Here is a 72,089-nt window from a genome sequence, read left to right as displayed (position 1 = left end):
CACATTTTGGAGTTTAATAGAAATGCCATACTGGACCTAAGTATTAGGAGTGTCCTGCTGCACCTACTTTGTCCCGCATGATTTAGTTGTGGCCCATTTCTGGAATTATTTTTAAATGCTTCCACATAGAAGTTGTCCCATGACAATAATTTTTTTAAGGGCCCCTGGATAATGCCTTGCTGCAATGACTGCAGTAGAGATATTTATCTGTTGCCCATTTTTCAATTGATGGTGTTGTAAGATGCCTCAAAACATCACATTGGGTTGTGCTTCCTGAAGTACTTGTGCAAAAACATGTATTTGTAAATAGTTAAATAAGGTATGTTATGTTTATTTGTTAATTGTTTGGTTTAAGTTGCTTTGTAATGTGTTAATAAAATGTATTTGTAAAGTTATACAAAAATATATTAGTAATTTTACTTATGGGTCACAAACACCCCCATACAGTACCTCATACATGAACTCATACACCTATAGAGTCCTTTACACAGGTACTGAAACACCCACACAAGCACTCATACAGCCACTCAAAATCCCAAACAGTCAGACAGTCAAAGTAACTTTATTTAGTCTACAAAAGACCATAAAAGTACAGGAAGCATAAATAAATACATACATTAATATACACAAAAAATAAAACATTCCAGATACTATGACCATGAACTGCTTACATTGATAAGAACGTAAACAATCATGTAACAGTCTGGAAACGTTATCAATTATCAGCTTACGTCAATAAAAACATTAATAGGTCAAACAGCACATCTAAAAGTTTGAAAAAAGTCAATAATAAAATGGCCATCCTCAATCAGCTACTCCCCTAATGGCAGAAGTCATTTAAGTAGGATCACACACCTCATAAAAATGACTTTCTCAACCTCAAGGATGAGGTAATAAGGAAACTATGACATACATGGAATATACGTCCCGTAGTGACTGCAGGTACATTACGGCAGGCTTTACTTGAACAAAGTGCACATTTTTTATTAATAGGGTTAAAAACATCCTTTAAGGGGTCTCATAAAAACCACCAAAAAATATGCAATAGTTCCTAAGGGGAAAAACTGTCACAAGTACAAGGGCTTAACTTCATACACCAGACATCAGGTTTCGAGAAGGCTAACAGTATATGTAACTGTCTGAAACTGAATCAAGTGAGGAGAAACCTGTGATAAATGTTCATAGTAGAGAACAAATAGGGCTGAATGGCAGGGCCTGTTCTATTCAGTTCATGGCCACAAACCATGGGTTTTTCCAGCTCAATACCTTCCCTCTCAGATGAACTCCACTGTTAAAAAGCTGTCCCTGGTCCAGGGAATGTCAGCTTTGGTGATGGAAGAGGGTGAGTCCAACAGAGTAGGCCAGCCTAATCTGGCAAAGGTGTTCCTAATGTAAATCAGCCATTTAATTGACCTCCCCCCATCAAGCTTCAAACAGTCCTTAACTATCTCTCGGGTGGAGAAAGAAAAGAGTGCGGCTACAGTTTTTGAGAGATCTGGTCTCTTAGCATTAAGTAACGAGGCCCAGGTATTCCGGTCATCAAAAGACACCCATAGATTGGTATACACCTGGAGTCTAGATAGAATACTGTCCTGTACATGGAAGGATCTTGACTTTGCCTTTTCGGGTCCCTACACCATTAGCCACGATTTGCTATAGTTGGTAGAAAGATCTAAATCATTCATATAGCTCACAAATCCGTCTGAAGACCCAGTGCGGTTCTAGCCAATAGGACAGTGCCATCTACATATAGCAATGCAGGAATCTGGTGGGAACCAATTCAGGGGCAATCCAATCATGTAAACTAGCTCTTAAGACATCCATGTAGAGGGTAAACAAACAGGCAGTCACACACCCATGTATACATGCAAACTGGTACTTAGACCCATACAGCTAGTCATACACCCATTTTCACACTTACAGAGTCACTCATATACCAAGAAGCCAAACACTGATACAGTGACTCATACACCCAGTTATACACGGATACACCCACGTACACACCAACACACATACACCAGTACAGCTACTCACATACCCAGCCATACACTAATAAAACCACTCACAGCCTGACACACCCATACACAGAACAATGCAGCCACTGAGACGCACAGGCACTCACCAATGCAGCCACTGAGAGACCCTTGCTTACACTGATACAAACTCTGACACAGCCAGGGGCACATTGTTACACTCACTCACATACCCAGACACACTGATACAATTACTGATACACCCAGCCACACTCTGATACAGAAACTGACACACCCTGGCACATACCTATACAGACAATGACACGCCAAGTCACATAGACATTGAGTCAAACACTGATGCAGCCTCTCAAACACCCATACACTTACTGATGTCAGCAGTGACACCCCCAACTACACACTAATACAGACACTAACACAGCCAGACAAACAATAATGCATCCAAAAATCTACCCAGGCATACACTGAAGCACACACTGACACACTCAGGGACTTACCAATGCACACACCCAGGCATACAGCAGTACAGACACTGGCATAACCAGCCAAACACTAATGTATCCAATAACACACTTAGGCACACACTGATGCAAACACTGACACATCCATGCTTACACCACTGCAGACACTGACACACCCAGGCATACAGCAATGTAGACACTAATACACCAGGCCAAACACTAATGCATGCAATAACACACCTGAGGACACACTAATGCATAGACTAACACACCCAGGCACACACTAATGCATACACAGAGACAGCGAGGCACACATTCATCCATACACTAAGTCACCCAGCCACACACTAATGCATATGCTAACACACCCCGGCTGACACTGATGCATACACTGACACAGCCAGTCATACTCTAATGCATGCACTGAGACACCCAGAGACACATCAGTGCATACAATGACACACCCAGGCATACAGCAATACAAACACTGATACACCCGGTCAAACACAAATGCATCCAATAAAATGGCAAGGCACACACTGATGGATACACTGACATACCGACGCATACACTGATGCAGACACTGACACACCCAAGCATACATCAAAGCAGAAACTGACCCACCAAGCGATACATTAATGCATACACTGACACACCCAGGGGCATACCAGTGCATACACCAACACACCCAGGCATACATCAATGCAGACTCTGACACAGCCATACATACCTAGCTAAACACTAATGCATCCAATAACACACACACAGGAACACACTGGTCCATACACTGACATACGCTGTCATACACCTATGCAGACACTGACACATCCAGGCATACAATGATTCATACACTGACACACCCACTCTCACACTGATACAGTCACTGACGCATTAAAAACACAGAGTTTCTATTTGTTTGACCGGATGGTGGTTCTAACAAGAGATATTTTTTATAGAAGGGTTTTTTAACTGTTTTTTAAATGTCTTCTTCTTTTAAATGTTTTTAACAAAAAGTGAATAGGGTAGTAAAAAGGGAAAGGATGGGGAAATGCAAAGAATCAACTGGCTTCAGTCTTCAAAAAACAGTATGTGGTCACTGGAAGAATAAAAAAAACTATCAGTGATGCTTCTTCACTAAGCTTGCTGTAGACAATTGGATTTATTTGGACATTAAGGTTTTTATCTTTGCATGGTTAACATAAAAACAAAATGTCCAGAGACAATAGGCACAACTGGTTGAGCCACTTGTTTTTATTGCTGCAGACTTTACTTTTAGTGTATAAACACTGTGCTTAAATTATATGGTCGCATCATGATAAGCGAGCAGACTAGGCAAGCTATGTCCATCATAAGAGGCACTTTACGTTTTTGTTAAGGGTGAAAACGCTCTATTGTATATGTAATTGAAACATTCCTATTTTAAATACTACATGTCTTTAATAAAAATGTGCTTTAAACCATTTTTTTCAAAAACAACAGTTGATGGACAGAATGCAGAACAATGTCATACATTCACCCCAGTACAGAGATCTGGGCCTAAATCCATTGTTTTGTTTGCACTCCCTACCACCCCAGTTCAGACATGGCCATATGCAAAGCAGCCTTGACCCTGTGCCTCATGGGAACAGTCTAGTCCGAACTGCCAAGCCATGTCTTCCCTGGACCGGAATCAAGCATCCTAGGACCGGTTTCTGGCTATCAGCCGTCATCAGCCAGGATAGCTTGACTCCAGTGGTGTGGAGAGCACGGGACTCACGTCTGAGCATACCCGTCCCACTCGAGGTTACAAATGCAAAAACAACAGTTGATGTGCAGAATGCAGAACAATGTCATACATTCACCCCAGTACAGAGATCTGGGCCTAAATCCATTGTTTTGTTTGCACTCCCTACCACCCCAGTTCAGACATGGCCATATGCAAAGCAGCCTTGACCCTGTGCCTCATGGGAACAGACTAGTCCGAACTGCCAAGCCATGTCTTCCCTGGACCGGAATCAAGCATCCTAGGACCGGTTTCTGGCTATCAGCCGTCATCAGCCAGGATAGCTTGACTCCAGTGGTGTGGAGAGCACGGGACTCACGTCTGAGCATACCCGTCCCACTCGAGGTTACAAATGCAAAAACAACAGTTGATGTGCAGAATGCAGAACAATGTCATACATTCACCCCAGTACAGAGATCTGGGCCTAAATCCATCGTTAAAATGTGCTTTAAACCATTTTTTCTTCATGAATTGTATAAACCATTATGATTGAGAAGTTGCTACTTGTCGATCATCTTTTCACATAATACTATCTATGGATGTAATGATTCTTATTGTTAATTGCTGTTTATGGCACTTGGCACTTTAATGGACTTGATTGCCTAAATAAAGTATTTTATATATATTTATCTGTATCCAGGAACGCACCCACAGAAGACATTTTTACAGTGACAAGCATGTGGCATTTCACACAGTGAATAACCATGTCACTCAATTCTTCGCAGGCAGCTATTATTGTAATGACTGCAGCTGATAATGATTCACCCAAGTTTGCTGTAGAGGTCAACTGTCCTGCTGCACCTACTTTCTCACACATCATCCAGTTGTAGACCCCTTCATGAACTATTTTAGGTGCTTCCACATGGAATACTTGTTTGCAGTGAATCTGGATAACTGCTTGCTGCAAATATTGCACTGTCGTTTTTTTGTGGTTACCTTCTTTTCTCCAGAAGGTATAGTAAAGTGCTTCCACACATCACTTTCTTTTCTGCAAGGTGGTGTGTCTTCCTCCTCATCCTCAACAGGTTGTGGATGTTCATCCTAGATGTAAGCTGAAGCTTCAGCCATTCTGTGAAAGAAGGACCACTGGTTCTCAAATCCTCATACTAGAGACTACACTGGAGAAGTAACTGGTTTTGGGTATGGTTTTCCATGTGCATGGGTGGGAACATCATATATCCAATCAAAAGACAAGGACTGGGTATGGTTTTGAGTGAATTCGTGAATCCAACACATAGAATTGTTGATTCGCAAAACTAAAAAATGGGTAACTTTGTTGAAAAACAGATGTATCGTGGTGTATAGATACTTGTAAATATATATATCAAAAGGAGGGGTGTACATATTCTAAATGATTTTTTAAATGTTGGACAAATACAGACACACTGATTCATTCTGATCACGTGATCGGGATTAAAAACCATAGAGTAGTAGTCTTTCTATGTTTAAGGACCCACAAAGGTAGTGCAGTACCCCCAAAAAATAAAATTGGTTTAATTACATTAAAAAACTTAATATGCTTTACATTAAGTACATATGTGATTTTTCTGTCTTAAATGTTCATAAAGTATATTTATAAAAAAGAATGCCTACATTTAAAAAACTAAATAAAAAATCTGAATAAATTGTATTTCTCTCAGTATAAAAAATAAAACCTTTAAAAATTAACAAAAAAAAGTAATATTAGAGGGACATAACACTTTAGAAATGGAATTAAAAAACCTTTGAAATTCACTGAAAAAAACAAAAGTTGTAGAGACGTTAAGCTAGGAAATACAGTTTTCTAAAACCTAGAAATTCACAGAAAAAACAAAGGTGAGAGGGACGTTATAGTTAGGCTCAGATTACAAATGCACAACACCATAGAAATTCAGCAGGTATAGTTACCTGAGCAAACTATAACTAACAGCCCCGCAATGCACTGCTTATGACCTCACATATTACATCATTCATAACATGAGTGATTTCATTTGAGATGTCATGAGTGATGTCACTGACCATGTCATGAGTGATGTAATATGTGAGGTTATAAGCAGTGCATTGTGGTATGTAAGTTATAGTTATCACAGATAACTATATCTGCTGCATTTCTATGGTTTTGTGCGTGTGAAATCTGAGCCCAACTATAATGTCCTGAAACCTTTGGTTTTTTCATTAAATATAGATAAATATATATTTATATAATAAAAAGTAAGTACAATAATTGCTATAATTAGTTTTTCATTTTATAATAAATGTACATTTAAAATTAATTAAATTATAATTGCAACCTATTTTCAAACTCTACACCTCATTAAAACTAATTAAAAACATAACTTATAACCATGTTTGTTATAACTAAAATTTTTTAAATGGAGGATGGTTTAATTGGTACACATTGTCAAAAAAGTGTATTCAAAACATTGAATGATATACAACGTTATTTTTAGGAAGTAGTGTATTTTATCTTTTTCATTATCAATTGGTTAATTAATTTTATTAATTTAAATGTCAATTTAATTAATTTTCAAAAGAAGATATATTTTACCACATCTCCCTATATTTTCTTTGTGGGGAGATATCTGCACTGGTTGCAGAGATCCCCACAAACAGGCGGAAATTTCCTAATAGTAGGTTAACACTCGTAAACTCAGTTGTAACAGTAATCATTAACCTATTTGAGCCCGTGGAGACAATGAAGTCTACACCATGGTGCTATTCTCCACTTAGACGTGGCAAAATAGCAAACTAAATGGAGATTTATGCTTTTGTGTATGATTAGATCTGGATGTGCCGCCGCGTTAATAATATGATAAAACATCAATTCCAAAAGGTGATTGAATAAAATGTGCACATATTGCACAGATATGCAGTGGAGTAAGAATACTGACATCAGAGTTGGCTCTGATTGACTTTATCAAACATATGCAGATCCATGAGCACCGAAGCCCTAATTCAAGGGAAAGTAAACATGCTCAAAACATGTGCAAATGTCAAAGCTATTTTAAGTGCAGTGCTGATTTACTTCATTAAATTGAAAAGTGTCTGTTCTCTCCAGGGGCAAAGATGCAGACACACATCAATATACAGCCATCATTATTATGTTTGCTGTGTCTTGAGCGTATGTGTTTTTTTGCAGGGCTATAACTAAATGTGTGTGGGCAAATGGCCAGCTTCACTATGCCTAATCTGTTAAACAATAAATAAGTATGTGTAGTGGACCAATTTTTTCCTATGAACCTGCCTCTAGCACAGCTCAATGTAGGGCTTGCCAAATACCAATGCTGCCTAATTTTCATTCAACCTAATGCCAATTTCTTTCATCACCCTACTACTCCTGTCTCTATATCTGAGTGACTCTTGCAGGTTCCTTTTTTCCTCCTTCTCAAGGTTTTCATTTCTTCATCCCCTTTCATCCTCTCTTTTCTGCCTTTTGCTCTGTTGATCTGTGTCATAATCTAAAACAAAATTATATCTCTTCGCATAAAATGAGAGCCGGTGCCCACCACGTGCAACTACCAGTGTGAATTAAGCGCTACAAGCCCAACAAAAAGTAACCACCCACACTCAATTACACACATTTTAAACCCCTCTCGTAGGCATGTTATGTGTATGCATTAATTCTGCTGTTAGTACAGTTCAGTGGTCGAAGTGCATTAACAAATGTATGAGAACTGTGATGCGATGCGTAACGGGGTGGAGTGAGTGAGGGGGCTTGGTCAAAGGCATGGCTAAAAAACTATATATTCTGGAACTTTTTTCGGTCTTTCGCCTTCAGGTAACTACATATGAAATATAAAACAGCTTAAATAAGACAGAAATGCAAGTTATGTTTATCAGTGTCAAATGCACTATATTACATTATGAAACCTATATTACTTAATGCACTGCAAAAGAGAGCCCCAGAATTGAATCCTGGTTGGTTCAGTGGAGAATAGTGACTTGTGCATGGTTAGGGCTACAAGGTTCTATCTAGTCTATGAGGGAAAGTATTGTGAACATGTGTCATTATTTTAAACTTGGAATACACACAAAAGGTGCTTCAAAATGCGCAAGAAGGTTGGTTTAAGATAAAAAAAAGTGCTTCCAAATTATAGTTTTTAGTAATGCCCAGACTGTACAAAGTGCAACTATTTTTATAACTGTCTTAAAAGCACACACCTCTCAGCTCAGCTGGTATCTCCCTTACAATACCTCTCAAAAAGAACAATAATGTGTCATCAGGAAGCATTTTTTTATAAACTGTCTTTTAAAAGCACACACTTCACAGCTTGGCTGATAGTTCCCTTACAATACTTCTCAAAAAGAATAAATGTGTGTCACCAGGAGGCTTCAAGTGATTCCATCAAGTGAAGCCAATATCAGCTTCAAAGCACCCTTTACATTTGTAGATTGACCCAGTGTGTGCATTTACATTTCTTTCAGGGAAGCAGGCACCTTGGTAAGAAGGCTTATTTAGTTGTCTATCCCTCCCTCGTTTTCACAGCACATGAGGCTCCCTGCCTTACACTGCAGCTGAAGCATTTCAACTCTTGGAGTTAATCGTCTGGTCCTACGATGGCTGGCTTTTCAGAAAAAGTAGGTGAACTGTTCTTCTAAAATTAACCCCTTCCATGCTCATGACGAGCTCAGCTCGTCATGCAGCACAGTGCTCGTGTGCCCACACCCGTTTTTATTGCTGTCCAGCACAGGAGAAGAATATCATCAGCAGCGATGGTGTTAAAAGTATCAGCTCGTCATGCCCCATAGATCCCCTCCACTGATACACTTATATTAGTGACAGATGCCAACCGATCACCACTTTCAACCCAGCAAAGACACATACGAGCACAGGCACACACAGACTACTGCAATATGTAGTGAAGGAGGGGCATCATTTTAAATACCATTTCCTACCTTCACATATTCAAAGTTCCAGAGCCCTGAAGGATTGAAGCAATACTGCTCCCCAGATGCTGCACTGTCAACAGCATTCTCAGGCTTGTGATCTATATCCGAATAGAGAGCGACCTGCCTTCCTGTGGAAGTTGATGACCAAGCACACTGTGTCGGCCATCTTTCTCATACGTCATAGTATTTTGGTACGTCACATAATTAGGATCATTCCCCCGTTTTAATTTCTATTTGTCTCCATTACAGTGGAACAGTGATGCACAGAAGAGTCTGAAGAAGGCATACAAGCTCAGCTGTAATTATCCCCTTTGTGACTGGTATTTATAGACTCAACAGCTTGGCTCCCTTCCTGCCTGAGGGGACACATCCTCACCCTGAAAAAAAGGAAAAAAGCATTGGTAAGCCCAATAGGTTTTACCTGTGCGAGAACTATTGGCTTTGTCAATGTTTTTCATTACGTGTTGCATATTAGCGGAAGCTGCTGCGGAACATGGCTTTAAGTTAAAAAAAAAAGTGATATGACATGCCCTGTGTTGACCGCGTCATAGCGCTTTTTACCATGCTGCTGCGTAATGTCTTAAACCAGCACAGGAGGGTTGGATGAAGGTGGACAGCCGCGGTGCGTCCATTGGGGCATAGGGGCGTAGCCCCACCATCCTATGCACCCGCGGCTGCAAGTATAATAATAATTGTCAATTTGTCACTACTGTATTTTTAAAATTAATTTATCAGGATGATTATCTGCCTGGAATCCGGGCAGCACCCGACTGAAACGGGATGCGCAGGGGGGCTGGGCTGGGCGGCGGGGCTGGCAGTGGTCTGTGAGTGACAGTCGAGTCGAGAGTGATGACGAGTCTACGTCAGAGTCAGACACTATAGGGCTAGGGCTTGCAGGGCATACCTAATGCGCAAGTGCTGCTTGGGGCTGAAACTAGCCCGTGCATGCACCATTAAAGTTCCCCCATGATATTATAGTGACAGGGGGGTGCTGGTTAAACCAGGCAGGAGCCCCGGCATTAACAAGGGCGAGCAGTTAGTGTGCCTCCCAAGCCAATCCTGGCGCTGCATGCAGCGCCAGGATTGGCCGGTCACCGCGCAGCAGGGCAGGGCAATCCATTATTGGATGCCGCGCATGGGTGGCTCAGCTGCACTGCACAATGGCCAATCACTGTGCCTGACTTCATGGAGTCATGCAGTGATTGGCCATTTGCGGCGCGCGGCGCTGCTGACGACGTAGGATCCGGTTCTGGGCCCTCCTCGTGGTGTGTGGATTGGTCGTGTGCGCATCACCAGCCTCTCTGTGCTTACAGTGCTTGCCTTTGCTTCTAGTCTCCTCGTCGTCATCACATTCACTCCTGCTACTTGTCGACTACTCTTCTTTTAGTGAGTATCAATCTCAGTTGTTTTTTAGGAGGATAAAAATAAAATGTCATGACTCATTAGAGCCGAGCCACACCCTGCATGTACTTTTCCATTACCGCCTGCTGTTCTTACATGCTCAGTGACAGAATCAGGGATGGGCCCTCTTCGTTTTGTTTCTAATGTATTTATTCTCATTGATCGGTGACGGCGTGATCGTGCTGGCCCTGGTCCTTCTGTCATGCTGGAGACTGACACGTTATTTTATGACGTATCTAGCGTCAATATCCGTGTAATTTCATCTGCCATTTAAAATCTGTTTTTAATGTGGACGGTTCACCTTGGTTGGATAAGTGGCGGGACTGAAAGATCCTCTGCTGAGGCTTTATGATCTGCCCTGTACACCAGATGCTTATGCTGAACCTGGTTTCTGCTCAAGCATGAAACAGAGTCAGACGTGACGTCTCATCTCCATCTCACCAGGGCAGTGGTTTGACTGTTGGATGATGTGGGCCACGATGCAGCCAACTCTCAACTCTGTTGGTAGGTGCCAATGGACTGACCAGTCTAGTTTCCCTTACCTGGGAGTTATTTTTGCTGCCTCTGGTGCATTGACTCCCGGTATTGCACATCGTAGAACACAATTACCTGAGGCAAATTGGTTTATTTTTTAGTCTCCCACATCCCCGGAGAGGTGGCCAGCTGGCACCCTTGTTGCAGATATAGAAATCTCCATACGTTCCTACGCAACGTATGGAACAGAACTATGGGGTATTGCAAACTGTGAGGCCTAATAATATGAAGAAAATAGGTTTTGTAGACGGCTCCAAGCAGTCCCAATTTCAACATCTTACCTCATTTGTCACCAAGAATTACAATTGCGCTACATAACTGATTATATCAGAACTAGACCACTAATTCTGGCTATCAATTTGGAAGAAGGAGGAGGCAGCTGTAACTTAGAGATATCATTTTGGACTGACTGCCTCTCTTATGATAAGAGGCTCCAAATCCCGTGGTTGGCCTACGTCACATCAGAACCGGGTAAAATGAGTCTACAGAGGGCCTTTGCAGAGCTAGATACATGTAGTAACCTTAACAAAAAAGAATTGGCATTAATATTTGATGATTGTGAGGAGGCACGTTGCATAAATAGAATGGAAGGGAAAACACAGATCATGGCATACCTCTCCTTGATAGCCCCGAATTGACCCTCTAATTATCTGTCTAATATTTGTTGTGCTTCCCCCTTGGCTTTCAGCATAACTTAGCTGCTATCCCATGTCTATGTGATGGAAAAACAGGCCAAACAGTGTTGCACATTATGCTTTTCTGTACATTTTATGAAATGAATACTAGGCGTTTTTTAATCCCACTTTTTTAAAAGAAATGTCATAACAGTTGGCATGCTAGAGCTACATTTTCCTTTGTTTTGCAACTATCAGATGAAGTCAGCTTATATGTAGTTGCCTTTTTAAGATATGCCATAAGGGCTCGAAGTACTATGCTGTGATATTTGATATCGTTAAATTATGATGTTTATGTTTTTTTCTTTTGAAATGTTATGATCTATGTCGTTTTAGCTGTTTTATGAAAAGTTTTTCTTATTTATTACTTTTATGGGCGTAATTTTGCCCGAATGAAGTTTAAATTGATTGATTGATGTTAAAAAGTGATAGTTTTATCCCTTTACCTCTCGTGCTGCTAGAAAGGTCGCCCTTCTTGAGATAAGTGTTTGAATCGGCCCAAGCTCCAACACTCGCAGTATGGCAAGACGTGCCACCATTCTGCCAGAACCTTCACTGTGACATGGAGGGCCACAGCATTTTCAGGAATCACCACCATTGTGGCAGGGTTTGGCCCCATTGTGCAATGGATGCCCACAATGTGACAAGAGGTATCACCATATTGCCAGTACCGTCATTATGCCACTGGTGTGTACACTGTGCCATGGATTGCCACAAAATGTCAAGAATGACCATCATTCTGACAGGAGCAGTATTATGCCAGTGATAAGCCCCATCATACCATGGATAATTTTGACAGGGATGGTCAATATGCCATGGATGCCTATATGTATCCAGGGATTGGCATGATTGTGATAGGACCAGCATGTTTCCAAGGCTGAGTATCATGGCTTGGAGGTCCCAATTTTTTTGTCAAGAATTACCATCATACAGTGTTTCTTTATGGGGTAGTCATGGTGGCCTGGGTGACTTGCACTGTAGTGTGTCACAAGTGAGAGTTGACACTAATCTTCTTTAATATTGCATTGCTTCTTAGCAGAGTTCTTTTTTTGTGCATGTTGGACGCACAGAGGTTGTGAGCAGCAACCAGCAATGAATCAGCAAGCCCTCACCTAGAGTCATGGGAGAGCCATGCATTCCATGCGCTTCTGTGTTACAGACTTAAGTTCTGATGTTTACAAGTGAAGAAAGACTGCTGCCAGTAAAGGGCCCTGTGGTTATACTGAATAAGCAGCTACCTATGTTATGCCATCTATTAATGTAATAACTGCACTTTCACAATTGCTTTATTAACCTTCCTGCTTTCTCAAATGTGCTTGAAAATGCACGGTTTTTCTTTTTTTTCAAAATTTTCTTGTGGGGGTTACCCCCCGAAACCCCCCGTTTGGGGTTCGGGCTCGCTCGAGGCGCTCGCTCGCTACGTTGCTGTATGCAAATCACTTTGCGCCCCACCGCTTTCAAAAGTCACCCACCGCCCCTGAGGGTGGAAGGTGTAGAACAAAGAACGACAGTGGGAGGAAGGCAAGGGTGGGTTAAAAACAAGTGGACAGCGGGAAGAGGGTTGTGAGTCTACAGAAATTGGACAGCAAGAGGGGAGCGGGGAGTGTCTAAAGTGAACAGACATCAACAGGAGAGCGGGTTGTGGATGTAAAGTGTACGGACAGTGGGAGGAAGGGGTGGATCTAAAGATAACGGACATCGGAAGGAGGCCAGGGTGGTGGATCTAAAGAGAATGGACAGTGAGAGGGATTCTAAAAAGAACTGCTAGCTGGAGGAAGGGGCGGGTCTAAAAGGAACAGACAGTGGGAGGAGAGCAGGTGGTTGGTTGATGAAAATTACAGCACAAGGAAGATGGGGGTTGGATTAATGAGAAAGAACAGCATGTGGAGAGTTGGGAGGTGACTTACAGAGAAAGGATAGCATGAGGAGGGTGGGGATGTGGGGAAATGGGATGGACGGTGAGAGGAGGGAGGTGGTGAAGAAGAGGGATGCAGACTCATGCACTCTATAAGAGTGTTTCTGCAACAACAAAAAACAATTACCAATAGGAGCCTGTGACGAGCGGAAGGACACTGGCCCCAAACTGGAAGCCGTATCTGGTCCATGCTATACAGCAGGGGCACACAGAGAAGCCTGGGAGGGATCCAAGGAAAGGAGGAGGCTCTGACCAGTAAGAAGCAAGGAAATGAGAGTGACGGATGTCTGAGCCAATCAAAAGTAGGTAATGGGCGGAGTCTAAGCCTACCTTGAGATTTTTTTTTTGTTTACAAGAGATTTCCCAAGCACAGTACTTGTTCATGTGTAGCCTAAAACGGAGGAAGAATTGAGAGGAAACCACTACAAAACAGAAATGTTTGTAAACTGGTGAAGACCAATGTGACGGAAAGTGACACTTGAGCACAAGCAAAGTTCAAAAGATACTTTATTCGGTTTAAGTCACAAAAACCATAAAAGTGTACAGGCATTAAAACAAGCCACAACCCGCCCAAGGTAAAATATAACATATAACATAGATAAAAAGCAGAAATATACAAAACATGATGGCAGGGTGTTTTTTCCTTTTAAAAACAACAGTGTACACGTTGGTGACCTTATTTGGGATTTCAAACAGTAGTTTATATTTATAAAAAGTCCTCTAAGGCCAAGCGATCTTTTTGCCAAGTCTCATTGCAATGGTTAAAAATTTAGCCACATTGAAAATAACCCAAATCTCTGCCAACAGTTGGAGGTACAGCAAGGCTGGCTTCACTTGCCTAAAACCCTTACCTTTTAATAACGGTATAATGAATTTAAGTCTAATACCTTTGAAGTGGTCACAAAAAAACAGAAAGTGAGCCGTGTCCATGATTGAGCAGCCATCACAATTGCATAATACTAGGTCCTTGCTCCTAGTCCAAACAGGGCGGCCAGAAATTAAAAGATGTATTTTGTTCAAACGGAACCTTGTTAACAGGTACCTGTGATTGGCATTATTCACGACTTTAAGGTACAGTTCCGGTTCAGGGTCAGGTGAAACAATCAGCTGATGGGACCTGACAGAGGATTTAAGCAGCTCCCTGCCCTCTCTGTCCATTCCTCTATTCAACAAGAAGGTATTTTTGACCCATTTCATGTCCCCTTTCACCAAACTTGAGGGTTTATCAAACAATTCTGGTCGTCCCAGTTTTGCGCACATTTGTTGCACGTACTTCAACCAGGTGATCTTGTCCCAGTGGTCCAGACTTAAACAATCTTTTAAGATTTCATGATTTACATCAAGCTCTGGGTTTAGCCAAACTGCCAACCATTTTAATAAGGGGGCCAGGGCGATTTTGTCTTCCAAATAGCCTACGCCGCACTCCTGGTGAACTATGTAGTTTGCAGTGGAATTTGGCAGGGAAAGAAGAGTTTTTAAAAAATTATCCTCTGAGACCTGGAGCGATGAAACCTGTTTAAAGCCCCATAAATCGGCCCCATACGTGGCGATTGCAGTGCATTTAGAAGCATATACTTTTAGAACTGCCTCAATGGGTTTCACTCCTAGTTTACGGGAGAATCTTAGTACTGCCGAAATAGAACGTGCCAGGGAGGTTTTTTTCTCCACCAGTTGGGGGTTCCACGTGGAGCCCTCATCGAAGACCACCCCCAAATAAGGAAATCTAGAAACTCGTGACAGCTTATGTTTATTACAGAATAGTGACATCACATTATTCCTAGACTTGGCTTTGTGACCTACTACCATGACATGAGACTTCCCAAAGTTAACGCTCAGGTCAAGGTTATCCATAAAAACATAAAAAGAGTTCAGCAGGCGTTGGAGTCCTACTGGGGTTCTAGCTAGGAGGGCAGCGTCATCCGCATACAGTAAGGCAGGCAGTAAATATTTCCCAGCCTTCGGGATATCCTTACAGACTCCACTCAAAGCTTTGCCAAGGTCGTTGATATATAGTGTAAAGAGCAGGGGAGCAAGAATGCACCCCTGTCTTACACCATTAATAATGCTAATTTTTTCCGTGCAGTTCCCCTTTCTATCATAGCGGACCGTTGCAGTAAGATCCCTATGGAGGTCTGCTAGGAAATATACTATATTGGGGTCTGTCCCGATATTAAGGAGCTGGGCCCACAGTTTGGATCTGTTTACCCGGTCGAAAGCCGAGGACAGATCCATAAAAGCAATAAACAATGATCCTGGCTTAGCTAAGGTGTACTTCCCAATGAGCAACTGTAGATTTAGGCTTTGATCAATAGTACTGCGTCCCTTTCGGAAACCATACTGTAGAGGTGAAAGTGTATTGGTTTCCTCTAACCAGGTGGTCAATTTGCCTAAAACCACCCTCCCCAAGACCTTGACTGCAGAGTCAATGAGGGATATAGGTCGGTAATTACCAGGGTCCCCCCTATCCCCTTTTTTATAAATTGGTACAATTACCGACTGTGTCCATGACTCAGGAATGCCTGTCTTAGAAACTCTGTTAAAAACATTAGTTAAAACTTTGGACCAAAATAAAGTCTCGACTTTAAAAAGGTCAGAGGGGACGCCATCAGGCCCAGGAGCTTTGTTACTGGTCATCAGGCCAATAGCAACTGCCACCTCCTCCTCATTCATAGATAAGGTGTATGGTGATTGAGGAAATGCGGTCGGGCGTTCTACCGCATGGGTCTCGTCTTCATAAACTGAACTAAAGTGCGTGTGCCATCGTTCTTCCTGAATACCACAATCCAGTTCATTGTTGTTGGAATCCGAGAAGTAAGGTTGGTTTACCACCGCCCAGAACTTGGCGCTGCTTTTTAGTACATCTGTAGAGGTTAAATCGGCCCAGGCGTCCTCCCTAATCTCACGCCGCCTTTTTTCGATTGTGGTCTTATAATCTCTCCTAAGGGTAGCTACTAGCCGTCTATCAACTGGTTCTGACTTAAGGGCGGCCTTGAGTTTACGGTTTGCCACTGAACATTTTTTGTCGAACCAGCCGTCATTCCCTTGTATTCTGCCTTTACCATGAGCAGTCAATTTGGAGAGAATGTCAGTGCAGACCTTTTTATACGCCTCCATAACTTCACCATCCCCAGCCCGGTGATCCATGCACAACATCAAGTCATCCCTGCTACTCTCACACAGGTTACAAAAAAACTCTTCTGGGATTACTCTACACCATTTGATTCTGCGTGCTTGATCCGTTAACCGCAGATCATGCTTGTTTGTCAGGTTTTTACAGCTATCCTTGATGACAAATATGTTCTTTACTTTTAAAACCACAAGATTGTGATCACTAAAATGGGACCTTAAGACTGAGTAGCTACTAATTTGGGCTCCATTGGTACTGTTAAGGAAGATGTAATCAATCACAGAGCCACTGCCATGGCCCGTGAAGGTAGGGATATCCCCATCATCCACCTTTGGTAAGATGAGCCCATGTTCAGCCAACATTATTTCCAAGAAAGTGCCCTGCTCTGAATGTTCAAAGTGGGTATTTTCTTCGTCCGGGTGCCAAATAACACATTGGGGGGGCAATTATCCTTACATCCATGAATATTGAAATCTCCCATCAACAAAATGGTACAGTCATGCTCTGCCGACTCTTTAAAGTCGGACAGAAAGGTACTTAACATCATCAAATTACTTACTGGACTGTCCCTGTCAAATGAGTTATAAAAATTTATGACCAAGACATTATGATGATTCCTATAGGAAATTAAAACAGCAACACAATAAGGGCAGCCAGTGGCTACTTGCGTGTATGTCCCAGGAATTTTGGCAGAAATCAGAGTGACCAAACCCCCTCTGGCACGCCCCCTCGAGGATCCAACTGCGGGAATTGAAAAGGTGGTGAACCCATCCAGGGTCAGTAGATTTTCAGTGTCCCAGGTCTCCTGCAAGGCTATTAGGTCCATAGAGCCTATTAAGTCCCGCCAAATTGGGTTATCCACTTTGTTTTTAAGTCCCGCAATGTTCCAGGTTGCCATTGAGAGATCCTCGCCCCCCCGGGGCCCAACCATTTTTAAATTAAAGGGCTCCCCTCCTTCCCCACCCTCACAATTAGTAGTAGTTGAACAGGACATCTGCCCGTCCAGGGTGCTCTTATCCATTTGCAGAAAAAGTGTAGGGTTGTTTTCAGGCCTTTGTGTACATGGAGAGACCTGTATTTGTCAGTCGTTCCCATCTAAGGTTGACAAGTAATCATATTGGTTGGAGGTGGGAAAGTTAGAAAGGTTGTCATATCCCTGAGCAAACTGTTGATAATTAAATGGGTGACTGTTATAGGGCCCTGCCGCAAAGCCCCCATAAGGCGGTCTTCCTCTTCTTGATCTGGCCTGGTTCCAACCCGCATTAACACCTTCGTCCCAGCCTGTAGGGTATGCCTCCCAAGGGGGGTTTTGCCTCTGAATTGTTTTTGACTCCTGTGGGCCCCTTAACCAACTCCATCTATTATCTGTTTGGTTACCCGGTAGGTAGAAGTAAGAGAGGGGCCTGGCAGTAACAGTGCTGGCTTGGTATCTAGGGGACCCTCTACATATTAAATCTACCACCTGTGTGTTCTCAAAGGTAACCACCACACAGTCCCCTTGCAGACTTTTCCTATTTCCTCCCACCCATGGGGTTCTTTCCACCATTAAAATGTTGCTTGGCATGTTAGGCGGTAAGGGATAATTTTTTGAGAGCCAATGGCACACTTTATTTTTTAAGGCCTGGTGGGATTCAGTTTCGAGAGATGGAATTTCACTGACCCCAGTGAGAATTACTACATAGGGGCAGGCATCTGGGGGGAGGTGGATATTTCTGCGGACCGTTACCTTAGGTCCGGGCGTCGGTGTAGGGTTTGGGGTCGGAGGGGTGGGGTCATTTAGTTTAACCTGGGGGGGTGGCTTGGGTTTAGTTGGATTCTCAGGTTGTTTTGTCACCGTGGTCTTAAAATTAGTACCTTCCACAGTGGGAGTATTACTTGTGCTGTTAGAAGCGTTATTATTAACCACAGTAGCTTTTTTTCCAGCCATAGAAGACTTGGTGGCTGCGTTAGTGGTGTGGGATGTTTTAGAGTTCATAGTGAGGCTAGGGGCAATGATATCTTTATGAATGTTGGTCAAGATAGTTTCTATGCGGCGCAATCTAACCTCTATGGGTTCAAGTAAAGATTTTAGTATGTTCAAGATGTTATTGTTATCAAACATGCTTGACCCACGCCCCTCCTGACTGTGTTGAGCTGCGCTAGTGATTTCTCCACTTAATTCCATAATTTCCTCCAGACTTTTATCTATAATGGTATCGTCTGGAAGACTTAAAGGCAAGCCAATGTTTGTTGAGTGTGTCCCCCCGGTATCAGTTGCACAGACTGCCCCATTTGTATTTGGTGGAGCTAAGATGAAATTATTGCGCTTATTGGCAGTTTGTGCTTTCTTCCCTTTAGTAGAGGTAGATTTTTTTACCTTTTGCTTGGGAATTGCCCCTTCTTTTAGACCCTTTTGGTGTATAACGCTAGCCCCGGTTGAGTTCATTAACTCTGTCCTGTCTGGGTCGCTTTCTGTTATAAGATCAAGATTGGGGGTGGCCTCCAGATCCTGCCGTGAGTTTAAAGCCTCAAAATCCCCAGTGTCCCCGAGATTATGTACCAAAGCGAGGGTATTGGAGCGACTCTCGGGATTGGGCGTACAGGCCTGGGCAATTGAACCTAAGGAAGATCTCTTGGCCATGGCCAGATCTTGCGACACCCTCCTGTCCATTAAAATTATCCCCTCGTCAATCAGTGCATGAGTACGAACAATGAAATCGTCTAGGGTACCAGTTAATTTTTTTGATTCTGCGACTGCCATGCTCCTAGTTTCACGGCAATTCATGGTACTCCCCACCACCGTTTTTAAACAGCCTCAAAGCACAGGGTAGAGGGTAATATAGATAACAATTAATTAATACTTATGACTAACAGTCCACAGACACTATTCAAGGATTTTAGGCAACTTACAGTTTATGTGTCCATTTGTCCCTTGAGCGGAGTATAAACAAGCAGGGGTGGTGGCCCAGGCCAGGCTCCTCAGGCCTCTGAGGGCCACAGAGGGCCCGCCCTTTGCCCGGGCTTAGCCCCGGGCGTCCCGCACGCGTCCCGCGTAGCGGGTATCGGACGTTCCCAATATGGTGATGAGGTGGTTGGGGGCGGGGCAAGCAGGGAGAGCGTCCAGGTGCAGGTGATGGCAACCCAGGGACTCCTGGGAAATGGAGTCCCTGTCCCTCACCTGGCGCTCGCAGCCCTCAAGGAGTGTTCCTCTCCCGCCCTCGGGTGCAGCAGATGACTCCAGCGATGATCCTACTCCTTGCACGAAAACCCAGGCAAACGGGCGATGCGGGACCCGCGCAGCGGGTACCGCGAGATGCAGCGTGGTCCAAGATCCGGTTAACAGCAGGCGTGTTGCAGGGATTAGGCGGTGAGCTCCCTGGTCAGTGATTAGCGGTATAGGCGTTTCCCACTATGTCCTGGGCAGGCGGCACCTTTAGCTCGGCGGTCGGGGGCGGGGCAAGCAGGGAGAGCGTCCAGGTGCAGGTGATGGCAACCCAGGGACTCCTGGGAAATGGAGTCCCTGTCCCTCACCTGGCGCTCGCAGCCCTCAAGGAGTGTTCCTCTCCCGCCCTCGGGTGCAGCAGATGACTCCAGCGATGATCCTACTCCTTGCACGAAAACCCAGGCAAACGGGCGATGCGGGACCCGCGCAGCGGGTACCGCGAGATGCAGCGTGGTCCAAGATCCGGTTAACAGCAGGCGTGTTGCAGGGATTAGGCGGTGAGCTCCCTGGTCAGTGATTAGCGGTATAGGCGTTTCCCACAATGTCCTGGGCAGGCGGCACCTTTAGCTCGGCGGTCGGGGGCGGGGCAAGCAGGGAGAGCGTCCAGGTGCAGGTGATGGCAACCCAGGGACTCCTGGGAAATGGAGTCCCTGTCCCTCACCTGGCGCTCGCAGCCCTAAAGGAGTGTTCCTCTCCCGCCCTCGGGTGCAGCAGATGACTCCAGCGATGATCCTACTCCTTGCACGAAAACCCAGGCAAACGGGCGATGCGGGACCCGCGCAGCGGGTACCGCGAGATGCAGCGTGGTCCAAGATCCGGTTAACAGCAGGCGTGTTGCAGGGATTAGGCGGTGAGCTCCCTGGTCAGTGATTAGCGGTATAGGCGTTTCCCACAATGTCCTGGGCAGGCGGCACCTTTAGCTCGGCGGTCGGGGGCGGGGCAAGCAGGGAGAGCGTCCAGGTGCAGGTGATGGCAACCCAGGGACTCCTGAGAAATGGAGTCCCTGTCCCTCACCTGGCGCTCGCAGCCCTCAAGGAGTGTTCCTCTCCCGCCCTCGGGTGCAGCAGATGACTCCAGCGATGATCCTACTCCTTGCACGAAAACCCAGGCAAACGGGCGATGCGGGACCCGCGCAGCGGGTACCGCGAGATGCAGCGTGGTCCAAGATCCGGTTAACAGCAGGCGTGTTGCAGGGATTAGGCGGTGAGCTCCCTGGTCAGTGATTAGCGGTATAGGCGTATATAGCATTTATGCGACAATTACCCTGGGGAGGGTATTATTTAGTTCAGTATTACAGTATTACAAATTACAATAACAAAATTACAATAACATAACAGTAGATAGCCGCCAAGTACATATTGGAGCTATTAACTTAAGTCATTGTACAATGTAATTGGAACTGCATGCTGCACATATCTGTTAGCTAATTGGCTGACCAGCTATTCACTGCATATATGTAGCCAGTGAAGAATGTTTCTCTGTTTGGTTGAATCTGCGGCGACTTTACAATGCAATCTCTGCATATTTCGTTCATCTCTTTTCGCTTAAGACCCATTTGATTAAGCCAGTCTTTCATACGTTATAAAGGTGTATACCCGGTGGTTATTATGGAGTAACGCTCAGCACATAGATCATTCTCGATTCATCTAAGACAGGTAGGGATTGGAAACGTGTGTGGAATGTTGGCAAGTCAGTAGTGCCTTGCCTCAATGTACTTACCAGTGGATTAACATTCCGGCACTCGCGGATTAAAAAAGAATGATTCATCGTCACCCTTCAGAAGTTAGTTTGTTTTTACCACTCCCTTTTCTTGTTATTAACATCGGCTTCTCTGAATTTGAGCGCACTCAAAGTGAACCAAAATATTAAATTGACATTGACCATTTCAGGCCAAATGGAATTATTTATATTTGTTTTCTTGGCTCCCCCAGTCGACGGAGAGGCAGATAGCATGACATTGATTGTGCATGGAATTTTGAGGGTGGGGAGCAAATGGCTAACTAAAGGTTAAGAAGAGACTGGAATAAGGAGAGATGGGGAGAAGAGGAAGGAAAGAGGGAAGGAAGGAAGGAAAGAAGGAAGGAAGGAAGGAAGGGAGGGAGGGAGGGAGGGAGGGTGGGAGGAAGGAAGGAAGGAAGATAGATATATGTTGGGAGGGGAAAAGGAATGTATGGAGTGAAAAAGTGACGTCAAGTTCTCTGGCCTTTTGCCAGATTTTGAAGGATAGGGGATCACTGACCTGTACGAAAGGTTAGACAGGGCATACTCCGTACTAAGCAGGGGTGCTGTACTCGGTCTGAGAGTTAACACTGGGCCTCCTAAGACTCCTGCTTCTTCCGGGTGAGCAATCACTACCTAGATCTGGGGCATAGTATGAATCTCTCTCTCTCTCGCTCTCTCTCTCTTTGTCTTCCCCTTTTCTATCTCTCGGATACACAAACAGATCAAAATAACGCCGTGATCAGTCCTGGATATAGCTGAAAATTGTATTAACATTTAGCACATATGCTGCACACACGTCCTGTGCGCTTAAATTTAGGAACCATAGTTAAAGTCTCAAGTGTTAAGCTCTAACCGTTCAAAAATATTCAAGAAAAATCTTTAGTCTTGAGGCACTGTACCAGGGTTCTTGGATCACTCCGATGCCTGTTTCTGTGTGGTTTTGACGAATGTCCGCTCATAGGTTTTAAAGGGCCAATGCTATCTTACGAGGATAGGTTTCCATTGCCCTGGAGCTGTCTATGGTGCTGAAAGCTGTTTTAGGGCTTTATGAAGGTGCTCCCAGAGCTCAGTAGTAAACTGTTACAGCGGAGAAATGTCTTATTACAGAACTCGAGTCTATACCTTTAGGCCTTCTCAGGGTCTTGGCTTCTTTTTGAGTTATTTTGTGAAATAATTCAACGTCCAATAATCCGTTTTTAAATACGAATAACGATTATTTTAACCCAGAGCCTACCATTCGCAAACAAAGTATTTGACTCGAAAGGGGTATTTTGATTCCATGGCCAGATGTCATAGTAGTTTATTGGGGCCTATATTTTGTGATCTACTGGTCATGGTTCAACAGCTTTCAGCTCTACTGGAATCCTGGGCTACCCGACTAGTCTCCCATTAGGTGTAGATGACCCCAACTCTAAACCTCGTTCTAACCTTTGATTCATTTGTTAATTTACTAGTGGAGACTTAAAACTACCAAAGAAGGTAGGTGGGGGTGGGGCGGTTGGATGAAGAAGGAGATCGCAGCTTCAGTTATGACTTCTATTAACCAAATAAAAAAAATTGAGTTTGAATTGTATATGATATCGACAAGGATCCAAGACCTACGCACCCTGGTGGTTCCCTGTAGCTGGTGAAGCAAGAATGGAATTTGAGCTTGAATCCATCAAACTCCAAATTAGGAATTTTAATACAGATAAGATAGATTAAGGAGTCACAAATGACCTATGCTGCTATGAAAAAACTCTTGATCTGGGAGCTCCGGGGACCTCCACTCGCTGGATCACTTCAGAGGCTTTCTGAATGAAGGGGCACCACCTGTTGCTTGGGATGCCCTTCCAGGTCCGAGCTTAAGAATCATGGTAAGGTCTGTACTGTAGATGCTATGATGAATGCACAAGGAGAGAAAGGAGAGGTTCACCACTTTTAAGAATCTTATGTCGGTGCAGGGGCGTGTGATTATGAGAGAAAGTTACCACCCTTGAGATTAGCTCACAGGCACTTGGCATCACTGGACACCTCTCCTCCATCCCTGGTGAGATTGTTAATGGATGTTATGTACATTTCTGGTGTGCACTATCACCTGGAAGGGCACTGTGGTGCTGGATAGATACGAGTGGATCGGAGTGACTCCATCAAGGTCTTTTTATGCTAGACAGGTACTGACAAAAGTGATTCCTTTAAGCAGTCAGACAGACCAGGAGGACTGTAGGCAAACCTTCACACTGAGGGCCTGATTCACAAAGGAAACTTACACTTTTGAGTAATATACACATTTGCTATGCATACCACTTTTTTCCGAATTCACAAGATCCGAGTGTAATTTCTAAAACAAAAATAAAACCACAGTAGAATTTCCAGCGCCACACATGGCCAACCACTGGTAGGGAGTGCAGCAATGTTGAGCTACTTTGGAACCATGTACTGAGGTGGAATACAAATGGCATGGTGAGCAAAAAAACGATGGATTTATGCCCAGATCTCTGCACTGGGGTGAATGTATGACATTGTTCTACATGCTGTGCATCAATTGCTCTTTTTGCATTTGTTACCCCAAGTGGGATGGGTATGCCCAGACGTGCGTCCCGTGCTCTCCATGCCACTGGAGAGGTGTAGTGCAGCGGCCAGGGCAGCTGACTTGGGAGCACAGGGTTCACAGTTCGATCCCCGGCGGCAGCTCAGCATCATGTGACTCTGGGCAATAGCTCACTTAATTTCCATGATGGCCCCCAGCGCCTTGAGACCCGTAAGGGTGAGTAGTTTGCACTTTACAAATACGTATTTACTGGAGTCAAGCTATCCTGGCTGATGAGGGCTGAAAGCCTGGAACCAGTCCTAGGATGCTTGTTTCCAGTCCAGGGGGGACCTGGCCTGGCATTTTGGGCTGGACTGTTCCCATTGGACGCAGGGTGAAGACTGATTTGCATTTGGCTGGGTCCAAACTGGAATGGCTTGGTGAGCAACAAACCGATGGATTTAGGCCCAGATCTCTGTACTGGGGTGAATGTATGACATTGTTCTGCATTCTGTCCATCAATTGTCCTTTTTGCATTTGATTATCAGTCTGGTGGAGTGGTATTTCCAGGTGGAATTCCAGTCCATCAGATCACTACTGACCCGGTGTTCCAGCTCCTGTAAAATCCAAATTTGGCAATACTGGACCAAATGTTATCTGCCAGAAAAATGCTTTGGGAATAGGCTGCACTGGGGACCAGACTCGCCCTGCTGTGCCCACTGGCTTTCAGCCAATACATGGGTGGACCATTAAATGCTCTCCCCTGCCGGATTACATTTTCTTCCCTCCCTAACTCTCCCAATCCACTGAAATTATCCCAAGCTGGAAAATGCTATGACTATTCAATCAATATAGGCCTCTGAGTGTTGGCTGCAAAAACAGTGGGTGAGAGGGGCTGACTATTTGCATTTTAGTTACATTTTTGATACATTAGCTTTGGAAGAAAGACCTCTAAAGCTGCATGTCAATCAGATCTAAAAAAAAATGTACTTTAAAAAAAGCTGAGTAGCTCTGAACCAGCTCTGAACCAACTTTCTATACTTAGGATAAAGTTTTGCTGACAGATCTTTTCTTAGCCGCTCGTGAAAGCTAGTTTTTTTCTTACCTTCTCTTCAGCGATGCCTAGGTGAGTTCATCTTTATAAACATCTTTTCTACACGGCCTTTTCCCGGAACCACTCTCTGCTCTGTGATTTCAAATGTAAAGTCTCTCTGCAGATGACATCGCTTGAGTGAGGTCGAACAGAAGCGCCATCTTATCAGGTCCGACTGCTCCATTCAAGCCGTTCAGGAACATGAAAAAACCGGGCATCTCGCTGCCCTGGCATTTCTCTGCTCGACCGGCTGAAACGTGGCACAGCGGGCTTTGGAAGTTATGGCTCTGGATTCAGAAACAAAAAATGAGGAAAACCCTTAACTGGTGACCGGAGATTCTTTTTTAGTCCTTGCTCGCAGTCATCAGAAATTTTAGCATGTCTCACTGCCCCTTGAACCACGAGAGCATGTATAATGTTTCGAAAATGTATCTTTTCGAGCATGTGTGAATTTGTGAAAAGCTAGGAATAGAGGTTTAGAGAGCGGTAAAAGTTGTGATCGCTCACTGGAGAAGCAGCTAAGCTGATTGTTTACTTCATGATTTGGAGTTTCTGATAAAGCACGATCACGGCATCTTTTTATTGCCACGAAAATTAGGGAATCAAAATGATTAGTCTGTTCTAAATACAAGTAGTTTTTTCTATACCTGCGCCATATTATAAGGCAAAGGAGCTGTCCAGCACCGCACTGACTGTGTGCCCCAAAGCGGTGGCACGCCATTAATGTGCTCCCTGAGGCCACATCTTGGTCAGGATGAAAAGAGGCCCCAATGAACCCCCAGACTCCGCATTCAAGGTGGAAGTGGTGATTGTCCCGGATGTATGACATTACAACGCATGCTTTTACCGCGCATGCCTTTACAACGCGGTTTTTACAACACATACCTTTACAACGCATAGTGCTTTGGGGCGCTGGATAGTGAATAGTTTCATTTACTATTCCAACTCCAGTCCCCGTGGATAGTAGGGAAGGTGTTGGATAGTAAATTCAACCTATTCCCTATCCTAGAGCGCCCCCAGCGCAATGCCTTGTAATGGTTTGCGTTGTAAAAGTTGCGTCGTAAAGGCACTGCGTGGTAAAAGTTGTGTTGTAAAGGATGTTTTCCGATTGTCCCTACTGCCCTTAGAATCATAGACAAGGTTGCTGCCTGCAAAGTGAAAGACAGACCATCGGCTTCCACCTGTCATTCAGGGGCGGCTGGTGTACACAGGCGGGATGGGCGTCGCCCTACCACCCAGGGGGACAAAAAAAAATGCCTGATGGAACACTGAGCAGCTAGCAATAAATTGTGCTGGCAGCAGTTGCTGCTCGTGACACACATGTGCAAATCTGTGGTTTTCTTTAAGGGGTGGGGGAGAATGGCCCTTGCTCCCCTTGCTCTGTGCATGCTTTTGGCAGGGCGAAGATTTCTTCGACCTCGAGCCAGAAAGCAGGGCAGTGACGACACACAGGTGGGCAGGATCTGTGTCTCACTGCCAGAATAGTATTTGGATTTTGGGCGTTATTGGCTTGGCCCAGAGAGGAGTTGGAGGCCCTCCATTGATTCCAATGGCTGGGGGCGGTGCAGTCAGTAAGCTTAGAGATGTGTAGGGGTGTGGCAGTGGCCTTTGCCTCTTCCAGGAGACCCAGCAACACTTGCTTGTTGTTTTGCAAGTGATTGCTTTGCTGGGGTCTGGGGGAGGAGTCCAAAGACCAGTATTTTCTAGTTTTGATTTTGGGCCTTGGCTTGTGCGTACGTGCTATACTGGCTATTGCCACGCTGTCTACAGTCTGTGTCAGCACACTACAGCCTGCGTCCCGAGTCCTGGTCACGAATCACGATGTGGAGCCCGGCTCGAGATAGAAGAACATCACGATTACAGTGACAAAGGCAGTACTGCCACTGGACAAGGTAAGTGAAAGCGAGTTTCGTGACCCACCCCCACAACAACATCTTAATTAAATAATTATAGGGGGCCCACGCATCAGTGCAGGACCATACAGCGCCGGCACCATTTTGTGTGGCAAATGCCACATATCTCTCCCCTCAGCATTTCACAAAGGGGCTCTAACAGCAGTCAACAGAGCCCTCTTTCCAGGTCCGTCGAGCAGTTGAGCCCCCGCAGCCCACTTCAACTTGGTAGATTTTCTGAAAATGTCTGCGCGCGCTCATCTCCTCCACCCTTGTCGAGGCCTTCATTAATGGAGTCTCTTCAATCATTGAGGAGGGAGAAGGAAAAAATGGTGATCCATCCAGTTTCCTTGAAATGTAATCTCGCAAATCATTTGGGGGGGGGGGAGGGATCACTTGTCGTGCTAACCTGGATTTTACAGGTAGGTGGTATGTTCCTTTGTAAAAAAACCCTCATGCACGTGAGTAGATGTTTTCTGGTAGCGGTATATCTTGGTTCTCCGCTATATTACTCTTGTGTCTGCAGAATCACAGGGTTAGTTGGTATGCAGCCTCCACCTGGAGGTAGTAACCCAAGGTTAAAAGCAGTAGTGTCCAGTGATAAGTGGTGATGGTGAGATTAAAACAACTCGGACAGCCAGATAACTATATTTATTGTTCTGGATTCTAGTTAGCGGTGAAAATATAGTAGATAAGCGTGAAGAGAATTGTTAAGATTCTCACGCTATCAATTCTCGTGATATTTAAAAGGTCGACATGTTTCAGCCCTGTTTGTCTGAAAAAGGTCGGTGGGCTTTCTTCAGGACCGTGTAGTATGTGAGTGGTAAAGCGACGTGTTAGTCCTTTACGCCTTGGACGTCAATCTTGTACCTGTAAATATAAATGATGTGGGTAACCTTGGGGAAGGTAGTGGAACATAAGTCAAAAGTGTGCATGATATATTAAAGTGCAACATATAAAAAGGCAATACTTTATCGATCACTACATCCTGCAGACAAATACCACATACTCAAGTGCCTGGTTTACAACAGTGCTCATTGCTCGATTTCTTCGATAAGGTGGCAAGTTTCCCTTCTCATTCTCGATATTTGCATACAGACGGGTTGGTGTGTGTACTTTTGCGAAATTATGGCTGTTTGCTCATTGTGTCGTAAGGGGGCAGGGTGCCTTAGCGCAAAATTGTTATGTGCGCTAATTTCCTTTGACATCTAATCAATACTAGCCCTTATAGGTGTCATGGTAATGCGTTTTTATTCGTGCGCATATTTGTGCTGGCATTGCGTGAAAATTAGGGCGCTCCTAGTCTCAGACAAAGCAATAAGTTGTATTAGCCGGATATGTTCGTGCAGTTGTGGGAGCTCGCTGTATTTTTTATATTTCTTTTGTTATTGTTAAATATCGTATGCGATATGTGTGCTCATTGACTTAACGTTAATTCGCCTCAATATGGTGTGCTCACCACTGTTTGACAATTGCATTCACTATCTTCACCCATAGCTGTTTGTGGATAAAAAATAGTTATTGAAGTATCGGCAAATGAATGTTGGTTGATGCTTAAAGCACGCTTCCATCTACTAAAGCGTCTAGTTATGAACTGAGTGCGGGGCTTTCGCTCACGTTTTTATCGTTTTTTGAGGAAAAATACAAGCCCCGTCAGTATGCAGTCACACGTATTCCTGGGACTAGTCTCACTTTCAACAATGCAGCCACGTACCTCTGCACAGTGATTGCGTGCTTCCACAGTTACCAGGGAGTCTCTAGGTGGGGGGCCCTTTTCTAGAAACAAGGGGTAGGGGATTAGTAATGAAATATAGTACTTATCCGATAAGACGCCAGATGGTGCTCCGGCCTCGCAGGTACCTGTAGCTCCTCGCCTCCTGCACCGCTTGTGCTGACTCTGCCGTCCTGGACCCGGTAGGGCTTGTGAACTTAAGGGGTTGATTATCATACTTCCCCAACTATGGGAAGTGTAAACAGACTATGGTTTAGGGTGATTATATGTGTTACGATATGCTCTTATGTTCGTGTGCACTAATAAACTTTTATTGATTCTACAATTGTCTATGTCGTTTTTGTTTATTTACCAATTCCACTTGACATTTTCTTAAGTTTATAATTTTTAAAGCCAATATTGTTAGGTGTAATAGGCGATTAACCAGGGTGAACTGGTTCTTGTTGGAGAATCAATCACGATGGTGTACTTATTCTGTGACTGCTTCATAGAAACTTTGGCTATGCGATGATAATGCGCTCTATTGTTACCAGTTCCCAATATGTGTAGGTGGTGGCATTTTCACATATGACAATATAGTCTGGTGTAGCTATGAAATGGGGTGGTATGGATTAGGATGTTTCCCGGGAATTTAATATATTTGATGATCTTTGACTCATCTCGATTCGTCAGACAAGTGGATGGTATCTTGTGTGTACTGATTACTACTTATACTTATAGTGCTCAGTGCTGTTCGTAGTTGTTCGGCATATCACCCTCGGTCTGTTGGTAATGACAGGATATACGGTCCTTTTTCTATCTGTTTAAACTGGCCCACGGAATATTGTCATTGAGACCTCGTACATCAGTGCCCAGTCTATGGACCCACCTTTGTTCTTTTTCAAAAAGAATGCGGTCTGCGTTGTGGTCCTTAGTTTTCAAAGTTTCCAGAATTACCCATTGTAGGTCATCAACTGTGTGGTCTTTTTCTAGGTAATGCGTTGCCATTTTGGTCGTTCCTTTCTTGCATATGACGTTACTGCGATGCTCGCCAATTCTTTGTTTCGCTTTTCTGCACGTCATGCCTCTATAGATCAGGTTGCATGGACATGTAATCATGTATATTACATGGCTTGTATTACAATTTGTATGGTTCCACATAGTCCATCTCAGGTGCGGTAGGAGCTGTAATTCTTTTGTTGGTCTGGTTAATGGACAGACTGAGCAGGATCCGCACGGGAAGTGTCCCATGATGTGTGGGAGGTTCCATAAGGTCAGTTGGTTCTGTGGTGTGGTGGCTTTGGGTCTCGTGTGGACCAGAAGGTCTTTCAGATTCTCGTTCGTTTGTTGCCAAAACGGGGTTTCGGCCAGGAAATATTTGCAGAGGTAAGGATTCGCCAGTGTTTATTTATGATTTTCTTAACTTTATTTGAGGCAGGGCTGTACGTTGTTACGCATGTGAGAAGGTCTTCTTGTAGAGCTCTGGTGGATGTTTCCAGTAGACCCTCTCGGTTTTGATTTTTGGCTCTCTTTTTGCATTTGTTGATAACCTTCTTGGGGTAATGTCGTGCTTCTAGCTTTTTACAAAGGTCGTTGGCTTGAGATTTATAGTCTTCAGTCTTACTACAGTTCCTCCTTAATCGGAGGAATTGGCTGAGATTCTCCCGCAGTGGACGTGGATGATAGCTATTAAAGGACAGGAGGCTATTTTTAGCAGTGGGTTTAAAGAAGGTCCTGGTATGAAGATGGTCGTTCTCGACATAGATTGTTATATCTAGAAAGTCTAGGCTTTTTTTGTCGGCAGTATAAGTGAACTTTAACCACTCATCTTGTGTGTTTAGCCATGTGTGGAAATTTGTAAGACTTTCCATGTTGCCTTCCCAGATGAGAAGAAAGTCGTCTATATAACGCTTCCAGAAATGAATCTGGTGTTGGTAAGGATTTTCCTGGTTGTTGACGATCAATTTCTCAAAGTTACTGACATATAGCTCTGCCACACTGGGGGCAAATGTGCTACTCATTAATGTACCATGGCACTGTCTGTACATGGTGGTGTTATACTCAAAGAAGTTTTCCGTCAATGCAAGCCTACAGCACTCCAGGACAAAATGTCGTGGAGTTTTATAGTGCCAGTCCATATCGAAGAGTAGGCTCTCTAAGGTATTTAGGATCTTTTCTTGTGGCAAACTTGTATAAAGACTACGTCCAACCCTACCAGGATCATTGTGCTCTCTGAGTAGGTTACTTGTGTCAGTTGATTTAGAAGGTCCCTCGTATCTTTGAGGTAAGTTGGGGTCTGTTGTGTTAGAGGTTTGAGGTATTCGTCGGCAAAATAGTCTGTGGTGGAAATACGTAACCTGGAATCTGCAGGTGACATTTCTTTTTTAAACAAAATCTTCACTTTTAAAATATACTTCACATTACATAGCAGTAGCTAACAACGGGTCCTGAAGAAAGCATTGGCACACTGCCATTAAATGCTGAAACATGTCGACCATCATTGCTTACAGATATTTTGTTAAATCTGTTTCTGCACGTTATTTTTAGATTTGGGAAAACTGAGAGAAAAAATTAAATTTAAGTATCTACTCGGTTTTATCCAATTTTAGATTCTTTTCACCTAACACACTTCTTTTGCACTGCTTACTCAGTTGCCACTTATATCCATACACTACTTATACCACCCATTTATTATAACACATCACGTAAAAGGTTACAACATAGCCTCGATAACAACGTTAGGCTATGTCCTTTGTCTCCTGGGCAAGGAGAACCCTTATGATGTTAAAAAGGGCGGTACAGAGCTGCTACTGATGGGAAAATTCAACCATGCCCTTGAGTCTGCTCATACTTTCTCTGTCACACTTGTTTGCACATTTGGGTCTTCACTTCTAGTTTGTTGTCTTTCTGTGTTGAGGTTCTGTCTTCACAGTGAGCTTCTTTCTTGCTTTGACTCCTAGATATAATTATTGTTATGGTACTTTATGTTGGGGTACATATCTAGTTTGGGTCGTTAAACTTGCCCTTGGACCCTCTCTCTAGTGGTGGTTTTGATATTTGTAGTGCAGCTATGGCTGCGGGTCCTTTTTATGTCTTTAGACAATCGAAATGCGATTAGTCTTGTTTATTGCTCCTAACTTTCCAATTTTGTAGTGAGACATTCCTCAGCGCCTTCGTTGGGTTCTTTTTATCAAATATCCTTTAATCAAATGAATACTTCTTATATTCTTCAATTATTGCATTTTTGTTTGGAAATGGCGACCAATTGGGGTTTGGCATTTGAAGATGCGGAAGTACAGAGCATCCTTGATGAGAACCCCAGTATAATAGACTGTATCCCTGTGACAGTTAGTACTAATGAAGATGGATGGGCTAAGGTCCTTGTGCTCAAGAAATCACACACAAGAACCATAGTTCATGTTATCACCATGGCAGAATACCTGCGTGGAAATTGTGCACCTTCAAGCCTTATTGTTAACAACGCTCCTAGACTATTCCTGGATGACAAACAGTTCATAAAGGACTGGTCTATGATAACCTGGAGGTGTACACGGGACTGGCTAGTCCTCATTATTAAAACAGCAAACAGAGTGTCTGATAAGATACTAGTCGAAATACAAGTATTAGAAGGACAGATTAAAACAACAGTGAAGAGTACATTATTTAAAAATGGACAGGAAGAAAGTAACAAGAACAATAAGGATTTCAAAGAAACGATTTTGTTTACTAAGCTAGAGAAATTTAAAAAAGACCTGGCTAAATTCTCTACAGAGAAAATGTATCCTTATACGAGCGAGTCTTATATTGCGCCGGCTTTCAATCGCAATGGGCGAAGAGGTGGCTCCACTTATGCCACATCTAGTTCTGATAATGCCTCAAGCGATTCTGATACCTCTCAGAGTAGTGACACAACCAATGTATATAGAGGGCGAGGTAGCCGAAGAAACAGGAGGGGGAATTTTCAAAACCAAAATCAGAATGAATTCCAACCCTGGTGGCAACCTAATCCGTGGATGTACGGGTCCGCTTTTCCACAGCAGATGGGTCCTTTTTGCCCCCCACAGATGCAACAAGGTCCGGGTATGCCTCCTTTTTTAGGGTTTGGCCCGAGACGGACAAGGGGAAGAAGAAGACAAGGATTGGTACACCAAGTCCACTGGAGTCCTGCACCACAACAGACAATGGACTTAAGGAGTGGGAAGAAGGTACCTCAGGAACAAGCGGGTCCAAGCAACACGACTGCCTCGTGATTAATTTAAGCTCTCATGAACTTACCAACGATGAAGAGAGCCTTTTGAACAAAGGTTTGGGTTTTGTGGCGACCCAAACAGGAGACCCATTTGTGGCCCAGATTGAACTAGCCAAATTCTTCCGAAAAATTAGACTTCACTACTTTTTCACCAAACAAACAACTGTAGAAACGGAAACCAACAAAAACACTGGTTTAAAAAGACCTTCTACATTCAATCCACCAGTAGCTGGTTTACCTGCAAAGGTATCAACCTTTGAAGAGGCGGTAGAAAATGATATAAAAAATCTTTTCCCGACTCAAGACAAGTCTTTCATTAATGTGCCAAAAAATGAAAAAGAGGGTCTACGGGCATTAACATCCAATGAAAGTATCACAGTTAAGCCGGCCGACAAAGGCAGTGCAATTGTTATACTTGATACGGAAACCGATCGGAATGAATGTTTTCGGCAATTACAGGACCGTAAGGCATACCGTCCTCTTCTGGAAGATCCTACCAAACGTTTACAGACTACAACTTGACATTTAGTGGAGGAAGCAACAACTGAGGGGTGGATCACACCACAGGAGGGTCAATACCTTCGAACAACACACCCTACTATTCCGTATTTTTATTGCCTCCCAAAAGTCCACAAACATCAAAGGCCACCACCGGGGCAACCAATTATCTCCGGGATTGGCTCGATTCTTGAGCCACTCTTCACTTTTGTAGACCATTTTTTAAACCCAATAGTGAGAGAGATGCCCACTTTCCTCAAGGACACTAAGGATGTCCTGAGGTTGCTCCCTGACATACTATTTGACAGTACCACGGACATTCTTGTTTCCTTTGACGTGGAGTCATTGTATACCTCGATACCCCAAACAGAGACACTCGAAGTAGTTGGAAACTTGTTGGAAGAAAGAAACCTTCAATCTATTACACCAGTGTCATTCATTATGGGTCTAGCAGAAATAGCGATGAAAGACAACTATTTCAGGTTCGAAGACACTACCTACCTACAAACATCTGGGACCAGTATGGGTAGTGTCTTCGCTCCTAGTCTCGCTAATCTATATGTTCACAACTTCGAGCAAACCGAGGTCTTAACATCCAACAACCCCTATCTATTGTCACTCCAAGTATGGAAGCGATATATAGATGATAATCTGGTTGTATGGCGGGGTAGTGAGCAAGATTTGCTTGCTTTTCACCAATGGCTAAATACCCATAATGCATTTCTGAAGTTCACTGTGGAGTACAGTAAGACTCAGCAAGCCTTCCTGGATCTTAAAATACTAGCTACAGCAACAGGGGGCTTAGAATCTGAACTCTACAGAAATCCTTTGGCCAATAATGCACTACTGAGCTTCAAAAGCTGCCATCCCAGGGCTCTGAGGAACAATTTGCCTTTTGGCCAGTTCCTCAGGGTCCAGAGGAATTGCTCTACCAAAGAAGCATTCAAGGTACATTCAAAGAAATTGGAAGAACAACTTCAAGAAAAGAAATATCCTAGAAAGATAATCCATCAGTCAAAAAAGCGGGCATCTAATAATAATCGAGAAGCCCTTCTCGAAGTGACTACACCCAAGGAGCAGTCTAACAAAATTACGTTTGTTAACACATTTAACACAAGATCGAACCAGGTTCAAAAGATTATTTGTAAACATTGGTCGATCTTAAACACAGGTGGTGATAATATTCCTATGCCCCTCTTCGCATTCAAAAGAGGACAGAGTCTGAAAGATCAATTGGTCCACAACAGACCAAAAACGAAAGAATCAAGACAAGTTGGTGCCCTGTGGGATTTGCCGCCTGTGCAAGGCCACCATCCCTGTGGGACCTGTTCAGTATGCCCACAAACATGCAAATCACTCACGGTGGATATAGGCACTAACAGACCCTGGCAACAACTCAGATTCACCAACTGTAACAGTGAAAACCTTATTTATTTGATTACGTGCCCATGTAAGAAATGGTACCTTGGCATGACAACAAGGAAAGTAAGGACACGAATCTTGGAACACAAGAGTACTGTATGATGTCGCAAACAAGCTACTAGATTGACAGCACATTTCCTTGAAGTTGCCCGTGGGCCTAACGATTTTGTTTGGACTGTCCTGGAACAACCTTTGTTACCTGATCACTGCCCTGACATTAGTAAATTTTTATTTAAGAAGGAACAAAAATGGGTGTACAAGTTAAATAGCGACAAGGAGGGACTAAATGAACCAATACCCTGGATGTCGCTCTAAATCTTGAGACCCTGATGTTCCCTAATCCCGAAATATTGTCTAACAACGACATTGATACAGACAGATCTTTAACATCATTGTAGTATTTAAAGGGGGTTTACATCTTAATATGTACCAACGACAATGATATTCACTGACATTCAACACCATTGCAATTCTTAAGAAGGCTGGAGGTATCAGCCGTGCTGTTAACTATACTGCCTCACGCAATAAATAAATGAGTCTATACACAGGGACCATCCTGTTGAATAAAGTACATTATGAGTGTTCTAACACCTTGGTCCCTCCATGATACTCTTAACTGTTATTTTTACTTTATATTGTTTGCCTTCTTTTGTGTGCCTACTAGCATACTACTAGCTAGCATCACCACAGTTCCTACATTGGGTAATATGCCTAGTTTTGAACCCTTCGTTTGTCATTTTGCCTTTGCCTAATGTAGCCTCCTTTTGGTATGAGAATACTATTAGATGATTACTGTGTCTGTATAAATAGCCATGAGGTCTTATAAATTACTTCTAGCCTCGCACTGACGAAAAGAAATGTAATATTGCTGTTTGGCTATGTAATAGAACTACAGTACCCAGACTGCCCGTGCTCACGTGACTGTGGATCACGTGTACGGAAGCACATCGGCATTCATAATGGAACAGCGCGAGCACTCAGTGCCTCCGCAGACAGCACAGAAGCAAGTCCGGAGACACCAACGGTTAGGTGAGCCGGGCCGCCTGGTATTTCGACAGTAGAGGGTGTGAGATAAAAGAGACAACAAGATAGGTAAATGCTTACGTGTGGCTCAAACTCTATTGACGGAAGTAGTGGCGAATGGAGACCGCGTTTGTTAATGTCGGTGAGCGCAACCTAGTGAGTTTTTTCGCTGTTTACAAGCTCAAAACGGCTCGATATTTGCAAATCATAATTTTGAATCAACTTGATTAGTTGTTGAATCCGTTCCTTCCATCATATCGGTCTGTGTTAAAAGCGCATTGCTCAGGGGCATTGACAAACTGTATTGTTCCGATCCACTTCTTACAGCAGATGGTCGCATACACCCCAGTCAGTGCTCGAAAGAAAACGCCTTTTGAAATCAGTAGTTGCCCTAGATCCTAAGGGGTTACATAGATAAGGATAATGAAAATATTGAGGGATGAATTATAACAGATTTGACCAGTTGAGTTGTGCTTTGCAACTCGACAACACCTGATGGAATATAATTATTGATAACCCAACCATCTAATACTTTTGAATGTTCTCATTTCTATGTAGAGCGGTGCTCCTCTATACCTGAGCTGCAGCCAGGTGGGGTGAAGCGCCATCACCACAACTAATGGGTGAGTGGCCATGATCTTTTGCAATAATACCATCGTGATATGCAGTATTATCAAGGATGAACCTTTACATGATGAACTAATACATCACTGTACTGTGAATTTGTCTGAAAATATGATGTGACAATAGTCTGTGGTGGAAATACGTAACCTGGAATATGCAGGTGACATTTCTTTTTTAAACAAAATCTTCACTTTTAAAATATACTTCACATTACATAGCAGTAGCTAACAACGGGTCCTGAAGAAAGCATTGGCACACTGCCATTAAATGCTGAAACATGTCGACCATCATTGCTTACAGATATTTTGTTAAATCTGTTTCTGCACGTTATTTTTAGATTTGGGAAAACTGAGAGAAAAAATTAAATTTAAGTATCTACTCGGTTTTATCCAATTTTAGATTCTTTTCACCTAACACACTTCTTTTGCACTGCTTACTCAGTTGCCACTTATATCCATACACTACTTATACCACCCATTTATTATAACACATCACGTAAAAGGCTACAACATAGCCTCGATAACAACGTTAGGCTATGTCCTTTGTCTCCTGGGCAAGGAGAACCCATATGATGTTAAAAAGGGCGGTACAGAGCGGCTACTGATGGGAAAATTCAACCATCCCCTTGAGTCTGCTCACACTTTCTCTGTCACACTTGTTTGCACATTTGGGTCTTCACTTCTAGTTTGTTGTCTTTCCGTGTTGAGGTTCTGTCTTCACAGTGAGCTTCTTTCTTGCTTTGACTCCTAGATATAATTATTGTTATGGTAAGTTCTGAAGGACCCCTGCATCATTTTTGCGTTGCGCCGTTAAAAAGGTAATTTTACAGTCATTGAAGATTTTCGACATTTTATTTTTGGCGTATGTGCTTCCGACCATTCAAGTATATATGTCCACAGAAAACAAAGAAGACAAAATCCTTCCAGTGACATAAATATCTGTGAAAACAAATTCACATAATTGAAGACTAGCAATCAGTAATGATTACTACTAATATCAATAGCAATGCTGCTTGTCTCAGTCAGTGTAGGTAACCATGGTCTTGGACTGCCGGCCACCTCCCCCCTTAACACACTGACTGAATTACCCAATTCAACCAGTCAACACATGGGGGTCTTTGGAAGTCAGGGGGGGGTACAGGGCCCCCCCCCCCTGGCCGTATTTATTAAAATATAAAACAAATCAAAAATTTTAATCAAATAAACATTTCTGACAATTATTAAAATGCACACTTTTCAGAAGATTAGATTGACATCCGTTTCGACATGGTATGATGGGCTAACCTTAACAAATAGCTAGTACAGCGTGTTTCCTAACCGAATCTAATCATCCTGAAAATTAAACTGCATTCCAATATTTTTAATAAAGTCCTACGGCAAGGTCGCCAACCGGTGTCAGATCCTTTTACAGCTGCGCTCTCACGTTGGAGATGCGCATGCGCAACCCAGGGCACGTTACACCCACGTGCGCTCCCTGAACTCCATTTAACCATAACAGGAGGGCCCAGACACTCGCGCACCTTAGTGACGTCATAGTGTTGTGCGGGGTGGCTACCAGCCTGAGGAAAGCGTAGACTCCCTCCCCCGCACCCTTTAAAACGGGATATCATATCCTGCCCCTGAAGTTCTGAGAGAGACCAATGGCCCCTCCCGCGGGCGGCCCCTTTCGTGAATGGGTCCGCCCCCCCGTAAGGACCTTAAAATGCTGCTCACCGATTAATGACCTTACCGCCACAGGCCAGGTAGTTGACCGACTATGTGGCCCCCCCCCAAACCGCCTACACTGAAAGGTCATAACTTCCTCATCCAAAAACCCTCTACCCTTGCTATTTTGTTCCCTATACTAGGGCATCCCTGACTCTGTCCACTGGACCCCCCACCCTGTGAGTAGAGCCTCTAATAAACGTCAACTCCTCATTATCAGCTGACTGTTAGTCTGCTTGGTCCTGAGATGACCCCCTGTGGGATATTCTGCGATTAATGTGTATGAAACAGTTTCTCAAACCAAGTGTTGATCCTCTTTAACGAGTGATTCTTCACCAAGTGACTCCTTGCACTCGCCTAGCCCCCCCCCCTTTTACGTGCAGCCTGGGAAAAACTGAGCCCCCCTATGGTGCAGTCTGGTCATCGTTACCTCATGTCCTATAATGCATGAGGGTGTGGGGGCACACCCATCGAGGGTCCCTGCAGATGCTGTGCCCGGGGGTATCCTGGTACTATCATTCTACCCCTCCCAGTGGCATACTGTACAGTCTGCTAACCATCCACACCTAGCCCCTACTCTCGGAAAGTGTTAAGTGTATGGTACTATTTTTTACTATGGAAGTCCCCACTTCCTGAACAGGGGAACTGAGGCGTTGCATAGGCCCATCACTCCTGGGGTTGCCGAGGCTAGGAATGCGCACCCGTGTGTACTGTCCCATCTCTACCGTTGTCAGTCACTACCAATTGGTGATCCATGCATATACCATGCTGACACTGGTGGCCCTGCGTGCACAGGCGCCGTTACTGTAGGTATTCAATTCCTGTTAAGGCAAATACTGCCATTTTTGTGAAGCAACATCTTGTTACATTACTGCCGCCAGCCCAATTAAGGGCTTACACACCGAAACAATCACTCTGTGTTGGCACCTCCTGCGTCTTTTGATCGCTCGCCCATCACACTTGCGTTGTTGCTTGCAATCCTCTACCTGACGTAAGCATCCCTTGTGCTGTCCACCTGTAGCAGCTGTTGTGATGCGGAGCACTCCATATATCCACCATGGACCCGGCCATACATAAATGGAAAAGATAAACACAAACCATTAGTGTTCCTGGCGATAATTGCTGTACAAGTGCAAGTCTTACATTGCCATCACTTGCTAAATTTGAGGTACGATTAGCGTCGGATGCATACTCACAAACACTCCCGACTAAGTGTTGCGCATAGTCTCAGTTTGTGTCCCTTGTAGCGTGACTGGATTAGTGTTACGAAGAGTGCCCAGTAAAATGGCCTTCATTAACGAACACTACCCAGTGTGCAGTGCAGTGACACAAAGCATGGAGTCCCCCCTGAATACCATAGCGCCCTCATGACTCCTTAAGGATGATTAGGATATCAGTTTAACAGGGGACCGTCTGTTTGGATTAGCACCCACCCAATCACAACTTGATGAGATATACGTATTCTAAGTATCGAACCCCTCGCACCTGACTGCTGGCTTCGACCGTGGTTGACAATGGTAACGCGTAATATAACTAAGGGGCAACCATAACCTATATATATTATTCCTATGATACCCAACTGAGCATCATTCCCTTAACAAGTTGCATGTAACAGGTGGCCCTCCCGCTGCCACACATGATTTTCCAATCAATTCATAGTATACCGACACTTGTTGCAAATCATGATGCAACATTAGTGTCAACCGATCAGAGTGTAATGTGTTACCGTTCATTAACCCATTCTGCCTCCCCCAGTTCAGCCCTGGTCCGATGCAAATCTGTCCGACCCCCCTGCCCATCTAAGAGCATCAGCATTATCAGAGATGGGATTTAGGCATGGTCACGACCTTCCTTTTTAGATCCACTCTACTATAGTGGGTCCTTTGCTTGCTAAATGTCCTCTGAGAAGATTACCTGAAACTAATAGGCACACTTATGGAATGTCAATTTCCTGGCTGACATTTGGTACGGCTGACTCATTAATGCCATAAAACAGGAGGGGAGGAATTTAGTGCCCAATGCTGTTAAGTAGACACGCAAGCGCACACAGGTAACCCCGAATTAGTATTGTCAATATTACCGGTAGATATATTGACTACATAGACCACTCTGCCATGTTATCGTTGTAACTACCATTAGCTTGGTCTGTGGGCGGATACCCAGGTGAAGCGGACACACAATATTGTTTACTGAGATCCCTCCTGTTGAACCAGACAGGACCTATTATTTTATGAACAGTGAGGACGTTCTGAAACAACAAGAATCCCCGCACCCAGAAAGAAATATTGTGGGGTGGCGGGGTCAGTGAAAGGAGGGTGTTAAACCTGGGTCAGATTACAGTGCCCGCCCAGCAATTATGGTTACCTTGTCTATTCACCGAATAAATAGCAACCACGACTGTCTTGTCGCTGAGTCAGAAAGGAAAACAAGGGCACAGTAATTGCCATCCTAATGTCACAGCATTGAACCCCAAGTGGGCAGCTTTTCACGCTCCTTGCACTCAACCAATCTGACAAATGATCGTTTAAAGTGTTCTTGCCCAAATGTAGGTATACAATGGGCAGCATCTCTGAGATTAGAATTAACATATTAAATGCATTTAGATACAGTGCATCTGTAGGTATACAATGGGCAGCATCTCTGAGATTAGAATTAACATATTAAATGCATTTAGATACAGTGCATCTCAATATAACACATTTTAAAACTTGTTGCTTATCCTGCAAATCTGTCGTGGATACAGCCCTCCTGGGCCTACATTGGACATTCCTTATTTAAAGACAGAGATAAAGATCTTCCAATTTCAGCAGGCAATTATTTGTGGCCCTGAACCATCCTTTCGATTACCTTGTGAGCTAAGAGCCCCACTGCCTTATTGCTTATCCCCAGTAGCAGGTGGTCACCCTGGTCAACAATTTACTGGACCCATCTGCTTGTAAACAAGTGTGATAGGATGTGGGATAGTACTTTTCCTACCCCACTATTCTACTTAAATTAAAATTCGTGAACATCAGGGGCTGTCAGTTGCTGGTAAATTGAGCCCAAAACCCGCCCAGACGGGGAATGTACTCCTGGTCCCGGGCCAGACCTCTGCATCATGGTCTGCCAGTCTAACCATTTTCTGGGCCACCCTTCTCCACCAAACTGGAGCCAAACAGTACTTGATATCACCGTGTAAACATCAGTACATCCACTTTGGGCATTAGAAATTGAAGTGGACTGATCGCGTCACCTCTAGCATCAAATATTATTCCACTGTGGCTCATTATACAGAAAGGAGTTGAGCCTATCATCTTGCTTCAGCTTTCGTTGGCTATCTACCTTAATTACGAGATATGTGTTTTATGTCATTTAAGCATAATTGTTGTAAAACATAGGGACAGGCTAGAGTTTAGTGTACAGAATACTCTGTCACCCACGTGCAGTACTACTCTGTCCCCCAACCCTCAGTTTTATAGAGATAATGTCTGCCAAAGGGAGCCACACAATAGCCGCTAACGATAACCCGAGTACCGGGATGTACAGCAGAATGTCTTATGGTCATTCAAATAATGACCGCTCGCTGTGACATGTGATAGCTTAAATGTGGAGATCATGCGACCGTGTAAGCCCGGCGGTGTCAGGTCGGCTCCATTATATTTAACACAGCCTGATGCCAATGTAAACATGCAAATTATTTTATTTCCCTGACTGCTTGGGCACAAAATATTAATTCTCCTCCGTTCTGCTAACAGTCATTTTATAACCTAAACTGCATCCGCTTTCAAATAACTTTTAAAAGCTTTTCCTCAATGTAAACGCTCAGACTTGTGCTGTAGAACTACTTCTAAGAAGGCGCTTTTGCACCAATCTGCTGGCATTCAAAGATCATTTATAATAGAACACTGGCCCCTTTCACTTCTATTGTAAAGCTTCCCTCGCAAAGACAGGCGACGGCATAGTGTGCTTCTCTGCCAGCACAGATCAATGCAAGGGGGGCTCTGTTACCACTCGCCAGGTGACCCCTCTTCCTCGTATCACTCACACTTGCAGACGATTTATCGGTATACAGAACCCACCATCAGCGTCATAACCACACGCCGCACAAAGCAAATCAATGTAATACATTGAAACTCACTGGTAAACACACAAATCGACACGCACCACCAGCTAAATAAATGCAATTAAGTGCCTATATCACTCGATTAGAAGTAGTGTGTGGTTGAGATGTACCGCCCTGTCCACCAATTCCCGACCATGAATCTGGTAGTGTGAGCTCTTTACAACATCTGTAAATGGGCCATTCTGAGGGACAGTCAGTTCCGCTGACCAAAATAGTGAATGCAAATGTCTTTGATATGGAAACAACGACAGGCCTCTCTGAGTTGATAGATATTTTAAGATAACCCTGGAATGTACACAATGCTTATTCAGGTCTTGCCTGACACCTTCATTTTGCAAATTATTTGTAATATTTATCGCCCTGAATTTTGAAGTCTTATTCTGCGAATAATTGTATGGAATAATCAGACGGTTTCTTTTATGTCATTTCCATGGTTCAAAGCCTACAGTTTGAGGAGCATTTGCCCGTATACATGAGTAATATAGTTTTATAATCAATGCACTAAGCACTTTGTAACCAATCTAAAATAGCTATTATGTAACCCGATTTCCTTGCATAACTCTATTTGCATAGTCTGTAGTCATTTTAAATCACAAGTAGATGTGTCCACTAAATTTGACCGATGAAATGATTAGGGGTACTGAGGCTGCTGTATTATAAATACATCACTTGCACTCACTGCATAGAGCGAGTGTGTCTCATGGTGGCCTTGAGATTAAGTGAGTTTGCCCAGACTCACAGGATGTTCAGCGTCGATACCGAGGCACGAAACCACATCCCCAGTTCGTAAATCAAGCACCAACAGGTCTCCCTACCGACAAACAGGCACATCCTGTGCCGCAACATTCCAGCCCTTCTGGAGAGTACTACCCACGGTGTTAACACAATTCACGTCTTTACGAGCCTCGGCTTTCCCGGTCCCCTTCAAGTTACTTACCACACGAATTACTAAAGAGACACAGAAGCAAGGGAATGTCATGCTGGTAAATAAGGCGTCTTAAACAGTGGGATGTCAGCCGACACTATTACCTTCCCGTGTTATTTGCTCAACGGGCGATAACACGGAAAAAACGTTTTGCCATAGCGCAAGTGATACTTGACACACTCAGCATGTGTAATAACGACACGGCTGCTATAACCTCGAACATGGTCACTGTGATAAACCGGAAGCACAACCACAGCGCCACAGTACTTTTCTAGGGGGCTTACTTTTTCTGCTTGTAGTTCTCCATGATGCGCTCCAGGTGCTGCCGCCGCGCTCCAGGTGCTCCCGCCGCCAGGACAGCCACGCACAGCCGCAGCGATGGATCATGGATGGCTTCCTCCCCTGCAGTCCGGCAGACATGTCCCCGTCCTCACACCTGCATGCCTAAGCCTCCGCGAAACCGGCTGGCACCCGTCCCCCGACGAACAACGGAGACATCGTCTGCTGCTCTCCCGGGCTCCGCAGCTCCACTCCCGCTGATTGCGATGCTCTCCATGCGGGACTACAAAAGAAAAAGAGAAAATTATACAGCCCCCACGGTGGGGCGAGGCGCGAACCCGGATCAGTCCTCCGCAGCTAGGGTTCTCCGGATCAGCACGCCGCCTGGTCATAAGTTCTCCCGCTCCACCTCAGCAGCGCGTCGGATCCAGGAAAACACCGCAGTCCTCCCGCAGCTACGAGGCACACCTGCAATAAAAATGAACAAGCACATTACACAGCCCCACGGCGGGGCGAGGAGCGAGCACCCGTCCCCCGACGAACAACGGAGACATCGTCTGCTGCTCTCCCGGGCTCCGCAGCTCCACTCCCGCTGATTGCGATGCTCTCCATGCGGGACTATAAAAGAAAAAGAGAAAAATTACACGGCCCCACGGTGGGGCGAGGAGCGAGCCTGGGATCGCAGGCACAAAGAGGCCGCTTCCCGCGCTCCCCAGGCTTTTAACCCTTTCGCCGCCGCGGCCCCGCCCCCTCGCCCCGGAAGCGCACAACTACTTCCGGGGCGAGGGCGCGGGGCAAGCGGCCCCGAAAGGGACGGGGTGTGGGAGGAGCCGGGCCCCGCCATGCTTGCGTGGGGGCCTATTGGCCCCCCCTTGTATTCCTCCTCCCTCCCCCTCCTTCTGCTTCTCTGAGACCCTTCCCCTCGAAGGAGTAGGCGATTATTACTAATGCTGAAATCACACCAGGCTGGGGGGTAAGTCACTTTGTTTTCGTGCCGTGGCGGTAGATGTTGGGGGCCTTCAGGCAGAACAGAAGCCAAACCCCATCGGATCCACCACTGCACGGCGGGGGTGACAAACGTCCGGTACACCGGCATAAGGCAGCACATTGATCATTGATTTTGTTGAGATTCATTGTTTGTGATGAGAAACTGAAGGTCTGGTGCAGGGACATCCATGTGGCCTATGTGAGGTCATGTGTGACATCGCCAGCGGAATCTGCCTTTAAGCCAACCTCACGTTGAATTCTGGGAGTTGTCATTTAGATTTTCATATTGTTTGTCAGCGTTGATTTAAGAATCCCAGCAAAGTCCTGCTGATTAAAGAACCAACAATATTGGTTGAGGGTTTCCTTTTTTTACATAGGCCTATTTGACAGCTATGCTTACATCCGTTACCCTATTTAATTGGTTTCACGTATTTGTCCTTACCAGGTCGCATTATATAGCCTGTCAAAATAGCACAGTGCCAGAAGGACAGCTCAGTGAGTTAAAGTGCATGCCTCCCAAATCTGTGTGAGCAGCTTGTAGACGGCTGGTAGACATAGGGATGCTGCTATAAAGCTCTATATCAGGAGGACACCAAGGTGGAAAAAGTACACTTTACGCATGGCCATATCGGCAAAAATGTCCTGGTATGCAAATTCATGTCCGTATGCTAAATTGGCACATCACTAAATTTGCAACAGTCCTAGAGCGTGGTGGGGTAATGCTAGTCATATCCCTTATTATTACTATTGTGGTTTTCTTGCCAGGCTCTGAGCTCCCACGCAGGTTCTTTTTCTCTGTGCAATTCCTGACATGTATCAATGTCAATGCTCTACAAAGGGGAAGCAACATGCAGACAGGGGAAAGCATGCTTCTTTTCCATTGCAGGCCATTTATAACAACGCTCAAGTGGCACATCATCACTGGTGTATCGAATTTCATGGTTAAAACCAATTCTGGGAAATGAGGAGGCACAGGCGCTGCTTTAATATTCAAAGTGGGGATTACAGACCACTTGTGCTGACTGCCCAGCTCACGTAGTGCACATAGGCCTGTTTGTGATTTTGGACCAGCGAGCAGAAAGACTAGTGTGCACACCTGTGATGAGAAAAATATTCATCTTGTGTGTGCACTCTACTCACCATGAATTTGGGGATGTTGCAGCCCTAAATAAAGTACGTTTTGCACCCTCTGTCAGAAGGCAGGCCGCAGCTGATCCAGTACTGCACTGCGGGGTGACTTCCGGTACACAGGCATATGGCAGCATTGATCGTCTTACAATGTTACCAATAGTGTGAGCCTTGCTGACTTCATCAACCAATACAGTAAGTAAAAAAGCAGAGATGTGTTACAGGTAGAAAACACTTAGTGGGCCTGTTACCATTGGTTGTGTGTGCTTGGCGTGGGTGTCATTTTGCAAGCAGACCTGTTAGAGGATTTGGCACATTTTTGATATGTTTCTAATGTTTTCCAAAAAATCATAATCTTTTGCATAAGTGTAAGCTTACCTTTGTGAATCAGGCCCATGGAGAGTGCGTAATGGGGATTTGAGGAGGGAAGCAGCACATGAAGGAGAACAAGAAAACACACAAATCTCCAAAAGGTAATTCCTTGATTAAGACGAAGGACCAAGGCCGTAGACTGAAATGGGCCAAAGTGTTGCCAGATCGTTTTTTACATGACCTTTTAAACACCATAGGGAAAGAGATAGCTATCTGTCAAGATAGTTCACAGGGGGGTGTGGTGATTGCCACAGCTTTTTACAGGATAAGTAGGCATGTAGCCAGTGCCCTCTCCTTACCTTACAAAAGTTGTACCATAAAGCAGAGAGGTGGTTTGATCATAAATGCACCTCCGCCCATCAGAAATTATTATGTGCCCTAAAACAGAAATCCCAGGATAGAAGTTTAATATTTAGGGCAAGGGCGGAGTATAATCAGGCCAGGCATACACGCAAATTGGAAATCAAACAAGAATCATGGGAGGACCTGCTGTCTGTCGACATAATCAAGAACAGTTAAAGATTTTGGGAAATAGTAAATAGGCCCCTTTTCTCTGGCCTTGAGAGTAATGTTGTTTAGTGTAACATCTCAGAAGAACTCTGGTTCAACCATTTCAAACATATCTATGATAGTCGGAATGACAAGATGAACACAGGGCCCTCGTGTTCGACATCTGAATACAGCTTGTTTTTTTCCGCACAAGAAGTGGCTGTGGCCATTACCCAAATGACGGGTATTAAAGCCCCAGGCACGGACGGGGTCCCGGCTGATCTCTTTAAAACAGATGTTCTTCTATGGGCAAAGTTATTGGCCAACGTTTTGAACACGGCATGTCAATATGGAATGCCCAAATCCTGGTCCACATCAACTATAGTCCCGGTTTTCAAAAAGGGAAACAGAGGGGACCCAGGGTGCTATAGGCCTATATCCCTGATTGATTCCACAGTCAAAGTGATGGGAAGGGTGGTGCTAAACAAACTAACTGAATGATGAATGTGGTATATTGTCCGATATCCAATACGGAATTAGGAAAGGCAGAAGCACCCTCGATCAGTGTCTTAATCTTTATCTCATAATAGGAAAGTATACTGTAGCCAAAAAAGGATCCCTCAATATTGCGTTCATGGATCTATCCTCGGCGTTTGACCAAGTAAATAGATCCAAACTGTGGGCTTTGTTACCAGCAATGGGTATGGACAAAAATATTATGTATTTTTTGTCCGACCTACATAGGGATCTCTCGGCTGCAGTAAGATTCGACCAAATGGGTAATCTGAAACAGAAGATAGATGTGACAAGAGGAGTCCGATAGGGCTGTATTCTGGCTCCTCTGTTATTTACCCTCTATATTAACAATTTAGACCTGGTATTGTGATCCAGCGGGCTATAGGAAATGGATCACTGAAAGAATATCGACTACCACAATATCGAGTACCCAAAATATCGAGGTGAAAATATCTACTACAAAAATATCGAGTTTGTATGTACAAACAGGTAAGTACAAAAATATCGACTACAAAATATCGTTTACAAAAATATCGTTGTAAAAAATATCGACTTTACTAAAAACAATGTTTAATTACATTAATATAAAAAATTAATTGCTAAAATATAATTAACAATACTTAAAATAACTTTTAATAATTAAATATTTAATGAAAGTAAAAAAAAATATTTTTTTAATCATATTTCTTAAAACATATATATATAGTAACAAAATGTAATTAAATAATAGGCAATATTGTATATGTACCCCAAAAACCCAAAACTGACCCTGAACCCTAAAAATACCCCTTTACCCAAAAACTAAAAACTGACCCTGAACCCTAAAAATACCCCTTTACCCAAAAACTAAAAACTGACCCTGAACCCTAAAAATAACCCTTTACCCAAAAACTGAAAACTGACCCTGAACCCAAAAAATACCCCTTTACCCAAAAACTGAAAACGGACCCTGAACCCTAAAAATACCCCTTTACCCAAAAACTGAAAACTGACCCTGAACCCTAAAAATACCCCTTTACCCAAAAACTGAAAACTGACCCTGAACCCTAAAAATACCCCTTTACCCAAAAACTGAAAACTGACCCTGAACCCTAAAAATACCCCTTTACCCAAAAACTAAAAACTGACCCTGAACCCTAAAAATACCACTTTACCCAAAAACTGAAAACTGACCCTGAACCCTAAAAATACCCCTTTACCCAAAAACTGAAAACTGACCCTGAACCCTAAAAATACCCCTTTACCCAAAAACTGAAAACTGACCCTGAACCCTAAAAATACCCCTTTACCCAAAAACTAAAAACTGACCCTGAACCCTAAAAATACCCCTTTCATTTAACATAATTAGCAATTAATCAATTAAATAAAATTAATTACCAATTACATTTTAATTAATTAACAAACATTTTTTAATTAACAATTAATTAAATATTACTACCAATTATTAAATTAACATATTTAATTAATTATAATTAAATTACTTCCCACCCTATTCCCCTATAAACCCACAACCCGCTAGAGAAAATACATTATTTTAATTGACATAATTAGCAATTAATCAATTAAATAAAATTAATTACCAATTAAATTTTAAATAATTAACATATATTATTTAATTACCAATTAATTAATTATTACTACCAATCAATAAATTTACATATTTAATTAATTATAATTAAATTACTTCCCACCCTATTCCCCTATAAACCCACAACCCGCTACAGAATTAAATTACACAATAATTAAAAAAATAATTAATTACAAATAATTATAAAATAAATTGACACTTTTCACACATATTATAACATAAACACACTATAAATAATTAAATATTATTTAAAAAACTATATTTTTTACTATCTAGATTATATACTTGGATATTTTCACTGTCTATATTATTTACAGTCGATATTACTTCACTTACCTTAAAAACGATATTTTGGCTGTCGATATTCTGTCTAGTCGATATTTTCTCCAAACGATATTTAAAACTCGATATTCTGTCCAGACGATATTTTGGAGTCGATATTATGTCTGTGCACCATAGGAAATATGTCATAAGCAACGCTACCCAACTCCACTATATACACCATCAATCAATAAACTCTCATTAGGCCCATAAATCTAACATGACATATTATAACCAACTGAATCATGTGACCTAATTAACCTATTCACAAATTATATACATTTATATACAACACTGGTAAATGAATTCATCGTACTTCACAAACCTACAAGCTAATTAAGCCACTGTGGCGATAAGATCTAGCTATATGTAACCTATACCCATGAAAATAACAAGACCAGCTTGTTTCCAAAGTAAGATTTTTATTAGCTACTCATTTGGAAATTGTATTAGAAATTTTATTAAAGCATTTTTATTTGAATCATTGCAAATAGTTATGACAATTTTATTATGAATCAAAATTATTATTGCAAATGAGAATTATCAGTTTGGCATTTTTCAGAACCTAAGTCCCTAGCTAATGCTAACTATAAGGAAAAATTAAAGAGTAAAGTCCTGAGGGTTCTTACATGTTCCAAGAGAAGTCCAACAGCATAACGCCCTCATCAAAAGGTCTGCAAGGAGAAGCATAACTCTTCCACGGGGCAAACGTTTTTATACCTTTCTACGCTAAGCTAATCTAAAAATTGTATATTTTTCTCTGCTGAATTGGAGTTCCATTGGTTCAAAAGTGACAGGCGACGTGTCACCACATTTCAGAATCATAGTTCCGTCATCATTCTTAGAGACCATTGTCTCCAGTTTTTCGAACAACGCAGTTTCCTCCAGTTCGCAACAATTGCAACAAATGAAGTTTTTAGCTTCCTCGGATGCGTGGATGTCACAAGCCTTTTGCCGGTTCCTGGCCTTGGCCTTGTTCAGCTAAGAGAATGTCATCTCAGCGCGACAAACTTTTCAGACAGGAGAAAACTGTTGCCATCATGGACTCACTCTGGCTCCAAGCAGATTTTTGCAAACACGGAAAATTTCACTAGGCCCAAAACCTTTTTCATTTACTATCGTATAAACAAACACAAGAGAATAATTAATGCGAGTAATATAATTTGTTCTGTTGCCACCCTCTATTGCTAATAATTAACCCATTAGTCTAAGTTACCTAGCAGAAGCAAACAAATAAAGCAGCATTTTATATCTACCAATCTTCATTTTTATCCAGCAAGGTTCTTTATGCACCTATAGAGAATAGAGTGACACCACATAGACAGGGAAGCAAAATAAGCACATGCCATTTATTCTAAACAGCTGCAGTTAATTTTTGACATAACAATAGACACGATTAATTTATTATTTTTCACAAACAAGGAAATGCAACATAATGCACGTTTATGAGCACACATGTTAGTAGCCCTTTATGTAATTTCTCGTTTATGTAACTTATAACTAGGTTGAATTAATATACACATAGCACAACTGTTAATCATATTATTTTATTTATGAAAGTGTGACTTCACGAGTTGAAATGAAAAAACATTTCTGTATCTCGCTCCATCAACTCCCTCATCTGGTGATTAACCAATCACCACACCACACCCAAAAATTTGGTAAATTTGATCTCAAACGAAAATTGTTCAATTTCACTCTGTTAGTATTTTCTAAAGACTTGTTTCAGCAAAATCTTTGCAACTTTCATATTGAGCTCTGCGTAACTCCTCAAGCTCTATCTCTCTCTCTTGTTCCTTTTTGATTTTGTGAATTATTTTCTTTTCCCTCATGTGCTTCTTTCTCTTGTGTAACATGCAACTGATCTTTGTCAAAACTATCACAAAAATTATTACAAACAAAGGTGTTAGAATCTTGCCAAGAACTGAACCACCAATTTCTTGAAACCAGGTTTTGATAGCTTGGAATCTTTTTGAAAGACGTTCTGAAAAATCATCCTCTTCTAAGGGGACTATTTCTGAGTGCATCTCTGTGATGTTTCTAATGTACATTTCAATATTCTTACTCTCATCTGGAATGTAAGTACAGCAATGCTGTACATGTAAAATGCCACAGACTCCTCCTTCTTTTGCTAGGAGTATGTCTAAAGCAAGGCGATTTTGCATCGCCATTGATCTAACCGCAATGACCTCCACATCCACTAACTGAAAACCACCTGCTGTGTCAGTGGACAATCTGTCAACAATTGTGGACAATTTTCTGATTCTTCCTGCATTCAGTGTTATACCTACTAAGGGTATCACTGCCTCAAAGATGTCTCCCAAAATTTCTGAGAAACTTTCTCTCTTATACCTGTTTGCATGGCTACTGATTTCAAAAGACCCTTCTTCATTCCTGTCAACATGGAAAATTTTCGGAAAAACAAGACCAACAAAACATGTCCCGTACCAATGGTCCGGGAGGTTATAATAAGCTTTGTCTCCACAGATAAAATAAATCCCAGGAAAAATTGGATCTTTGCCACCTTTGAATCCCCAACCCCCCATGATTTGATAAGTATCCTCACAATTGCTAGCTCCTACAAAATAATTATCAAAAAGGGTATTGTCTCTCCTAATGCAAAGCTTACCACTAATTGGTTTATCTATGTGAATTGCAACATTATCAAAAGATTTGCCATTAAGCTTAGCATCCTCTTTTTGCCAAAACTTGGATTTGGTCTGTTTGACCATCTCATTTCTTTTGTAAATCGCCCTTCTCTCCTCAACAAGGTTCAGGAAAGTCTTTTCCTCAGCTCTCAATTTGCAAGTTAAATTGTTTCTATAAGCATACTCATAAGTCAGTTCATTAGTGACTAAAAAGAATTCCCTCATCTGTTTAGCTTTTTTATGTTTATTTAAAGCATTCTCTATTTTCAGGTTAGCAAAAATCTCATCATAGTTGGAATAATAATATTCCAAACGACCAGTTTGGTAAAATAAGCTAGCTATCACACTGCAGGTTATGCCATAAGTAAGAGGAAGCATATTGTATGTCACTCCCTCAGAAACAGAAGCAGGCAACTTCACACAGATATAGCAATCTTTGACACCCATGACCTTAACGTACTCTCCCAAAAGCCTTGAAAATGTATTGCTGGAAAAATCACCAACAGACCTGTCCTGATGAACATCTGATCTGTGATCAATAACTTTGTTAGCTTTGTGTGTTGCACTATGCTTGTCTTGACTAACCGAAGCTTTGCTTGTCATGTTATTCTTGTACCTCTCCTTATCGATTCCAAAAGGAAAGATGACAGCTAAAACTAACCAGAGCAGAATTAATATGAGCACACACACCAGAGTCATCTTGCAGCATTTCTTAAAAATGGAACATTTTGAATTTCCACGCGCCATTACATATAGCATCTTTTTTTTTTTCTTTTTTTTAAAGGCTTTACAAAAAGAAGAAAAAACAAAAATTTTCAAAATATTTAAACACCCCCCTTTCAACTTTTTTTTATTTTTTATTACCCTCTAACAATTTTTCTTCGACCTTGCGTCACAAGTTATTCTCCAACTAAATACAAATTCCTCAACCTTGTGTCACCTAACACAATTTCTTCAGCCTTATGCCAAGAACAGAAACCTAAACTTAATCCTAAATTTTAACAGGTTAGTATTTCAATCATTGTCACTAATTTCCTCAACTTCTTCTTCTTGACTACTACTGTTTATTTCAATTACAGGTGGAATTATAATATAAGCCCACTCAGGAGATTTGTATTTCTGATTCGGTTTCAAAATTCTTTTTGTCTTCCTAGAAATCACTTCTATTTTCTTTCCTTTCTCAGCCTTCCTTTCAGGATCTTCCTGACTCGTTATCTCATTCACCTGCTCCTTCGATCTCTTCACTAGCCTGACCCTCAACCCTCCGTTTTCAGTTGGCCAGGTCTCTCCTTTTCTCAAGATCTTTCTCTTTGGCTCAGACACATTAGATTCTGTTTTCCACGATCTTTTCTTCACTCTTTCCCTCTCACACTCTTCATCACTTTCTCCAGAGTCACTGTCAGAAATTTCAATCGTTATTTCAGGATCTTTTCTAATCGGCAGTCTCACTCCGTTAGGAACAGCACTCCTTCTCCCATCACTGGTACTCGGTAATTCGCCTTCCTCCAATTCTTCAATCACCTTTAACTTCCCAGATCCGGATTTCTTGTTCCTGCTTTCAGAGCTTGTTTTCTGCCTTTCAATACTCTCCTGGTCTTGCTTCTGAACTTGATCAGACTCTTCTGTTGATTCTTTTTCTTTTCTCGTATCTTGATCAGTTTCTTTCGCTTCACCTGTTTCCTTGTTTGATTCGTCTGCTGATTCTTTGTCTAGCAAATTATGTTCATCTTCAGAATCTATTTCAATAATTTTCGAGTTTTTTCCAATCAAATCTCCATTCACAGATGGTTTTTCCAGATGTCGACCTCTTTGTCGATCTTCAGTATCTGGATTTCTTTCTACTTCTTCCTCAGAATCTGAATCATCTGTCGTATCACTCTCTTCATCAGAGTTTTCAGGTGTAGGTATTGGAATAGTGTGACTTGGATGTATCCACCTTTTCAATCCTCTACACTTCACTGCATTTGTTGTTACAAGGATCACCTGCCTCGGTTTCTGCCACCTTGGGACCAAGCAGTTCCTTCTTCGGTGAACTTTCGTTCTCACCCAATCTCCAGGTCTCCGATCATGTGTCTGCACTTTGTCTTTTGATTGTGCTTCAGTTCCCACCTGATTAGACACAGAAGTCACTACATCAGACAGTCGTTTACAATACTCCAAAATCGCACTGTCATTAATGCTTAACAGTTTTCCTACTGGTACAAAAGCTTGCCTCATGACTCTACCCATAAGGATTTCGTGAGGACTCAGACCTGTCTTTTTATCTGGTGTACTTCTCAAAGTCATCAGAACAAGTGGAAGAGCATCTGTCCACTTTACACCTGTATCAAGACACATTTTTCCAATTCTAGTTTTTAACGTTCCATTAATCTGCTCAACTACTCCAGATCCCTCTGGTCTGTATGCACAATGTATTTTCTGCTCAATGTGTAATGCTTCACAGATCAATTTCATCAGTTTGTTATCAAAATGTCCCCCTCCATCACTCTCAATAGTGACTGGGAAACCATACCTTGGTATTATTTCTCGAAGAAGCAACTTTGCCACTGTAATTGAATCACAATGACGGGTGGGAAATGCTTCTACCCATCATGTAAACAAGCATACAATCACCAAAACATATTTCAAACAGTTGTGTATGGGCATCTCAATGAAATCCATCTGTAATCTGGTAAAAGGACCACCCTCCCGTCCTATGACTCCCGTTCCCACAACTGATTTTCTGTTTGGGTTCATTTGTTGGCAAGTCAAACACCTCTGACAAAGAGATTCTGCAATTGTCCTGAACTTGGTATTAAACCATGTCTCTTTGAAAAGCCTGATCATAGAGTCTCTTCCAATATGACCAGGGCCATGATACATTCTGGCCATGTCAGCAATCATGCAATTTGGTAAAACTACTCTCCCATCTTTGTAAGTCCAAACTCCATCCTCATCTCGTGGCCTACATTCTGCTTTCAACCATGTGTTTTTCTCATCATCATCAGCTTTATTTTGCAAGTCCCTAATTTCCTCCCATGTCTCAACAACAGATGTTAGCATCAATGAACTTTTACCATAATCTTTGTTCTTTCCCAGATTGAGTGCATAATCATTTCTTGCACAAAATTTAGCAATTTCATCTGCATAAGCATTGCCTCTGGTGATAAAATCCTCACCTTTTCGATTTGCTGCGCACTTTACCACAGCAATCTCCCTTGGCATTTGTATGCCATCAATTAGTCTTCTAATAAATTCTGCATTTTTGATTGGGGAACCTGCTGACGTCATATAGCCTCTCTGAGACCAGAGCTGTCCATAATCATGCACAACTCCGTACCCATACTGGCTATCTGTAATTATGGTAACTCTCAAGTCCTTTGCTATTTCACAAGCACGAATTAAAGCAATTAATTTAGCCACCTGTGCTGAACGAATTCCTACAAGACATGAAGCTTCTTCAACATCTGCCACTGTGCAGACTGAGTATGCTGCTCTCAAAACACCTCCCTCTGATCTCAGACAGGAGCCATCCACAAAGAAGACATGATCCGATTCAGGCAATGGTACATCTTTAATGTCCTGCCTTGGCTTGGTACAGTATTCCATGACATCCAAGCACTCATGCTCCACGTCATTTTCATCAATATTTTCAGTGTCAGGTAACAGTGTGGAAGGATTTGAATGCACACACCTTGCAATTGACACATTATCTGATCCCAGAATGATTTTCTCATATTTTGTCAATCTGTTGTTTGTCAGGTGCTGCGTTTTACTCCTTGTAAGGGGAATTTCAACTGAGTGGGGAACATAAACTTTTACAGGAAATCCCATAATTATTCCCTCACTTTGCTCCAGGCTAACACTTGTTGCTGCAACTGCCTTTAAGCAACCTGGTAAAGCCTTTGCAACTGGATCAAGAACTGCTGAGAAGTAAGCAATAGGCTTTCTCATGTTACCATGTCTCTGAATTAACACAACCAAAGCACATCCTTCCCTTTCACTGCAATATAGCTCAAAACCCTTTTCGTAATCTGGCATGCCTAAAGCTGGAGCTTCACATAAGCTTCTTTTTAGTTTTTCAAAAGCTTCCAACTCAATATCAGTAAGAACAATTGGATCTTTCACATCTGATTTTGTCAGTCTCTGCAGTGGCTTTGCAATTACCGAAAATCCACTAATCCATTGATGACAGTAACCAACCATTCCCAGGAACATTCTCACCTGTCTTTGTGTTTTTGGAGGTTGCATTCCCTGAATCATTTTGATTCTCTCGATTGTCACCTGTCTCATTCCTTTTGCAATTCTATGACCAAGGTATTTTACTTCTTGTTTACAAAACTGCAGCTTTGCACGAGACACCTTATGTCCCTCGTCTGCCAAATGATTCAAAAGTGTAATCGTGTCTGTCACACAATTATCTCTGGTTTTTGCTGCAATTAACAGATCGTCAATGTACTGCACTAATGTCGATCTGCCTGGCAGATTCAAATCTTCCAAAGATCTCTTTAACAGTTCATTAAAGATAGAAGGACTTTCTGTATACCCTTGAGGGATTCTGCACCATGCGAGGGTCCTACTTTGGAACCGGAAAGCGAAGATTTCCTGGCTCTCTGGATGCAATGGAACAGTAAAGAACGCATTGCAAAGATCAATGACAGTATACCATTCTGCATCATGCGGAATCTGGTAAAGAATGACAGCAGGGTTTGGAACAACTGGGCAACAAGGAACAACAATCTGGTTAATTTTTCTCAAATCCTGAACTATTCTGTACGTTCCATTTGGCTTTTTGATCCCCATAATCGGTGAGTTACAAGGACTGCTCTCAATTTCTTTCAAAACACCTTGCTTGATGAATTTTTCAATTACAGGAATAACACCCTCAATCGTTTCTGCCTTCATTTTATATTGAGGAATGTTTGGAAAATCTATTCCCTTCTTCACTGTGATTTTGACTGGATCAACATGTTTCATCAGACCCATCTCGTTTCCAGTCAAACCCCAAATTTCAGATTTAACTGTCTCTTTCAATTCCTCTGGTAAATTTTCTTTATCAAAGGTGGGAAACAATCTCTCTTCTTCTGCCTCAATCATTAACATGGTTAGCCTGTATAACCCATCTTCCTCCGTTGTTTGTAATTCAATTCCACCAGGTGAGCAATATATTCTGCAATTCATTTTACACAATATATCTCTCCCAAGTAAATTCACTGGACTGCTATTACAAACTACAAATCTGTGTTTGTCTTTGAAATTACCTATTTCTACATTCACAGGCTCAGTAAGATCAGTCTTCATTTGTTGATTGCTGACTCCGACTACTTGGATGGTATCCCTAGAGAGAGGTAGGTTTTCAATTTCCACTGATCTAACAGTAGAACGGGTAGCACCAGTGTCCACAAGAAAAGGGATCTCTACATCGTTCACCTTCCCATTTACAAATGGACCAGACTGGTCAACCTCAAGAGTGGCTCCAATTACACACTCTTCCCCCTCTCTCGGGCACCGTCAGAAGCAGTCATCTGAATCGCTTCCTTGGTTTCCTGTTAATAAAACTTGTCCTGATGCATTTTGCAAATTTTGTCTTTGATTTCTTATTACCTGATCACATCCGCTTAATCCAATTTCTGGATTGAATTTTTGACCTCCCTCACAGTTAGGGAAAGGAGGCAATGGGATCTGATTCTGCTGCTGGGTCAACTGCTGTTGTAGCTGTCGCTGAAGACTCAGATCGCTCAGTTGACGCTGCAGCTGCAGTTGTTGCTGCAGATCAACATCATTCTGCATCTGTGGGTTAAATGATGTATTTTTAAATTTTCTGTGTGGGTTTTTGCACTCATTTCTCCAATGTCCAATCTCCCCGCAGTTAAAGCAAGGCATTGTTTGTTTTAATTCTTCAATTTTTGGATTAAACTTTGGCTTATTAGTATTATTGAAATTATTTTTAAACTTTCCTTGACCCTGATTCTTATTTTGCACGAAATTTCCATGTTGCACAAAATTCCCATTTTTTATTTTCAAGACTTGCAATTTGTTGCTCAGCTACTTTTACCTGTGCCCACATCGCCTTTTCCTTTAATTTCTTTTGTTTAGCCTCCAACTCATCACTGCAGTATTTTGCCTTCCTCAAAATATCATCAACTGAATTTGATTGCCATCCGACAATATTATTCCTGATCATTTCTCCAATTTCTGGTCTAAGACCATAAACGAATCTGTAAATAAAGTGGCTCATATCCTTTTCATCTAATTTTTCATAGCCACTGTATTGTTTGAGAACCAGTAATAACCTTTCATAGAATGAATGAACTGATTCTTTTGGTTCCTGATTTGTTCTGTCTATTTTAACCCAGTCAACCTCCTTTGGTGCAATTTTTTGTTTTAACCAATAAATCACTTTTTCATAAAATTCCATGACTTCAGGTGCTGGAGCACCTGTATCTTTAACTCGATCTGGTTCAGCTTTTGGCCAACCCACAGCAATTTTACATTCTGTCCAGAGATCTGATAGGACAACAATGTCGAAAAAGCCATCCAGATCAATCCACAGAACTTTTGAAACTTTAATAAATCTGTCTACCTGTCGTTACCATTCCACCGGTTTTTCTCTCAGCCGAGGAAAATCATTAGTAAAGAGCAGAATGTCCTGTCTTGTCCAGGGAACATGTACATACCCTCCACCTGCAATTTCTCTCATCGGAAACTGTTTAGACAGATTATCCAACCTATCCAACCTCTCATCTTCCTTCTTTTTGGTCCATTTCACTGTCCATTTGCTCAAGTCACCCAATTTCTTGATGTAAACAATCAATTCTTTTATGTGTGTAATTCTTCCTCCTGTATTGAAATTTTCAATGTCTTTTTCTGTAAAATTTAATCTGTAATGCTTTCCCAGGTTTTTCTGTTTATTTAAATCAATTTCTAATCCTCTGCCAATTCTTCCAACTTATCATATTTATTCTTTATTTTCCATTGAATACTTTTGCTGATAAACAGGAGTTCGTCATCTCGGTAATATTTTAAACTGTCAGGACCAATTGTGCCAATTATTAATTCTTCCAAATCTGCTTTTAATTTTGCAACATCAAGTTTTGAATTCGATTCTCTTTTCTCAGGAGACTCAGCATCTGATTCTGCACCCATTGGTGTCTGGTTAAAAGAACCTTGATTAAAAGTCAAGTCAGGCATCCTTGATTTTTCACGATTTATTTCAGATAAATCTGAATAAAAAGTTTCAGCTACTTTTTGAATTTCTGCATTTAAAGGAATTGTTAAACCTGGCTGTTTTAATTTCTTTTTGATCAAAGACAGGCTGAACAGGACCAATAGTTACTGGCACTGTCACTGCTTCCATGTTCTTCGTTATCTGCTGAATTAATTTTTCTTTCGATCGTAAATATTCTGAAGTATTTTCAATTTCCTCATTTCTGTCAGTTCTCATTAAGTTTCTAGGGGCTTCCCTTTCCATTGGAAAACTTCTATTTTCAATAAAAGCACTAGAATTAGTTCTTGTCTCAAACTGTTCTGGAGTTCCAAAAGATTCAGAATTATTTGGGTACAATTTTGGAGAATAATTTATTGGGGGTGCAGTAGGAGTGGTTCCGGCAGAAACCGTTGGTGTGGACCATGAACGAGGCTGTCTCAAGGGGGCATTTTTATTATTTGTCGTAAAAATTTCTTCTAAGACTGGATCCTCTGATTCATTATCTATAACAACATTATTTTTCTTTTCAGCTCTCTTTTCACCTGGAGACCCTAAAACCATTTCCCTAATTAAATAGAGACCATCGCACATATCTCCCTGTCTCCACATACGCATTCTATCTTCATGTGTTTCTCGTTTGTAACTCGGTGTTTTCGGAGGTCTCTTAATCCCATTTGCTTCTCTCTGAAGTTGAAACATCTCATCCTCCCATTCAACCAAAGCCTCAAATTGTGTCGGTCTAGGCCGTGGTACTAGAGCTGACATTTTCTCTCTCAGATTTTTTAAAACCTTAACATTAAATGAACCATCATCTGGCCAAGCCAATACGCCGTCGTCCTTTGTGTAATTTTTCCAAACATCAAACCACAGAACAGTATGGTAACCATATTCACCTTCCATATACGCTGCAGGTGTCTTGTACTTATGAAGTAATTTACCACCTCGCGTTTGAATTTTCTTGTCGGGTGAAATAAAAATTTAAAATTTTTGAAGTATCGAAGTCTTTTTCTTGACATGTTTAAGGTAATAAGTCATTTTTAAATCAAATCCGCTTAATCAGAAATGATCGTAAATGTTTTCCTGGTTGTTCCGTAACACCAGCCAATCCGTGTGCGAAAACACACCAACAAGCCAATCAGGCTCGAGCTACGTCGCCACCTTGCTCGATCAGTAAAAACAGAGCTTACCACCAAAGTCAATCAGCGTTCAGCTCAACAAAGTCACGTGAGCCAATCAGAGTACAGTCTATGACGTATAGTACCCAATCCCTGCGCGGACTGTGTGACGTACACAGCCGCTGCGGTTTCTCGCGTCTCACTCTCAGCGCTCACCCCTCCTTCACAAAAACTTTTTACAGCGCCATTTTAAAGACGCTTTTCTCAATGAAATTCAATTAATCAACAACAAAAAGAACAAACCATTTGTCTGTTTCTCTAATTAAGGCGATAGATTTTTTCAGACACACGAGAAATTCTTTGCGTGGAATAGACGACGCTATTCTCACAGAATATACTTTCGTCGATAAAGTAAGCTTTTACTCTACCCTTCACACATGTAATAACGAACGCGCTTCTCTCTGAATGCACATAAAGTAACAATTCAAAGTTTCACTCGAACGGAATTACAAGACCATTTACGCACTTTCAACCAGAAAGTATCCCTAACCACACACACATGAAATCCTGGCGGGACTCTAACCCCCCACTGATAACATGAATCGTCAGTAAAATAAGCGACGTTACCTTACCCTTCACTCAAGCTCGAATTAATTCTATTACTTTCCCACAGAGAGTTTTAGAACGGGCGCATTGTCCCTATACTCAATGCTTCGATTTCATAGACAATCCTCACTATGCATACATTCTATCTGACACACCTATATCCCTAACATGTGCTGCACGACGACAACACTTGTGATACATGACGATATCACAACTCTGAAACAGATCAAATGCACTGTGTGACTTGTGACTTTACACTCTGGTCACACTACTCTGTACCGGTACAACTAGGATTTTTCACGCCGGAAAAAACCTTTCGACTACACTTAACGCAAATGAACAAACTCAACATATGTTAATAATTGATCCTATGTAACTACCATATAACATATCGGTTACCATAGCAACCATCAAATCTGCTACCAGAAAAATTGATCCAGCGGGCTATAGGAAATATGTCATAAGCAACGCTACCCAACTCCACTATATACACCATCAATCAATAAACTCTCATTAGGCCCATAAATCTAACATGACATATTATAACCAACTGAATCATGTGACCTAATTAACCTATTCACAAATTATATACATTTATATACAACCATGGTAAATGAATTCATCGTACTTCACAAACCTACAAGCTAATTAAGCCACTGTGGCGATAAGATCTAGCTATATGTAACCTATACCCATGAAAATAACAAGACCAGCTTGTTTTCAAAGTAAGATTTTTATTAGCTACTCATTTGGAAATTGTATTAGAAATTTTATTAAAGCATTTTTATTTGAATCATTGCAAATAGTTATGACAATTTTATTATGAATCAAAATTATTATTGCAAATGAGAATTATCAGTTTGGCATTTTTCAGAACCTAAGTCCCTAGCTAATTCTAACTATAAGGAAAAATTAAAGAGTAAAGTCTTGAGGGTTCTTACATGTTCCAAGAGAAGTCCAACAGCATAACGCCCTCATCAAAAGGTCTGCAAGGAGAAGCATAACTCTTCCACGGGGCAAGAGTTTTTATACCTTTCTACGCTAAGCTAATCTAAAAATTGTATATTTTTCTCTGCTGAATTGGAGTCCCATTGGTTCAAAAGTGACAGGCGACGTGTCACCACATTTCAGAATCATAGTTCCGTCATCATTCTTAGAGACCATTGTCTCCAGTTTTTCGAACAACGCGGTTTCCTCCAGTTCGCAACAATTGCAACAAATGAAGTTTTTAGCTTCCTCGGATGCGTGGATGTCACAAGCCTTTTGCCGGTTCCTGGCCTTGGCCTTGTTCAGCTAAGAGAATGTCATCTCAGCACGACAAACTTTTCAGACAGGAGAAAACTGTTGCCATCATGGACTCACTCTGGCTCCAAGCAGATTTTTGCAAACACGGAAAATTTCACTAGGCCCAAAACCTTTTTCATTTACTATCGTATAAACAAACACAAGAGAATAATTAATGCGAGTAATATAATTTGTTCTGTTGCCACCCTCCATTGCTAATAATTAACCCATTAGTCTAAGTTACCTAGCAGAAGCAAACAAATATAGCAGCATTTTATATCTACCATTCTTAATTTTTATCCAGCAAGGTTCTTTATGCACCTATAGAGAATAGAGTGACACCACATAGACAGGGAAGCAAAATAAGCACATGCCATTTATTCTAAACAGCTGCAGGTAATTTTTGACATAACAATAGACACGATTAATTTATTATTTTTCACAAACAAGGAAATGCAACATAATGCACATTTATGAGCACACATGTTAGTAGCCCTTTATGTAATTTCTCTTGTATGTAACTTATAACTAGGTTGAATTAATATACACATAGCACAACTGTTAATCATATTATTTTATTTATGAAAGTTTGACTTCACGAGTTGAAATGAAAAAACATTTCTGTATCTCGCTCCATCAGTGCTGCTCAGGATATTCCTGTGCGGGGATCAACTGATTCCAGCCCTGCTCTATGCAGATGTTGCAGCCTTATTGGCACGCACTGCTGTGGGGCTTCAGCATCTGCTATCGTCATTTGCTGACTCAACTTTTCCAAATCACACGCTATGAGTCTGGGAGAAAAGACTAGGAAAATCAAGTCGTTTGGGTGTGACGGGAATGAGATAACCAGGGTCTCCTCATTTCCCTATCTTGGTGTCTTATTCGATAAGAGATGCTCTTGGGTTGCACAGAGGAGGGCAAAAAGAATAGCCATGGCTCGCTCCTCAGGCTCGATACTTTACTTCGCACGAAGGTTAGGTGCTAAACCAATGAAGGCAATGTCAAACATATATAAATCTAACTGTATAGCTATCACTTGTTATGGTTCTGACATCTGGGGGTTCACAAATTGTCCAGAGATCCAAACTGTAGAAAATGAATTCCTAAGAAGCCTGCTTTCAGTTCCTCAGTCTACATCTTTGTATAATATACATGTGAAACTGGGTGTTGGCTATGTGACTGATGTAAATAAAATGTCCCCTTTTATCAAGTGGATCTCTATATGGTGTAACCCAGAACTGGAGCTAAATCACAAGATCATTAGAGATTGTATGTCATTGGACAGGGCTAGTAGGATTCCATGGCTCAATTATGTGAAAAACATTGCAAGGGAGCTAGGTCGCCCAGATGTTTTTAATAACCCAGAAAATGTATGTAACAAGGATGTGGGTTGGGGAAAGACGGCATTCTTGCGCCTTGCACCAAAGAAAGAGAGGCTGCTGAACTACCAAAGCCCACAGTATGAGCCCATCATATTTTAAAAACGTCCATCATGATGGAGACCTACCTGGGCGTAGTTACTAAACCCAGACATCGTTTTTTTTATTGACTAGACTGAGGTTTAACCTTTTACATTTCTTGTTGGCTGAGCTCCTGGGCTGGAGCAGGCTAGAGGACTTGGGCCCCTGTTCTTGTGACAGTTTCTCAAGGCAAGACACTATCCCCCACATGCATCAATCTAGGATTTTGCATTTCTTAAATAGCGAACATTAAGGAATCGCTATTTAGGAAATGCAAAATCCTATGCATCAAGAAATCCTAAAAGTTTTTAGGATTTCTTAATTTTCGGAAATTGCGATTCCTTAATTGCGAATCGCAATTAAGGAATGGCATTACATTGATTCCTATGGGCCTAGAGGCCCATAGAAATCAATGCCGTTTTGCTTTTTTTTTTTGCACTCGCAATTTGTTGATGCATTGCAAGGGTGCCCTGCACCCCTGAAATGTATTTTCAAGTGCATGTTTCACACACACATGTCCTAAGGACATGTGTGTCTGTAACATGCATGTTTAAAAAATTCATTTTTTTGCTTTTTTTAAAATTTTCGCAAATTAACACGAGGGTCAACCTCGTGTTAATTTGCACCTCCTATTTTAGAATTCACATTTTTTTAAAAAATCATGCATTGCATTTAAGGAATCGCACACATGCGATTCCTTAAATGCAAACGCATTTTTTAGAAGTGTAAAAAATTCCTAAAAGTTTCATGCATAGCAAAAAGTGATTTTGGAATCGCAAACGCGGAATTTTCCGATTCGCACCGTTTGCGATTCCAAACACCGTTGATGCATGTGGGGGATACTGTATTTTTAAATGTTTTGTGACCACTACTTGCAGTTACGGAAGCGTTTTATTTTCCCAATTCTAGAAAATAAGGGCTACCTGCAGGTACAATCAGCCATAGTGTACCTGCAGATGCAGAACAACCCTTGGGAAATGTTTAATATTGCTCATTTTTTATTTGCAGCAGTTAGAGCAAGAAGCAAAAGAAAATAACCTCTTATGTGGCTGATTTAATGTGTCATATTTTTGTCTCCCTAATGACTGTTGCTTTTAAGACTGTTTTATCTATTTGTGTAGTACATTCTCCTGTTATGCTGTACATTTTTAACATGAAATATTTAGCCTTGTATTTCATTACTAACGGCCCATGAAATGTCATAGATTTTATCTCTCTGGAATACTGCATATTTTTGTATGCTTTTATGGTTTTAATTGATCGAATAAAACAATCTTGACTGACTGACTAGTACCAGAAGGATATAAGCCATCCAGTCAAATTAATGTTAAACAAACTCTGCTCTGAGGTGTGGGGAACAAACAAACACAAGAAGAGGAAGGAAAGCCAGTGAAGAAGAAGCAAGCAAATGAGATTGTCGAGAAAGCCAACCAATGGCAAGCAATGGCCTAATCCAAAGTCGACTATAAGTAATGGTATTGTCCACAACAGGTCTTCAACAAAACAGAGCTAAAGACTGTCTGCAGGTAAGCCCATAAAAGAAGTAAATTCAGTACTCAATGCATATTTACCAAATTTAAGTCTAAAAGGCAGGTATTTCGAAAGTATGAATATTCCTTGCATCCCCGTAGGGAGACATAAAATTACAGGGACAATGCTATGCACATTGTACTGCTCTTTCACTCCACCATTCTTCCCTTCATAGAAACTAAGAATAGCTGCTGAAAAAGAACCTTGGTAATGCTGCCACTTTCTCTCTTTATCACAGGTAAGGTGTACTGACCTTTTGTGTCTATGAAACTCCAAGAGGATGATCAAAAACTGAACATAAACAAGTGAAGAGTTCTGCTCTCGGGCAGGAAGGCCTATAAGCACAATTTTAAAATATGAAAAGATTTAGTTGCTGACTTGCTGATACTTAAGGGCCACTGGAAGGTTGCAAAATATGACCATCTGATGTCTGACATCTTTCAGGTACTCATTTCTTTCCTATTGCCAGGGAGTTTTTGTACTGTTACTGTTATCAACTTTGGATTGGTTGTGATATTACCATATGACTATTATTAGGATGAGCTCTGTGCTTTAGAAGTGCATTCTACCATAAGATAAGATTGTACTTGTCTGTCTTTAACTTAAATTTGGCAAACTAAAAATGTAGTACAGTTTCTTTTCAGCCTCTGTCTTTGTTCTGATCTTATGCATGGCAATACAATGAAAGCTAAAATGGTGCTTCCTGTTTTTACTATACCCTAATTGTGTTAATTGATTTTTTACCGACCTCTTATCACATGCTTAGATTATAACAGCTACCCTCACAACTCTGCTACCTCTTTCTCATCTCCTTTGTCACCTTTTGGCGTTTTACCATTATTCCTTTCCGAATGTGCAGTTCAACTTTACAGACACAGATATCCATTTCTTTGGCTGAATGGTGCCACGTTTTAGTCAGTCAAACATTAAATAATGAATTATGTTGTTATGCATAGCTCTCACTGAGCACTATGTGACATCCTGTCCTGGGTTGTGGGTTGCTGGCCCAGGAGAAGGTACCAGGGATGCAGGGATTGGTTCCTGCCTTTGGAACCTCTGTGGCACCAAGGTTCTAAGGGAGCCTCCCTGGCTAACTGTGACATTGACAGTTGGCCTCTGGGCTGTAGATGAGGTGTATTGAATAAACTTAAACTCCTCAAGTATCCTGTGGGTGGCGCCTCTTTATTACCCCAACACACTTTGAGTTGAACACTAGCGAGGTTAACAGACTCTATAGCACTACAAAACAACATTCGGAGACACAGGTTTCCCTGGGTCGGTGTGTGGACCCCTGTATTGGGCGAACAGTATTTCAGGTCATAGGTAGAGCTGTGTAAATGTAATGGAAATGTAAATCCGTATCTGTAAAGCGCAAACTACTCATCCTTACGGGTCTCAAGGCACTGGGGGCCATCGTGGAAATTAAGTGAGCTGTTGCCCAGAGTCACATGGTGCTGAGCTGAGTTGCTGTCAGTGATCGAACCGTGAACCCTGTGCTCCAAAGTCAGCTGCCCTGGCCGCTGCACCACACCTCGCCACTGTGTGAACCCAGTGCCGGAACAGCAAATTTACCATTGATAATGTTTAAGGGTTCCCCACTGCAGCAATAGCAGGGTTGCTGCATCTAGGTGATAGTTAACGTACTTTGGAACATCTGTTTTGTGGTAGGGCTGCTGCATGTTTATGAACAGTAAGCCTTTACCACTGTGCTAATATATAGGTGGAAGATTCTCGTCCTTGTCATTAACAGGTTCCAGAACACGTCCGTCTGCATAGAAAGAAGTACCAACTATCCCTTTTATCTGAAGTGAGGGACGGGTCCAGTCTAGAACAGAGCATTTGTCTTCAGGGTGTGGTTGCACATGGGTAGATGCAGGACTTTTCTGATAACCACGTTCTGGGGCATATTTACTACTATTTCACTTAACGAGTTAGAGCTTTTTTAAATCTGTAAGTGTGTCAAATCCATGAGTGGCCCCCCTCACAGAAACACCTCCCTGCTAGAAATGCAATGAAATGCCGGGCAAGCTGCTGCGTTGTGTTACATTTCTTTACAAAGCCACACAGTGCAGCACAAATCTCCCTTTGTATATCTTCATAAATCTTACTGAAGGCTTTGTGTCATCGTCCTTGCATCACCATGTGCAATGCAAGGACAAAGCAAAGGCTGAATAAATCCAGACCTCTGTATTCTCAAGGAGTCATCTTAGTAGATAGTTAGTGGTCCCAAACTACAATCCATTGGCATAATCTATCCATCATGGACCAAGGCGATGGTAGTCGAATCCTATAAGGGACGCCAAAAAGAAAGAAGATTTTGCCTAATGTTTGCATGGTATAGAAGGCACTGATGGTTGCTAGACTCTTTTGGGCACAGGTTACTGGTTAGAGTTTGTGATAACTCTTGACACCTCACAACTGTAAGACAAGCTGGTGAGCGTCCACGTTTCTACAGCCAGATGGTTATAGGGAGGTTAAAAGCAAAAATATCTTTGGTCTGAAAAACCACACATTCCAATAGTATTTCCTGGCGCTAAAAGGGAATACTTTGTGTGTGGATGTGCTCCTTGTGAAAGAGCAGAATGCTGTTACTCACAGAGAAGTTAGCCAATGGCTGAAGAAAGTTAAGCCAATGCTGTGTGATATACCGAGTGGAAGGAAAATGTGATAGCCAAAATGGCAGACTAGTGGATGGCAAGGGCTGGCTGAAAGCCCCTGCAAATATGTGTATTTTAAATATAATTTTAGTGAAATCAGCACCAGACCTAAAAGGGCATTGGCAGAGCTGCTATACCCATGTCTTAGTACTAGAAAGTTAGTGGTTTATGTAGGTAAGAACAGAAATATTTTATGAGAACTGTGGGCCTGATTGTCTAAGGTAAACGTTTTTAACTCAGACCTCCAATGTCCCACTGACTGAACGGCAAGAACAGCCAGATTGCTGTATGTGTAGGTTCATGTGCATGCATAGTGCTATAGTGGCATAGGTAGATCTACCCACACATTAGCAAAGCTATACATGGCTCCTACTACCAAGTAGAGTTATGTGCTGCAAAAGTTACTTTACTATAGGTGTACGTGTAGGTTTCAATAATGCAATAATATATGATAGTTTTGAGCAGTGGTGAGGAGGCAAGACAAAGCGGGGTGATGACAGATTAACTGGAACAGTATATGGTACTGCAGGTCTGTACTGAGGGGTATTGGTAAAAGAGGGTGCTCTCAGTGCTGGGAAAGCAAGAAGATTCTGCAAGTCAGACCTGAAATGCCCTGCAGAAGAGCAGTGGAGTAACATAAAATGATGGGGCCCCACTGCAGAAGGTAATGAGGGGTCCCTGGGTCTCCCATATCTGACATATATTTGTTGAGCTTGGCTTGAATAGGGCCCCCCTGAGGGTTGGGTGGCACCATAAGGGGTTGGGGCTTGTGTTATGCCCCTGCTGCAGAGTTTTGCACAAACCCCTGATCAGCAATATTAACAGTGCTATGCGCAGTGCCGGACTAGCCGTAACAGGCATCAGGCGTTTCCCTGGGAGGCTGCAAGGCTGGGGGGCAGTTTTACAGCTGTGGTGGGTGGTTTTGCTGCAGTGCTCCAATATTGGCTCCCAGTACCAAAAGCAGCAGTGCTCATACTTGCAACACCCCCTCTCCCACCTAGCGGGGGCTGGTCCGTCAAAAATGCCAGGGCTGCTTTGGGTTCCCAGTTTGGCCCTGGCTCTGCGTCAAGATGAAGGGCAGTAGGAGAGCTGTGTATGGGTCATAAAACTAGAATAGCAAAGGATACTACTGGCCTGAGATGGACTGACCGGTTGTGGGCCTGAGGTTCCGAAATAATTGAGAGGCTGCAAGAAAGGAATTACCTGTTCTTACCTAGTTTTGCGTACATCAAAGTACAGAAATCGAAGATGCAGGGTTGAGGCAGCTCTGGATTGCTGTGCATTGGTGCTTTTTTTGTCTGGGTCTATATTTCTGTAAACACGTTTTCTTTCCCATGAACACATTAAATAGGCTACGTAGGGGAGAAACAGGTACTACCACATGGCTGACAGAGTTTTGTAACACTGAGTTGGTGGTGAGAGAAGCTACATGTGCTTTGATCATAGCTACTGGAATTAAGTGGCAGAGAAGGACCAAATTGTGTGGCAGGGTTGACTAAATTATGCAGCAAGAAAAAGCACATTATGTGACACAAAGCGCCCAATTTTATGATAGGATTACTTCATAATTTTGAATTTTTTGCCATGTCAAAAGTGTCTGTGAAAATGTTACACCTCATTAATACCAGTTTACCATTCCACTACAGTAATAAGCAACTCAAAGATGACCAGTCAACTTTTGCATAGAGCCCAAACTATGCAACAACAAAGGTTCCAGTGAATTAAGCAAATGTTGCTCCGTTTGAGCTAGAAACATTTTTTTTGTTAAAATCTGAAGGTTCTGAAGCAGATGATGAATTATGCGGAAAACTCAGCGGCCACAAAATTGCATAATTCCCGGGAACCTGGCTTTGATTAAGGTACCAAAATATCCCAGACGTCTCTAATGGAAACCCCCAAGCATCCGCAGTGACTTGAAGCAGTTTGCCAAGTTCTCATCCGCGGTGACCGAAGAATAATGTATATTCTCACTTCAAAAAAATGTGTGAGCCAGTGCAGTCATTAAGAAAGAAAAGCAATTAGCACTTGGCTGTATCGTCTGCACAGAGGAAGAGGCCCATTTATAAAACTGTCTGTCTGCTCATCCATATGCAGGCTGTGCTCCCTGTTTCAACAGATAGGTAACTCCCATTCCATGGTACTATCTCTCAGTGCGGTAGAGTAAAGTAAAATTTAACTCTGACAGAATCGTAGTATATTGTGAGTTTCCTTTGAAAGCCCCAAATAGCCTCCGATGAGGTTGAATTTAATTTGTCCATCTTCACATTGCAATGTTATTAGATTTAGATTTTTAAAATACACATCTGTGTTCGGAAGCACAAAATCAGCCAAAAGTCACTTTGGTGCCGAAATAACAGGCGTTTATTGTTACCCAACTCATTGGTACTAATTTAGTCGACCTCATAAGGGTGAACGGCTGAGTGGACCCCCAAGTATTTATACCAGTGGCCATGAGGTCAAACATAGATGCCTGAACTAGATGCATCAGTCCACTGAGCCACCAAACCGGGCACTCAGTTGAGGATTTGGCAGGTTTCCCGTCACACAGATTATGCTCTTTGTGAATAGCCCCTGAGTGAGATCAGTCTCTGTACTCTCAGAACAATAATCAAAACCCCTTGGCAGTGTTAATAGGGGGTGATTAAGTGTCCACCATTAGTTTATATGAGACATCTGAAGGGATACCTTTTATTACAACTAGGCCTGGGCGGTGAAGTCCGCTTTGTTTGCAGAGTTTGCAGCGTTTGCTACACTCTGCGGAGCACGCTACACCACATCCTTGCGAGATTTCTCTACACGGACGCAACGTGAGGTCGCAACCACTCACGTTGAGAAACCATCCGTTCCGCGTTGAGGAAGCTGCCACTCGAGTAGAAAATCTAACAGAGCGGCAGAAAGAAGCAGCGTCCTCTTGTGCTGCGCATGGTGAAATTTGCGTTGATTTTCCAGCATTCAACAAACACCTGGCTCTGAAAATCAGCATGAATGGGGCAACCTAACGTACCCCACTGCTTGCGCAACTCCGCGTGGCGTAGTTTTTTAGTCACTGTGCCGAACACCACAAACTCTTACCAGGCCTAATCACAACACCCTGCAGTGCACAATGGACCATTATCCTCACCCTGCCGGCACAAGTAAAACAAACACCGACTGCCCGCTCTCACCAAAGGGCATTCAGGGCATAGATATAGCTACATGAGTTAACTGTGCTTTATCAAGCCTACTGAGAAGGCACCTAATTTCACAATAAATAGAATGAAACATAATTGGCAAAGCCAATTGGTCTTCACCTTTGGGACCCATTGGCTTTGTCAGCGGTTTTGAGATATCTAGTTCAGCATCCATTATGCTGTGAAGCATGGCTTCATTTTGGAGGCATATGCAGTTTAGAACAATGGTTATCTAACTCTGGTTTTGTCTTTTATCATTTACAATCTGAGTGTATTCAGGGCATGCAGTGCTATTTTAAAGCTAAATGAAAGTAAACTTTCACAAAACGAAGAGAAGAAAACAAATGCACAATATTGAGTCTTTTTTATCAAGATAATAATGGACATTTATGTCAATATTTTCTATAGAATGAAGTCATAGATGCCAAATGAGCACGACAACTGCAGATCTAGCTGTTTGCAATCTTTGACGGTTGGATCATTTAGTTTTGATTTAACTATTAAAGGTAATGGCCTATAAATCCCACCTTGATTGATTCTCTGTTTTCTTTTAAAAGAAAGACATGATTGGCTGAGTGGCAAACGACCTTAAGCCACTTGTCATAGGTTATTGTTTTGTTTTCAAAATAAAAACAAATGTCAAGAGTTGAACTTTTTCCCAAATTTAGAAAAACTGTAACATTAACAATTAAATAGAATTACATCTGTACATTACTTTTTCTTTGTCTGTTTTTAAAAAAAATATATTCAAATTGATTCACTTAATGAGGTGCACACCATATCCCCCTTTGCCTTCGGAGAATTCGGCGCTTGTGCTTAAGAGGATGTACATAGACATGTTGAGACTTTTCATAACCATTTTTGTGAGTTATTGGTCACTAGAAGCTAACCCTAGCTCATGGTATTGATGCTGGGGTATTTAAGACGATAAAGTGAACAATCATTGGGAAAGCCAATAGGTCTTTGCAATGCCCAAGCTATTGGCCTTTTGTATGTGAATGTCTTTTAGCCCTGTTTTCTAGCAAGCACATCTGCTGTTCAGCATAGCTGAAAGTTACTGAAATCCCTGGATCACAATATGATGAGCCAATGTTGAGTCTCTGTGCCCCTCCCCATGTTAAGTTTAGTGTTCTGCACCTCCTAACACAATAAAAAAGCCCTTTGAGCTGGCTACATCATAGTGCTTTTTTCAGTGACTTTTAGCCATGCTGAACAGTAGATGTGCTGCTAGACAACATTCACATTGGCAAGGCCATTAGCGCGAGCATTGCCAAGAACTGTTTGCTTTGCCAGTGCTTGTTCGGTGTTGATGGGGTCTTTCTGAACCAATATAGAAGTGAAAGT

This window comes from Lissotriton helveticus, chromosome 11 (genome assembly GCF_964261635.1).
Source record: "Lissotriton helveticus chromosome 11, aLisHel1.1, whole genome shotgun sequence".
Lineage (NCBI taxonomy): Eukaryota > Metazoa > Chordata > Amphibia > Caudata > Salamandridae > Lissotriton > Lissotriton helveticus.
This window is presented reverse-complemented; position numbering follows the sequence as displayed.